Source organism: Anoplolepis gracilipes, chromosome 11, assembly GCF_047496725.1.
Source record: "Anoplolepis gracilipes chromosome 11, ASM4749672v1, whole genome shotgun sequence".
NCBI classification, from domain to species: Eukaryota; Metazoa; Arthropoda; class Insecta; order Hymenoptera; family Formicidae; genus Anoplolepis; species Anoplolepis gracilipes.
In genome coordinates, this window is record NC_132980.1 from 10,499,103 (window position 1) to 10,571,191 (window position 72,089).

The 72,089-nt window shown below is 41.2% G+C and overlaps 1 protein-coding gene and 1 long non-coding RNA gene across 2 annotated transcripts in view; both read left to right on the forward strand.

The window, feature by feature from the left end:
- The first annotated feature begins 7,639 nt into the window (after positions 1 to 7,639).
- On the forward strand, positions 7,640 to 55,104 carry Delta (uncharacterized). Its single transcript, XM_072901497.1, has 6 exons — positions 7,640 to 9,692; positions 14,706 to 15,008; positions 28,495 to 28,555; positions 36,760 to 37,011; positions 43,738 to 43,798; positions 50,236 to 55,104. Exons 1-6 carry the CDS (start codon positions 9,633 to 9,635, stop codon positions 52,271 to 52,273), a joined length of 2,775 nt encoding a protein of 924 aa, XP_072757598.1. The 5' UTR covers positions 7,640 to 9,632; the 3' UTR covers positions 52,274 to 55,104.
- A 13,188-nt stretch (positions 55,105 to 68,292) lies between these two features.
- Positions 68,293 to 72,089, forward strand: part of LOC140670909 (uncharacterized) — an 8,598-nt gene continuing 4,801 nt past the window's right edge. Inside the window, exons 1-3 of the long non-coding RNA XR_012047645.1 lie at positions 68,293 to 69,908; positions 70,661 to 70,933; positions 71,352 to 71,512. This is a non-coding gene — a long non-coding RNA (uncharacterized lncRNA). The remainder of the gene's footprint in view (positions 69,909 to 70,660; positions 70,934 to 71,351; positions 71,513 to 72,089) is intronic.

Sequence of the window (72,089 nt, forward strand, 5' to 3'; positions counted from 1 at the left end):
AGTCGTCGTATCGAACGAACCGAGAACAGAATTGTGAAAGGTGCAACTTTTTATTCCTCTTTACGCCTCGGAAAAGAAACCCCGTGTCCGATAGTTCGAAAGACCAATTAATTTCCAATGAACTTTGAGAAGCGGCAGCTGCGTATGAGGAAAAGCTTTTCATATACCGACGCTTCATCTCCCTTCCTCCCTCCCGCCCGCTATTTCCCTCTTTTTTTCTTCGCCCGAGGACCCGTCTCGTTTTAAGAAGAAGCAGCAGGCTTCTCGATCTGCTTCCCGCAACGTTGTGCTTCCTCTTCTTTTCCCGTTGTACCACTCCCACGGAGCCTTTTAGCCAAAGAAAACCTAAAGAACAGATGCTTCTTTCTCGCCGAATCGCGGTCCTTCTCTCTCTCTCTCTCATTTCTCTCTCCTTTTCCAATCGCAGCAGCAGCAACAGCAGGCAGGTAAACGTGAAGGTTGCAGTCAGATGCAAATCGTAAGCTTTTCCATCCCGTTTCGTTCTGCTCGAGTACCTATCGAGGGCATTCTCATCCCTTCTTTCAGCGGGATTCGCAAGCGACGGGAGCGAAGGGAGCTCGCGTCAACATAGACAATAATGGTGTCCTGGTCTTTGTTGAATCGAGAGCAGGGCCGCTCGACCTTTTATCGCTTATGGTCCGATTCCATCGATCATTCGGAACCAACAAGTTGCATCGAATGCGCGTACATCGTTCCCTTATTATTTATGATACCTCATTTTATTTATTTCTCTTGAGAAAAACGTTTATTTTTCAACGAGTAGGAGTATGTAATCTGAATATTCCTGGAAAATATTTCTCCCATATCTTTCTGATATCATAATTATCGCGATTTTATCGCGCCTCGGACTCCTCGCGGAAGCAATCGAGGAACTTGCGTCGAGAGTGCGCGATTTATATGTTTGGGGAACTCTATCTCGGACGGGGCCCAGGATGAAAAGAAATCGGGCTATATCACGAGCAGGGAAGTGAGCTAAGACAAACGAAGAAAGGGAGAGACCCGGGAGAACGGAAGGAAGAGGGAAGGAAAGAGGGTCCGGCGCGTCCCGGCCTGACGGGAGAAACAGCAGCTGCAACAGCCGATCACATATCGCGCCGGGCCCAGCGGTGGGGCCGTCCGGTAGAGTCACTCCGAAAGAGATTATTATCGTTCGTATCGGGCACCTCGTGCTCATTCGTCGCCCTTCGGCCGAGTTCGGGCGCGTGGCACGCGTGCCGTCTCTCCCTCCATCGTGCTTTCGTGTCCAGACGAAGAGGCCCCGCGTGCGTACCCTCTCGGCGAGAAAATTTCTGCCGCTGGCTATCGAGAAGACCAGGTATTCGAGAAAATAATCTGAAAGAAATTTTTCTATTTTTTTTTTTTTTTTTTTTTTTTTTTACGTCAAGGCAATTCAACTTTGATGCAACAAATCTATCTATCGTTTAATTTTGTGCGATTTCAACCCTTGAAGCTTAGGTTATCCGAAAAGATGAGAAAATGTGTCGAAATTGATTTTTGTTTATATCTTATCTATTATATTGTTATTCATTTATTCAGCTTATTCGCGCAAAATGCATTCCCGACTCGTCGAGATTGGAAGCAAAGGCGAGATACTCCTTGCGAGGCAATCTGGAACGCGCTGTATTGACAGCTGCGACGAAATCGCGATTAAGCAACCGAGCATCTTTGGGTCTTTCCAGGTGGAGTCCGGAATACGTGCGTCCACTTATGCCCCGAGGGACTTATCCGACCGCCTTCTCTCCTCAATCGCGACCCTCGTTGAATCTTTACCAATCGTTTGGAAATTGTACAATAGTATTAAGTGGATCCGACAGAAGATTACGAGTCATTACGTGAATCACGCTGACCCGACGACGCGCCCACATTAAATCGCTATAAATACGTCGACGTATTTTTCGTCACGAACCTTCTTTCGTGGCGATAATTCGTGAAACGGAGGGGGCGGAGACAGATATTATTTCGCTGATTCAGCAAATGGCTCAATAAAATACGATCTCACCGGCGCGCGCGCGCGCGCGCGTTTACATCGAAATATAATCTTGCTCATCTGATGAAATATGATTCTTTTTACACCCATGTAAATATACAGTCGAGTAAAAAAAATATAATTTTATTCTTCTCTTATAATTTATAACTGCAATTTCATGATACGGTTTTTTTTTTTTTTTTTTTTTTTTTTTTTTTACATGAAAAGTAAAGAGTTGAATTGCTAAAAAATTATGTGCGTTCTTGACAACTTTATATTCCAACTATCAAACTTAATCTTCGACTTCGTCGCAATCTTCGAAGCGGTCTTCCGAGAAAAGTTTACGCGACGACAGGTGGATCCGCGCGATTTCATGCCGGTGTAGCAGCAGCGGCCCAGGGTTGTTTTACGACGCTCAGATAGAAACCGGAAGGAAGAAACGAGTGGGAAGGCGAGTCCTCTCTTTATCTCTCTCTTTAAGGTTTTGACGGTCGGATATATTTCGTTTGCACGAGCGGCAGAGTTCTCACAGCCGAAAAAGCAGTCACGGCGCGCCGTTTGTTTGATTCGCAAGCACTCGACTTAATCCTTTTCCGTGTTTACTTTCCCAGCTCTCGGCTTTCCCTCGGCACCCGACGTGTTTTATCACGGGTATCATTCGGCATCCCGCCAGAACGCGAATTACGGTACGCGAGGGATTGTCAATTTTAAATCCGGATATCAAATTTTTTTCTACCAACAATAAAAGAGGAATATGTATCAATAAATAGATGAATGATATTTCAAATTATTAGAGCGCAACGTGTGTATTGATTAACAGAAATAAACGCGTCTCAAACGCAAATAATTTCTCAATTGTTAATTTTTAAATATAATAAACATAATCACGAGTATTTCCGTGATAAAAGAAAGATTTGGGAGGAAAGAAGGGACCGCAATAATTAAAGTTTTTTCTTTTTTTCAAAATCTCTTTCTCAATAATATTATTACAATAAACTACGTCTTTCTCTGTCTTTCAAGTACGGCACGCGGATCGGCAAATCCCTGATTAGCATAATCGTCGCATAAAATTCACGAAGCTTGTATACCGATTAAGATCAAGCGGCTTGATCTTTCGGCGGCTCAGCTGCGGCATATCTCTATGGAGCGAAGCAAACCGTCGCCGTAAGCCCGAGATTAAACTCGATAATATTCGCAAATTAACATACTTTGCTTTCGCGTAACGAATGGCAATAATTAAGCGGTATTACCGTCGACTTCCTCGTCGAACTCCCAAAGCCCAAGTGCCGGCAGGATAAAAAAGCTACGGCAAAATTAAATCGTCGCGGCGAGATTTCTCGCGATTATAAAGAATATACATAATATGTAAAACACGAATCATGTGCAATGTTAACGCATTAAAGTAATAATTTTCAATTATTGTATATATAACAAATTATTTAAAATTTTATATATATACATATATATTTTATATATTTTATGTTATACATTTTATGTTATATGTAGGGTAAACTAGGGTGTGATGGCTGTAATTTTTTCAATAATCGCTATATAGTGCGCTTTTTTAGTCATTGTTAAAGATAATCGATTTTTACAGTAGTTTATGTGCATACATACATTATTCGAAATAACGATATTGTGAATCTTATTTCATATTTTTACTTTTGACTCCTTGCAAAGTTTTTCATTTATCCACTAAAAACTGTTATAACATCGAATAAATGACAGTTGAGCTATCGTAATCGAGTCGTTAGACATATTATAAAGATATGTAAATTGTTACATGACCTATAATTTTTATTTTCGTTTTCACTATTTTTTTCTAAATATTATGGTCATCTTTTCCTTAAAAGTTGAATAAGATGGCCAATGCTTATGTTGTACTATTTTGATAATATAAAATTTCTATGAAATATTATCCTTTTAATTTCGATAATATTACGTAATTTAAGCTTCAGTGAAGATAATATGCCAAACACTATTAAGTATATGTTTTTTGCATTTTAAAAAACTATGGCCATCTTAATCGAGTTTACCCTATATATAGTACTCTGTATTCTACTGTAATGAGGGTACGAGGTACATATCGCTCGAAATGTCAAAAATTATCACAGTTCACGGCTGTGACGTGCGCGTGCATCCCCGTAAATCTTTCGTCCCCGCGAGGTACGATCGGCGGAAACGCAACCCGCAACCCCCAGACGGTAATTCATTGAGTCGTTTTCTGCGTGTGTGTAGTTTCTCGCGCGAGAAAGTGCACGCACACCAGCAAAAAAGAGCGAGCGCATGTGTTGTCCGAGACCGCAACGCGGTCTCGGTCGCACGTAAGCTTTTGCGCGCGTGCTTATGCGTATGTATGAATGAAAGAACGACGGATATGAAGGAACACGAACAGAAGGGAGTCGCGTGATGGATTCACGCTTCGTCTGTATGTTTACTACGAAAAGACATATCCATTCGTGAGTAAGTACACGAATGTGTGAAGTACATGAATGTGCTTGTACTGTGTGACATATGTAGATATCTGCGATTATTTTACCTTTTTGTTTCCATTCGTATCGGCATGGATTAAGACAAATATTGACACAGATAATGTCGCGTAGAGTTTCGAAAAGTTTGCAGGCTACTTCTTACATTGATACTTTACTTTATACACAATATTACAAATATCATTATCGACAGTTTTTTTTTATTCTTTCAATTTTTTATTAAATCAAGTTTTTCTTCTAAAACATTTGACATTGCATTTTACAATAAATAAATCGTTTATTTTTTTTATTTCTTCTCTGAAAAATAATATCGATAGACTATCGATTTGAGCATCTGTGTCGAGAAATAAAAGATGCCTGCAAGAAAGAGAGAGAGAGAGAGAGAAAGAGAGACGGAACCCACGTGGAACGAGATGGGGAAAAAAGACGGGGGTACGAAGGGGACGACGGGGCCGGAAGTGGTTTTATCTGGCTCCCCTGTTGGTCTGACCTGTTGAACCACCTCATGACCGGAAGTACACTGTACAGCTACAGGCATCGTGACGATGCCTCTGCCTTCCCTCTCTTTCCTTATCCTCATCTCCTTTCTTTCCCTTAGATGCGGCGAAGAAAACAACAAAGGCTTCCTGTTCTGCGTAGCAGCACCTTATCATCACGCTGTTTACCTGATTACGCGACCGTGATTTTACCAGTTACACCACTCGACGGCGACTTTGTTCCTATTTCATTTTCCTGTGTGTTCCCTTTATTTTATCTTCAGGCTTATATAATAGTAAATTTCTAATGTAATATATATATACGCATTACTTTTTTTATTATATTTAGGAAAGAAATTTATCCCCTCGGTAAAAAATTTAATAAGAGATAATGATCAATCTTTTAACAAGATTGTGGCCCGCCTGTTCAGGAGGAGCTGCAAATAAATCGAAATGAGTCTGCTTTAATGGCGGAGCGGATTTATTGGCTGCAACACTTGGCCGGGCAGCCCTGCAAAATCCGGACTGAAGGTGAGATAGGGGTGAGCTGGAAAGAGACGATTCCGCGCGCTCTAACTAACAATGAGGGACATGGATGCGTGGCCGAGACAGGTCCGGGGACCATTGTGTGCCCCGACACAATACCCTACAGCCGGGGAGCAGCAGCATGCGCGCCATAATAATCTGTCACCCCGTATAGCACTCCGATGCGTATGCCCCGCATAATACGCTGAGAGAGAGAGAGAGAGAGAGAGAGAGAGAGAGAGAGAGAGAGGAGATGAGGGGTTCGGTCATACCCTATTGAATTGGTTCCGCGACATCAGAGACTTTTGCGTAGCACGAGCTGATGCTGACGAAGGGCATCAGAAAAATTGCAGGGCAAGTGTACGTATGTACGTGCTTATAGGTGCGTAACTCGTCATATGTAACACGGATAAGTATTATAATTATTTATAATATTTATATCTCTTATAGTACTTACAATATTTATTTTTATCATGTATATAAATATTATAAATATTATAATGGATTATATAGTTATATATTTTTTTAGATAGATGTTACTTGTGTCTGTGTGATGTACGTGCGCATTTTATGCAATTGAATTTGGGACAGATTTTTAAGAAGATATATTTATTTACTCTAAAAATATATTTATTTAAAATAATAAACTTCTCGAGTCAATTAACTTTTAAAGATATTGTGAAAGATATTATATTAGATATTATTAACAAGAATGCATTTTCTTTATTTAATCTATTTCGTGTCGGAAGAGTCTGTTATTAAATTTTAATTCTTGAGTCTACGAAATAATAAATGTTGATAAAAACTCGGCTCGGATTTTTTAGACAGGAAAGGTGGTTTTAATCTTTTTTTTTTTTTTTTTTTATACGAATATTGAGAAATCGAAGAATGAAAAGGAAGCGCAGATGACGCGCAATCGCTGCCTCGGCGTGTGCCCGAATGTTATACGGTATTAGGAAGCTGAACCCCTGAATTAGGGCAGTTGGCAAATATCCAGATTAGGGGGCTTCCACGCAAATCTCCTTCGAAACTCGGTTATTTCGTGCAGCACGTACCACAGAGTTATCGAACTTGTCTGTAAAAAAAGATATGGTTTGTGCCCGATTTCCAATCACGATACATCAATCTTACAATCATTCAACTTGAACGAAATTTAATATTAATATATTATATGCTGAATTTTCAAATACTTGCACATCATTGACAGCTACAATCGATAAATCTGTCAGATACATAAATATCGCATCAATAATCGCAATCTCACACGAGACTAGTCAGCTCCGGACAGAATATCCCTTGCGTAACTTCTCCGCGCGTTTCATTAACTGATTTATCGAATTCGATCGTACGGCTACTAGCGGCTGGCAAAATGCCTTCTGACATGTGCGCGGAATTGCAGGCCGACAAATTAAGTTTAAATATTTCTGTGAGACACATATTACGGTGGTTGCAGGTGCATCGGAGTAAAACGCGCGGTTTAATTATATCGGCAACTCGATTCCTCGATTCTTTCGAAGTATCTTCATCTCTCATTGAAATTTCTCAATAATCATTTACATATCTTATTCATTAAATTACTTTTTTATCTCCGTCAGATTCTGGTAGAATTTTATATCTACATATACCCAAACGATCTCCCAGGTACTCTTGAAAAAAATATCACGGTTGAGAAACGCGAGATCTTTTTTTTCTATTTTTTTTTTTTTTTTTTTTCATTTACATTCATCCGTCTGTCAAAAAGCATTATTTTGATATTCAAAGTAATCTTTCGCGCGGTCGCCCCCTCGATATCGCAAACGATCTTCCGCAGATCGGGTACGTCAGCCACACGCTACGCAATACGCCCGTACGACTCGTCGCGAGCGTAAGAAACGTAATACGCTTAAAAAGAAGGGCATGACGTCACACGCGAGGTGGTGGCACATGGCGCGTGCCGTCGGATCCGTAGATGGGGTACGAATTATCGTGACGCTCGCGGCGAAGGGGGGCCAAGAAGGAAGGAAAGAGGGGAAAGGGGAGCGCGGGGGTAGGAGCAGGGGGGGGAGAAAGAATCGTGCGAGCTGTGCCACCGTGGACAACGTTTTCGCGCGGGAAGGGGGGTGCAGGCAGGGGGCAGGCGCCCCGAGGTGTCCGCGAGCGAGCAGGCAAAGCGAGCAGGCAGGCAGGCAAGAAGTCCGCACGAGTGGCTAGGGTGTCGTACGCAGGGACTACGCACGCGGTGGTGGAGGTGGGCGCGTGCAGCCGGCCTGCAGCTGCCTCTTCGCGGCAGCCCCCCTTTTCTTCCCCGCTCCCTTCTCCGGCCCGCTGCCGCGCTCCCTCCTGCCCGTACGGTGCCCCTCGCGTCCCGCAGGCCCACGCGTCGCGCCACCGGCGCAGCCGCCATCCACCACCCCTCTGATTCGGTCGAGCACAACCCCTCTTCCGCTTGCCCGGCCCGGCAAGGGGGGAGCCGGCGGGACCACAATTATAAGTAGGGGTGCTCCCAGTCTCGCTACCTCCAGTCGAGGGTTGCACTTTGTGACGGGCACGCGCGCGCGCGATCACTCGTCGCTCAACCCCACGCACGCACACACGCACAAGGCGCGGAAGTAGGGAGTAGTAGCGGGTATCCGTCGCTCAGAGCGAGGGAGATCATTTTTACGAGTGTAGAGAAGACAGAAATTTCGCGTATATATGTATATACACACACACACACACACACACACACACACATACATATATACATATACATATCGGTTGATCTCGTGTGGAAGCGAAGGGGACTCCGGGGTTCGCCATCTGTCGTTGTTACCTGCGCCGGTATACAGTGTTCGACGGTACCAGTGGTTGTCGCGGATGCCGTGGTGTGGCGCTAGTGCAACCGATTAGTGGCGTGTATGTACACTGGTGATTCTAGAGATAATCAAGAGGAGGAAAACGTGCGATATACTTTATAAGCGATTGACGGAGAAGATAAGAAGCGACTAAAGAGACGAAGGACAGAAGACAGGGAGGACGCGTCTCTTTGGGAAATTTTCAACTACGTCGATCTGTCAAAGAGCCAGTGGACGCGTCTCGTCGACGCGCGGCTGTCAGTCAGTACGAGTCCGGCCGCGAAGCCGGTAACTTCGCTCGCGGTGTTCTCTGTGCGCGCTCTCCCTGCGTCCCAATCCACCCCTGCCGATCCGTTCATCCCCTTCCTCGACGGAGAGGGGCCGCGCGAGACACGGGCGCATTGACTCTCGTTCATCCTCGAGACTCCGTCACGCGATCTGTGTGCGGACATCCTTGGCTCCACCTCCACCGCCGCGTCGAGTGTTCCCCCACCATCGCTTTCCCCTCTCCTCCAACGTTGCCCTTCTCCGAGCGTAGCGCTGCCGATCGCCGAGGGAGTATTCCTCGCGGCGCGACCACGGCCGATTCAGTGTGTGACTCGTCGTTGTTGCGACGGTTGGCGAGGACGGGAGCGTCGTAGTTTGATTTATCCGTTCCGGTGTCCGTTTCGCTCGTCGGCATTTTTTTTCTTTTTTATTTTATTTCGAGAAGTATGACCGCGACGAGTTGGTCGCGTTCGTGACTCGTAAAGGAAAAATAAAAAAAAAAAAAAATTAAAAAAAAAAGAGGAGAAGAGGAATCACACGACACGATCATCGGTGGAACAAAAGAGAAAATAAGAGAAAGAAAGAATCCTTCGCGATACTTTATAACCATCTACGTACGGCGAGTCTAACGTCGTCCCACGGATATACTGGAATAAAGTGTGTCAACGGCAAAGTGTGTAAAAAAAAATAAAAAAAGAAGTGAGATATATCGCGTCCGACGTAAAAAAAAAAAAAAAAAAAAAAAAAAAAATCAGCGGCTCGCGCGCGAGTGCAAAGTGGTGGATATACCCCTCATTCGCGACGCAAGTACGCGCTACCGTACCGCAACGACGGCGACGGCGACGGCCCGCGTACAGGGAAGCGTCGTCGAGGACGATCGTCGAGAGTACCGGGCACGATACCGGCTATGCAGCAGCGGCCCGGCGGCGCCGCGGCGAGCAGGTAACGCCGACGACGACGACGAGCAGCAGCCGCCTGCTGCCGCTCACATCCGCGCGCCTCTCCCCGCCGCCCATCGCCGTGGAAGAAGCGCCGGGCGGTGCGTAAAACACCGAGGGATAAGCGACGCGTCAACATGTGGACCACGATGCTCGTGTGGACGGCCGCCGTCGTTCTCCTGCCGACGCCCCGAGCGGTAAGTCTATCTTGGAAATATTCTCTCTCTCTCTCTCTCTCTTCCCCTCCTGGGAATATTTATTTGTGTCTCTCTTTCAAACGAGGAATTTGATACGTAAACATCAGTCGAGAGCCGTAGTTCGGAAGCTAGGATTTTTATCGAGGATCATTATCCCCCCTTATATTGGGGATTACAATTATTGAAGGTAACGAAAGTCCTAATGTAATCGACCAGATGATATCGAGGGTGTAAAACGCGAGGCGATCATATGATTTCGGATTCGTGGAAATGACAAGCACGCGCGTTCCCTCAAAATATTATAGTATCGACGTATACAATATATATGCGAATGAAGAGTCTATCTTGTAAACTACGCGTAGTACTCGTCGCCTGTTGTCATCGTAATTATTAACGCGAGAGGTTTATCAACTTGTATTCCGGTGTCTTCGACCTTGGACATCGCGATTCGATGAATGAGTGTGACTCGATATAATGTTGGATACTCGGAATAAACGTCCATATATAATATATATATATATCGCATTTAGTTCGTATATATATAGTTCACTATTGTTGTACGTGCGAAAAGGGAAGGAAGGCGCCGCGGATGCGAAAGATTGGAATAACATTGACGTAATTGACTCGCGATTTCATAACTAGTAACACATTCGAGAAACTCGGATCTATCCGTGTTAAAAGCAACCGAGCGTGTTTTACGTTTGCCTCTCTATGCGATTAATAAACTAACCGTCCGCAACTCTAGTATTCGCATCTTTCGTATTTCAACGCTAAAAGTTACAAAGAGAGCAGCTCTCGCGATGAATCTTTTTTCATTCTTTTGATATCTAACTTTGTAGATCGAAATGTTTTGTTATTTTCAACGTTAATTTTCTCTGTATAGATTCTAGATTATTTTATTAGGTTTAGGAATTGAATTTTTTTTCTTAAATAAGCAGTAGTAAACGAACAGTTCAGACAAGCTTAAAAGATGACAAAACTATATTAAAATTATATTTAGTAATTTCAAAGAAATGTGATTTGAGTATTAAAGTAAAGTAGATGTTGGATTGAAAATTTAGATTTTGAAAGTGTGACAGAAAAATTTCGATGTACGTATAAATATATATATATATATATATATATTATCGATCGCTTCATCAATGATGGCGATAACGGTGAATGACAGCTTGTTACTATACGCTGTGAAGAATGTATTCTGCTAGATTCCAAACATTAATCCGACAGATGAATCAGTCATTGAAGTAGGTATCTTGAGAAATACTCTTTGAGTCTCGTGTTATTTTTATATAAAAATGAAATCTTTTTCAACTTTTTGATCCGCGACAATCACAATATCGAGAAGAATCATTCTCTCTCTCTTTTTTTTTTTTTTTTTTTTTTTCTTTTTGTAAACTCTGACAATTCAAGTTTCTTGAAAGCACGTTTCTTACAAACGACTGAATGCGACGAGGAGGTAGTGCATTTTTCGCGTATTATACGGCCCGTTTCTTCTCTCGGTTTCCTCTCCGCACGGATTCCGAGGGAATTCTTCCTGGGAGAGATGTCTCCCCCGATTCTCCCCTCTCGTCTCTCCCCACGTTCGTTCCTCGTCTTTCTCTCCGTCTGCTGCGGATCCTTCCCGCGTTCGTCGTGCACGACTCTGCCTTATCTTTCAGCGATGCCGAGACCGCTATTCGCCGAAGCACGCAAAATCTTGTCTAAATTTAATTTTTTGAATTTAATTAAAATTAAATTATAAAGATTAATATATAGCCTTTAATATATATAGATGATTAATAGTATCCACAGTATTGTGTCTAGCACAATATATATTTTTAATTATTTTTTTATTCCGCAATTTTTTGATACTGTTTTGTTAATTTTATTTAAAACTTTAACGTGTACTGTTCAAGATATTCTCTTCCCTTTGGAGGTTTTTTTTCTCTCTCCGAATGTAAAATTGTTGTTTCTCCTGCCATCCAGGACAGTAGGGCCGTCCCTAACGAATTCGGCGACGTACTCTAAATCTGGAGAAATATTTTTTTTAAAAGTCTGAACCGCTTTTCTCTAGCTCGTTTTTCTCTCCTCTCAATGGTAATAATGATTTCAAACCGCTCTCACCTTTTGCTGCTTATCCTTGATATTCTCAATTCTTCGTCATAGATCAGCAGTAGCTCAACAGTAGCTCAGTTAGTGGTCGGCAAAATCCTTTGTAGAATTTCACTTTGAAGCGATAGGTGTGCCGATAGTCACCGACGATGTAGTTGACGATGCCTTTTTTTCAAAGGCGTTTGAAGGGTGAGCCGAGTGTCGAAAATTTATTTTATGTGTGTTTGTGTGTGTGTGTGTGTGACGAAACGTCTGTCTCGATATACCGCCGCATATAGTGTGTTGTGTCCGTAAATACGCGCGGCGAAATACTCTACGGCCATTCTCATTTCCCAGAATAACCTTCCAGCGCGCCAAAAATGAGACTCCTCATCGTGAGAGGGCAGCCCCGAGGTGTACGTGCGTCGTCGTCGTCGGTGCGTATACGCAACTCTCTGTCGCACGCTCGTTTAATCGTTTACTTTCGCGAGATGCGGACTAACGGGACGGAGATTCGCCGCGACCAAGTGCATCGACTGTAAATCCCGCTTGAAATGCAACGCGCGATATAGTGATTGAGAGAGCCGTTCGAAGAGACCGGTTATTCTTATCAAAGAGTATTCGCGTGTTTAAGTAAATAGAAACCAGACGACCGTATTTAACGTCAAACAAAAAGTATGTACGTATTAATACATCGTATATTAATATTATTATTATAAATGTAGATATAACGAAAAGCAATATGAAAAATAAACGCAGCCCATTATTCGTTCTTTCATTTTAAAAATAGCCGATTGCCACGTCGATTGAGTTGTCCCGCGGTGCAGCCTTTATTCGCAAACGAACATTTATTTATATCATGCAAGGTCGCGTAGAGTATATTTTCCAAATTTACAGCTTGTGTGTGACATGGAAATTTGACTCATTTTTTTTTTTTTTTTTTTACGACTACAATCAAGTATGTAAAAAGATTGTATTCAATTTTTAATGACAATGTAAAAATCGTGCGCTATCTGTGTAGTAGTAATGTCAGCTGATTGAAATATGTGGCTCCATGTACACGAGAATACTCTCGCATTTCCATTGGCAGACCGCGAATTTATCAGTGGCAATTGATGCGCGAGATACATGATCGCGAGACGAGAAGTTGGATAAAAGGAAATAAAGCCAATGCCGAGCTAGTTGGGATCTCGCTTAAAGAACCTCGCCGCGCGTTCGCTCTCGGCTATACAATATCTCGTGGGAAGTTCCGTTTCAGAAGTGCATTAGTGTGCGCGCGCTTTCGTCTCTACTATGTATACACAGGGGGATGATCGTGGTTCACGGTGGTCGAGCACTCTCGGCGTCGCGACGACGAGGAACGACAGGAAAAATGAGAGACACATATTGGACGTCGGCACTGTTTACACTGTATAAAAACGATGTCCGGAGGGCAAATGTATCGATAGTTCGAAGAAATCGTTGAACCTCAACTAACTTGTGTGCTTTCTCTCCTTTTTTTTTTTTTTTTTTTTTTTTTTCTTTTCTTTTCAAATAAGAAAAATGCCTCTTTATTTTACACGATATTTTGTTTAGCAAACTTTTCCTTTTAATCAAATAATATCAACGTTGTAAAATTACTTTCAATACAAACTCGATAATTGCACTAGTTAATCGTCGACCACGATTTTACACCGTCGCGAAAAACGCGTTGATTGACGCGCCCTTTTTTATTTTGCGAGCTGGTTTTTCACTCAGTAATTTCATGAAGTAGCGCTTTCGCGAGCCAACTAGAGCGTTGATGCATTCACATATATTTCAAAAAAGAATATTCCCGTCGTTTTGGTAAAAGCATTTCCACAGTTAATCAAATGACAAGAAGAAAAAAAAAGGTATTGATACGTGAAATTTTACAAGTATATTTTTAGAAGGTATTTGTCGCTATCAACGTTACTCGCTGATTTGATTAACTGTGAATATAATTTTCTTTATTTTTAATATATCGTATAAAGGCACTAAAGAAAAAAATTATTCTACAATTTGTTATCTTGAACGTTTGCTGAGCTACTGACCACTATTTCCGCTTCTAAAGAAAGAGAGAAAAGATCAACTAAACTGAGCGTAACATCAACATCGACGCAGACAAAAACCTAAATCGTCGAATCTGCGGTAAATCGCGGCGTATTTTCGTAATTCGATTATAATGGCGAAGCGCGAGCGGTAACGTCACGGGATGCTGTATGTTCCTTGTGCAAAGAGAAAGGGACGCGCGCGGGCTTTTTGTCGGATCGACTCGCTTCTCTCCTCCTGGGAGACGTGCGTGACACGTCCGCAAAAACACGCGCGCACACGTGCTCCTGCGGCGTTTCACGTCGTGGGGCACGAGACGACGATGACCCCCCTGTCTCGTAGATGGAAAAAAGAGAGATAGAGAGAGAGAGAGAGAGAGAGAGAGAGAGAGAGACTTCGTTTGATAGCGAGAGTCTTGTTCATATGTCTCATGATGATTCGCCGCCAACTGTCGACCAGACCGACATTATTAAGATCGCATTACGATCCCACGCGGAGCTATTAAAGATACTCTCGCGATGCCCTGCAATATATTCGACGCCCCTCGAAAAGGACTTTTTATCATGGTCATAATTAAGAGCCAAAGTTTTTTAAAAGAAAGAGAGAGAAAAAGTTTCTATTATTATTTCGATCGTTATTGTATTTCAGTAATTTGATCAATTTTCAATGCACAATTGTTGCAGATTTTACCGACTGAATGAATTGGAACGCATGTTCTTTAAAGTTGACGATTTCTTTCAATTTTGAGTGCCTCGTGTTTCTAATTTTTTGAATTTGAATATTAATATTTTTAACATTTTAAGCATTTTTTTCATAATTCATACCGCGCACCATTTCTCGGAAAACGATGCGTGCGCTCGCTCGAAGGAATTAAAATGCGCGTGTGTTTCACAGGTGAGCGCCTCGGGGATGTTCGAGTTGAGGCTAAAGTCCTTTGTGAACGAGTACGGCAAGGACAGCCTGGGTAAGTGCTGTTCGGGCAGCGCGTCCAGGACGGGCGAATGCTCGGGGGTATGCAAGACGAGGTTCCGGGTCTGCCTGAAGCAGTACCAGGTGAAGATCGACACGACGTCGCCGTGCACGTACGGTGACGTCGTGACGCCCGTTCTCGGCGAGAACGTGGTTAACCTCAGTTCCAGTGCTGCCCTGCCGAGTTTCACCAACCCCATCAGGTTCCCGTTCGAGTTCACGTGGCCGGTAAGTCGTCCCTCTGTCATATTTTACGTCATCAATATTTTTTTTTTCAATTTCAATTAAGAAATAAGACGCATATTCATCATCGTTGAATTAATTAAGATATTTAAATGAACAAGGCTTCCAATTTGATCCTAATTTTTTTGATACATCCATAAAAATTTAATCAAATATTTTCTAAAATATTTTTAATCTGGAACCACATTCTAACGGGGGTGAGAAAAATATAGAGAGTTTGAAACTGTTATCATTTTTTATATTATAATCTTTTCTTGTTTATTTAAAATTAATTGCATAACTATTTCCAAAAAAATATCTTTGAAAATGAAATGATGAACGAATCTATGTAAGGAGAAAAATAATGTCTTTCGAAACCATACAAGTATTCCAGGATGAAAATTTGGAAAGATAATTTAGTTTCCCAGCAAATTTTTATCAAGAGAAAGTTTGTCAAACTTTCTACAGTTGATTTGTAATAATGGCAAGACACCTTGTATTCTTGAAATAATAACATGATACATCGTGCACTCTTCCGTACACGTAGACTCGAGATATCCTAAGGGATATATCATTGTCGAATTATACACGATGATTTATAAACTTTCACAAGACGCTCGCGAACAACGTCTTGCGATAGGCATACGCGCGTTGGAGATTTTTTACCGGAGTCTCGGATTAGCATAAACGTTTTCAATGTGGGAAGTAAGAAATGTCGACGATCGTGTGGTAATAGATAACACACATGTTCCATATAAATTCGCGTAGTATAAATTATAAGAAGTGAAAGAAACACGCAATCTCTGTCGATATTTTTCTCCATCAACATTTGCGACACGTTATATTAAAGGATGAGCAATAAAAATTGTACGTTTCCTCGAGTCGATTTGGTGACGTGGATTTTTCATTTTAAAAACAATTTAATTAAAAAAAAAAAAAAAAAAAAAAAAAAAAAAAAACATTATTTTAGTCGACGCATAGATGCGCTCGTTTCTAATCCTAATTAACGAAAATAAGACAGAGGTAGAAGAAAAGAGAAAAGAGAAAAAACTCTCGGAAAAGAACAATGCTTTCCGTTTGTTTGACCGCAGCTGGTCACGGATGCTAATCGGGCGAACGTATTTACCCGACTCGGTCTCGTTCCAGCAAACGCCGGAACGGAGATAAGGGACACGCGCGGAATTAGCGTGCGCGCGAGAATCGCGCGAAGAAATTACGTGCGCGAAAACGAAGTCGCACGGACCCTTTATACGTATATATATATATATATATACATATACACACACATACATATACAGCGATATTATCTCGCGCTCGAGAAATAATCTCGCTCTCGGTTCGGCATATAATCGGCCGATTAATTAGCGCGGAAGTGACTGGCAAGGTTTCTCGCGTGTGCAAGATCGAAGGAGAGGATCTGTTCGGTTCATAAAGCTCCTAAGAGTGTTTATCGCGAAAATATCGGGACGATTATCGCGATAATCCCCTGAACTTCTTCCCTGATTAACCACGCCGTACACGTAACTTGTAGGTAAATATCGTAAAAAGCGATAGAAATTTTCATCACCATCACGCGGGACAGTGAATTACCAAGCATCGCGCGGCGGGTTGAAAATATGTTGGCGAGATGTGTATCGGCCGGTCACCCTAGTTTTCGATGCACGTGCGATGCGTGCGGGAAGTGGCGAGGAAGACGTTGCACGCGTCGCCGGTCGCATTTGCAACAGGTCGGCGGCGGCGCAACGCACGCTCGCACGACTTTGATTTCCCGTCTCGCTCGACACGCGCAATTAACGAAAAGGGCAGACCTTAGTTACTTTCTATCGTCTCTACGTGTTCCTTTCTTTTTTTTTTCTTCTCGCGTGCGCGCAACGTGCGCGGGATCGACGCACTCTTCTCGCATCTGCTTTTTCCCTTCCTACTTTCGCGCGCTGCTGGCTGCCAACGCTTACAGACAGGTTGGATTGTGTTAAAGAAACGAAAGAGAGAGAGAGAGAGAGAGAGAGAGAGAGAATGTACAAGGGTTGCATTTGGCATAGCTTGCACGCGCGTGCGTGCACACGCAGCCGCCGGTGCAATGATGAAAAAGAGAGGGCTAGAAAAAAAAAGAACAAGGGAGAGCAACACTTGTCTTTCCCTCCTGCTGTTGCTGATGCTGCTTGCTGTTGCTTGGCGATGCTCTGTGACTCTCACAGGCGTCGAGAAATTCATGCTTCATGTTAAATGCGATGATAAAAGTTGAGTTTAATGATAATAGAAATCGAGAAATTATTCACTTTTCAATATAACGGATAAATATAATTTATTCAAATGATATAAATACATTGACATATTTCTAAGTAAATTTTTTTCTTTCAAAATTATTCCATTTTATATGTTTTATGTATCAAAGTTCTTGGCCGCGATCGACGTATGCTACGTCGATAAGAAAGATGTTCAATCTTGAAACGCGATATAAACATTTTCAAGGCTATAATAAAAACACGCTTTACACTATTCATGAATCTAATTGTACACTTGTTTATCAGTGAGTTATATACGTCTTTGATTGATTTAATGATCACATATGGAGGACGAACGTATAGACTAAATAATACGTGAGAAGGTGCGTAGAAAGTCCGAAAAGGTCAAACAGGCGGAGAAAGGAGATTTTTTTTTTTTTTTTTTTTCCCGGATGACTCAATGAGATCGGGCCATTGTGCTAAAACTAACAAGCGACGCGCCAACGTGCAGCATCCATCCTTGGGCGCACGTCAATCCTCTCGTGTCGGTGCTCGCGCATTTTCTGACTATGAGACCGTTCTTGTAGAGCTGCCGCCGCCGGCAGCAGATGGCCGGGGCCTCTTTTGCGCCTCTACACACTTCCCACGTACTCTCCTTCTGCCTCTCTCTCTCTCTCTCTCTCTCTCTCTCTCTCTCTCTCTCTCTCTTTCTCCCTTTCGTTCTCCTTGCGGCTCTCTCGCTTGCAAAGTTAAATTTACTAACCCATATGGCACCCCTCGCGCCTCTAACGAGCGATCGTCTCTTCTCGTTCTCTATCCTTTTTTCCTCTCTCTTTGCATTTACTCTTTAAATAATATTTTATTCACAAATATTAATTTTTGTAGCATTAATTTTTTTACGCTTACATTTCTTCGATACACTAGATATGACAAGTGTATTTAGCAGACGAGACTTTTGACCTATGTGAAGGCAAAATAAGGTTCTCTCTCTTTCTCGCCTGCGCCCGGATGATATACGGGCACGTGCGTTCTTCGACATTTACCGCTGGTGGTTTGTAAACCCGCAGCTCCGCGGCTGATAGGATTATCGCGCACCAATGTCGAAATTATCCCGAGAGCGGTTGCCGATGGCCCCGGTAGCTTTTGATGTGTAACGGCGTCAAACTCAAGTCGGTAGTCGACGAAATACTCGTCTCGAATTCTCGGAAGACGATCCGACACAGGGTCGTAGTTTCGCGGGAGAGCTTTTTGGATGGTTTCCTGACCGATTTCTGGCGGACAGACTCGTTCCGGAAATCGTCGGCGCGAAATAGTTGGAAAGCGACGTAAGCCCCGCAATCGCTATTTAGAGTACTCGATTTATTTTCGTAGCTTCTAGAGAAAAGCGCGCGAGCGGCTTCGACTACATTTTAAGTCTCGCACAATCGGTTTCGCATTAAAAGGAATGCGTGCGTAAGGGGAGAAGCAGTGATATTATAAAATTTTATTCCCACAGCTGTTAACGTACGATTTAATTACAATACACGCCAACACATACATACGTGTGGATATTTTTTTTGATTACTAATTAACTAGTTTCTCGATGCTTTTTTATCGAAGCATATCGCGATAAATATCGTTGTAAAAACGGCTTGTTACTTATAACGTTCGTTTCTGTGCGATTTTATGACACGATGTGTAACGAGCGACGGCAAAAAAAGTGAATTAACTCGTTGTTACCGCGGCTGATCACGGCCGAGTTCGCAATTAGTAAAATGACTCGCTCATTTGGATCGTGTGTACGCGCGAACATTAGACGAGCAAGAACCGATAAAATACACTATAAATAACAGTTGCGTGCAGCGCACGTAAATCATTTCCTTGTCGTGACAGAGATGCGCGAATTAACAACCTTCTTCGTTCACTATGTCCGGACAGGTTCATTAAATGTCCTTATCTAATTAAGGACTCGACTCGACAAAATCAAGTAATTTATGATGGAATCATTATTTTACATTACATATCGCACATAAAAATTGAAGCGAGATTAGTTAATAGAAAAGAAAAACCTCATTAATCATATACGGTATGTAGATTTTAGAAATCTCTGTATTATATAAATTTTAGAAAAATTACGCGCAAGCGATTGAGAGAAAGGTTCTCTTTTGATTTTTTTTTTAAGAAGCTCTATATAATTCTCGAGAATCTTCTATCGATAAATTATTAAACACGACATTTTTAGACGCAAATTGATATGCAATTTCGGGAAAAATTTCACCCTATATAATATTTTTAAGATTTTTCGCACCTTACAATTAGTAAAATACTTATTGACAGATACTTTATACAGATTCATTAAATGTCCTTACCTAATTAAGGACTCGACGCGACAAAATCGAGAAATTTATGATGGAATCATTATTTTACATTACATATCGCACATAAAAATTGAAGCGAGATTAGTTAATAGAAAAGAAAAACCTCATTAATCATATACGGTATGTAGATTTTAGAAATCTCTGTATTATATAAATTTTAGAAAAATTACGCGCAAGCGATTGAGAGAAAGGTTTTCTTTTGATTTTTTTTTTAAGAAGCTCTATATAATTCTCGAGAATCTTCTATCGATAAATTATTAAACACGACATTTTTAGACGCAAATTGATATGCAATTTCGGGAAAAATTTCACCCTATATAATATTTTTAAGATTTTTCGCACCTTACAATTAGTAAAATACTTATTGACAGATACTTTATACAGATTCATTAAATGTCCTTACCTAATTAAGGACTCGACGCGACAAAATCGAGAAATTTATGATGGAATCATTATTTTACATTACATATCGCACATAAAAATTGAAGCGAGATTAGTTAATAGAAAAGAAAAACCTCATTAATCATATACGGTATGTAGATTTTAGAAATCTCTGTATTATATAAATTTTAGAAAAATTACGCGCAAGCGATTGAGAGAAAGGTTTTCTTTTGATTTTTTTTTTAAGAAGCTCTATATAATTCTCGAGAATCTTCTATCGATAAATTATTAAACACGACATTTTTAGACGCAAATTGATATGCAATTTCGGGAAAAATTTCACCCTATATAATATTTTTAAGATTTTTCGCACCTTACAATTAGTAAAATACTTTTTGACAGATACTTTATACAGATTCATTAAATGTCCTTATCTAATTAAGGACTCGACTCGACAAAATCAAGTAATTTATGATGGAATCATTATTTTACATTACATATCGCACATAAAAATTGAAGCGAGATTAATTAATCAAAAAAAAAACTTCATTAATCATATACGATATGTAGATTTTAGAAATCTCTGTATTATATAAATTTTAGAAAAATTACGCGCAAGCGATTGAGAGAAAGGTTCTCTTTTGATTTTTTTTTTTTTAAGAAGCTCTATATAATTCTCGAGAATCTTCTATCGATAAATTATTAAACACGACATTTTTAGACGCAAATTGATATGCAATTTCGGGAAAAATTTCACCCTATATAATATTTTTAAGATTTTTCGTACCTTACAATTAATAAAATACTTTTTGACAGATACTTTATACAAATACATAATGCGCCGGGTCTCTCGATACATAATCGTAACCTTCGCGGACACAGCAATTTCATATGCGTACGTGCGTGCATGCGTGCCGGTCGGCAACAGTCTCTTATGCGCGCGCCTTAATTGGTTTTACGTTCGTGTACACGGGCCGCCTTATTAAAACAGCACGCGGCGCGATCCGCGACAGTGCGGCCACTGTACTCGCGAGTTGCGCACGCTCTTTTCTCGCGAGTTGCGCGATTTTCCGCGTGCTAATCGCGCACACGCGCGCGTATACGCCTATCTCCATTCTTTCTCATAGCTTTCGTAAAGTCGCCTGGGAATTCGCCATTCTATTTTTAGTTTCGTTCATCGTAACTTCCTTCCGCGATAATCTCACGCGTATTATCGCGAAGGAGACGTTGATGTTAGGGATGATGCCAGAAACGAGGTGATCGCGTTATAATCGGAAAAAAGAAAATCAATAATTCCGTGATCGTACAGATTAATGGAGATAATGATCGGACTAAAATCATTACAAGCGTTGATTTTTATGTCGAAATGAATGTTTGGAGATTAATATACAATATAAAAACGTATAGATCATTTTCTTTCATTGCTTTCTTTCCCTTCTCCCCTCGTAAATAACATGATACTATCGAACATTGTAGAGATAAAAACAGCGTCGCAAGCATTCTTAAATGCATTTTCGCGGAACGTGATTGTGAGGCCGAGACCCAAGAAAGAAAGAAAGAAAGAGAGAGAGAGTGAGAGAGAGAGAGAAGGAGAGGCGGACGAAGGGGACCGCGAAAGTGATGGGAATCGGGGGGGGGCAGCAGGGGAGAAGGGGGAAGAAAGGTGGGGCCCCGAGTCGTGGGTCCCACGGCCGAAAAGGCTGCGTGATTCGCGTCCCAGACGAGAAGCCCGCACGAGCGGCTTCGAAAGGTCGAATGAACGAACTTTGGGTGCATACGCGTCGCGACGCGACGCGGCTTCCCGATGTTTAACATAAATTACGTGCGATATAGAGGAAAGCGGACGGCGACGGCGACGGCGACGGCGACGACGTTCCCGAAACTAAACCGACGTGTATTTTTAGTCTCGTTGCTCGAGAGACTCTCGCACGCGATCGACCTCTTTTTCCCTACCGGCCAATTCTTGCGCGCGCGGCTCCTCTTCCTTTTTCCTTTCTTTTCTCTCCTTTTTTTTTTTTTTTTTTTCTTGTCTCTCCTTCTCTTTTGCATATCGTCGCATAATGCGAGCTATAGAACTTGATCTATCTACACGTGAACCAAGTTTTTGTGTTTTGGATTCGAAACTGCTGTCGGTGTTGTGTGCGAAACGCTTTAATCTTGCCGCGAAGCTGATTCATTATTCATGAGATTAATATGTACATGTTTTTTTTTATATATTCACATTTTTATGTCACGTGTGTGTTAAACGGACAATGAGTTATAAAATGTCTCAAACTATTTTTTTTTAATGATCTTATATTTTTTGTATATCGAATGACCAACAGTATTGATTTACATTAAAAAAAAAAAAAAACAAATCATATAATAATATTTAAAATGAAAAAATTCTTGATATCTATTCTTACAAGTGTTTTTATTTAGAAAAGGTTACTTTGATCAAATCAATTTTTTTTTTTTTTTTTCTCAGAAAGAACAAATTCTTTCAGTCCCTTTACTATCGAAGCAAATAATTCGCTGTTGGTTTGTAACGGTGGTAAAATGCGGAAAGTTCCCTTTCGCCATAGACGTCGATCGAGTTCATGCTCGAATTTATTCCCTCGAGAACGATGAGTTCGGGTAACGACGGTGCGTCATTTCCCCGATGCGCTTCCGGTCTCTCCTTCTCTTTTCGTTTCTCTCTCTTTCTCAGATCGTCATTACAACGTCGCCGAAGGCGCCGTTTAACGCGGAAGAAACGCGCTTCTCAACCCATTTCCTCTCCCATGCTCAGGCTAGTGTTGTTTCCTGCTCTTTTGTCACGCGTCTTCTCGGCTGAAAAAAAAAATAAAGGAGCTTTAAGTAGGAGGATTCTGCGCGATAATGGCGAAAATAAATTTTTGTTCCAAGGCTACTTGTGTTGCCTCCTGCCTCTCTGCTTGAAATACGACACGCAGCGTTTTCTGTAACCTGCGATTTTGTATGCGAAACAAAAATCTATAAAATTCAGCTGTAAAGAAATATATAAGAATATAATTTTTTTTTTTTTTTTTTATCCAAGAGAAATGACTATTCATTTTGTAAAGTTTAATAATTTCAGATTAATAGATTATTTCGCGTGATAAAAATTGGTGGCGTCGTTGACACGACGGAGAGCTCTAGAATTCGATCGTCGGGATCCCGGGCTGCCCAGGACGTCACTATCCGACTGTTTCCAATTCTTCCCAATCCTTCCCTTTTCCGCTAACGCGGTGAAAATGTAACATATGTGAGACCTGCCCCACCCTCTCGCTCGTTCTCTCTTTCTCCGGGTCCCCGTATCACGTGGTCATCGGACAGGTACGCATCAGCTGATGCACGCGCACGCGGATGAACCTTATTGACTGGCTGACTGACTAACTGACTGACTGACTGACTGACTGACTGACTGACTGACTGCCTGCTCGTCTCCCTTGGGCGATATACTGTCGCTCAACACGAACGATAGAGCGGCTATTATTCATCACCTACTTCATCATGCGTTGCAAACCTCGTTTCTTCCCGGTTAATTCATAAATTAAAAGCGTTATTTTTCTTGCGAAATAAAATTGCGTAATAATTTGTGTTTAATGAAAGAAGAATTTTCTTTTTGCCAATTCATACCATAATTACAATAAGAGTCGAAAGTTGAAAATGGTAATCAGCCGGCCTGATCGAAACGTGCATTAATAAAACAGCAGGCCGCATCGTTTCGCATTAAGAATGATCCGTGAAAGCGTGACTTTTGTTCGCATTACGACGAATGAGGAAGGAATGGAACGGCTGCCATTCACAAAGGCTTCGGTTCCACTTTCGAGTGATAATATTATTTTTCAAATGTTATTTCCCCATTTCGGAGAATTTCGACACAACTTGTGAGTAATACCATTGTATCTCGAACAGAGCTCTTTTTCTCTCTTTCTCTCTTTGAGATAATACTCTGTGTACTCGGATTTCAGGTCCACTTGCCGAGTATTATATATATATATATATATATATATATATATATATATATATATATTCCTCATCCTCTCGTTCGACCTTCGGATCGTTTTACAAATCGGCTGCATCGCCACTGTCGCAACCGCGACGGTGGGTATTCGTCCGTGACTAGTCTATTTTTACGCGTCCTCCCATTCCTAGATGTACCGACGTCCCGAAGCGTGTCCCATAGAGTTCTCGAGAGGATGGTGAAATTTTCACGATCCCACCGAGAGAAGAGAAGGAGAAAAGCATGGATAAGGAGCGACGACGACACTCAATCCGCACGCCGTCTTTACATGTTGCTACCCGCTTCCTCCGCGCGATCGTTTTCCACGATGATTAATACGCGCCGTGTATATACACGCGCGCCGAGATTGGTGCTGTACGTCCTGTTGGTACGTGAAGAAACGCGAGTCGACGGAGAAAGAGAGAAAGGAAGCGAAGGAGAAGAGAGGAGCGAGACGACGATGGCAAATACATACATTTGTGTGCGTCTCGCGTATATGTGCGTGCAAGAGAGATAGAGAGACAAGTTGAAAGAGGAGCACACGCGGACCCGAGAAGAGGAACGGGCCAGCCCGAGGAGAAGAAGGGAAAAGAGAGGCCGAGAGAAGGTGGAGGTATGCTGCGCAGCCGTGGGAACCGACTGCCGCGCGAGCGAGTCGCTCTCCTCTCTCTCCTCTCTCCTCCTCTCTCCTCCTCCTCTCGTTCTATCGCGCCAGCCGCGCCTGCCGCCTCTCTCGTTCTATCGCATCGGTGCGGCGGCCGCGGCCGCGCAAACCGCCTTCTCCGGTCGTCGAGAAGGATCTCTCGTCGCGATTGTTCTCCTCGTGTCTACCGCGCGAGGAAGAGGCTCGCCGGAACAAGAGCGGTTTCCCTCCTTCATCTCCTCTGTCTCGATCGTCTCGATCGTCTTTATCGTCCTGCGGATTTCTACCCCTCTCCTTTCAGCGCCGCATACACGCTGATGGTCGGTAATCGCCGCTACCGGTGCCCAAGCACACTAACGCACACGTATAACACGGGCGAAGGCGCATTGTTCCCGCGCGGAGAACCGCGCCTTTTTTCCACCGCGATTCCTCGCCGATTTCATTCCGATCCCCCGTAATAAATTAGCGGACGATCACGGTGGTATTTGTCTTGCCGACCATTTATTCTCTCCCTCTTTTTCTCTCTTTTATTCCTGATTTGTTACTCTACTTTGAAGGAGATTGTCCTTTTCTTCCCTTTTCGGAAGGTACACGCATCCTGCGTGTCTAAGCCTCCGGAAAGAACGCGTCCTTGCCGCGAGAGAAAAAGGCGCTATATAGCTCTCGTCTCGCTTCCGTCTACGCCTACTACGCTATGATCTACCCCTTTTGTTCGTCCTTTTCGCCGTGCACGACGAGGCCCGAGAGAGACCGGTCTCTCGGCCGCATCTCGCACAACACATTCGGTATCTTGGCAAAAGGTGCGCTACGACCTGCGCCCAGAGCCTCGGCTCTTTTCTCCGCTCGCGCTTTTTTTAACAGAGACAAATTACTCCCGCGTCCTTCAACCCTTTTGCCGCAAGGGCATCTGCTTTATCTGTACTCATGTTCACATATACCGTTTTAGCTAGAAGTAGCGTGTTATATACAGGGTGTTCAATAGTGCATTACGTCTCTTCTCGCACAAAGTAATTGCTCGAGTAAATTCAAAGTTTCTTTTTTAATTTGTAAAGTCGGGGAATTTTATTGAAGAAATTTTTTCATTGTATAATTTAATAATCAGATCATTTTTTTCTTGCGTTATAAATGATTAATCGAGTTAGCAATCGGTACAGAGATACAGCGACGTACATACACATCTATCGTGCGTAACTGTTATACTCTTTTGTTCTCTTCGATGTGATATACTCTTATCGTATATTATTTAAATTGACTTTACAATTAATAAATCAATATACAATTAATCATAAGAGTTCTTGTATTCTATATATTTTATTTAATAGATATGAATATTGTATATGCATATAATTTATTCATCAGCAAATAAGCCAAGAAGACACTTGGATTACAAAAAGTCTAAATCACACATTCTTCCATACCTTTCCTCAATCACATCATTACATCATGCCTACTCTATCTTTCACAACAGTAATATCAATAAATATTCACATAAATGCCTTATGTAAATTTTAATTCCTTATTCTTTCTAATTTCTTTTTCCTTCCAAAACCTTTTTAACAATGCACCTTTCTTCACATCTAATTCGTCATTGAAAATTCTTGTTATTCTTTCTTCAGCACATTTTTCACCTATCTTACTAAACCATTCCTTCGTCACCACACATTCCGATACAATCTTCCGTGTTCAATCTTATTCCATTTTCTGTTACAAAATGTATACACTTTACACTCATCACCTAACCAATACTTATTATCTTTTTCTAGAATACCGCATCTTAACTTTACCAAGGCTCTTATCTCATCCTCATACGTATGTCTATCAAGCATTTCCTTCCTTAAAACGTTGAACTTTGTGTTCTCCATGCCTAAATCTTTTATACCTTTTATTGTACTTTGCCTCCCAGAATCTTGCATCTTCCAATTCTTAATAGATATGAATATTTTAATTTAAAATACATTTAAAAGAATTATAATTAAGAAATTTATTCGAAAAACTTGGATTTTAAAAAAATTTTGAATAAAATACTCGTAGAATTTTCGGGATTTTTTTTTACAAGCTGTAATTAGACACCTTGAAATTCTAATGAATGTATTTTGGTTTCACAAATGAATGTATATTTAAATTTTAATTTATGTTTTTCAAAATTTGCATAATTATAACATTTTTTTTTTTTTTTTTTTTTTTTTTTCATTTCTGTTATGCGTCCATTATGTTTTATTATTTTATTTGCGTATTTTTTTTTATCTCTCAATCCTTTATTTCGTACTCGAGAGAAATTGTGCATTACGCAGAATGAAAGCTCGAGGGAGCGTAATGCGGCGTCTGCATAAATTTCCATGTGCGAAATGACATTCGCGCGGGATTACCAGGGACTCGTTTACGGGAACTCGGACAAAACACACACACACACACACACACACACACACACGCACATATATATATATATATGCATAGGAAAATGGCGAGCAAATTCGCCCACCATCGCCGGATATAAACATTTATTATTCTCCGCGCGACGGCGACGACTCTAACGAGGTCGCGTTATGATACAATACGCCCGGGGCCACTCTCTTTCCATGCATGTTTGTTCTGTGACGTTAATAATTAAACGACACATTATCACTACTGTGTATACTGGCGACATACAGCGTATAGGACTCTTCTTCTGTTACACAACAACGCCGCACAATGGACGCGCCGTGGCCAAAGTCACTATGTGCGGTTTGTCGTTACAGGATTTACGAGTTGTCGTTTCGGATATCTTTACCGGGGTAGCCTTCAGTTTGCAGATTACATCGTACGGAAGAGCCATGTGCATACGCAACGGGGGTCCGGCACTTCTTTTCTCGTTTAGGGTTTCTGTACTGAATAGTTTTGGGGAAAGTTTATTTTTTTTTTTTTTTTTTTTTTTTCAAGGGTATTATTTTGTCAATTAGCGGAAAATGTACAAAGTTGAGAGGAGATTTAAAATCCCCGAAACGTGTTTATCATCGGCGATACGATTCGTACCGAAATCGAAAATCACTCAAGTACGTAATTGGTTATCCCTCGATTAATTTCCACGTGCGAATAACGCCTCGCACGCGCGCGCACGTGCGTACCTTAAACGCGACGCGTGATTTACAACAGCGGTATATCACGTGGTTATGGAAGTTAACCCCCATGGGGTATAGAGACTTCCCTCCTGTGCCTGAACGATAACACACGAAAGGAGGGTGATTTTCGCACGTGTCTAGTCCCCTTTCCTGTCCTCTTTTTCACTGGGGTCTTCTCTCCTCTTTCCTTTTTCGCCCCCTTTTACTAGTGACGCGTAACCGTTTTTCCTCGATGTTCGTACTCGACGACGACGACCACGATGATGATGAGGATGACGATGATGATGATGATGATGATGATGATGAAGATGATGATGATGATGATAATGATGATGGTGTTGGTGGTGGTGCACGCTTGTCGTTCTCTGCCGGCGGGCGCACGCGTGGCGGAGGCATGCGTGGCAGGTGCACACGTGACGCAGCACGTCCCGCGTGCGAAACGTTTAATTTATTATTAAACCCTTTCACCGCGGAAATATTCCCTCCAACCGTTACCGTTACCTTTCGAAAGTACGCGCGAGTCACGGTCGAGAAAAATTCGAAAATATCATGACTTTTTAAAAACTATCACGACGTTGTGGAAGCGATTTATAATTTGAGATGAAATTCTACTTGAACGAGAAAAAAAAAAAGTTACAAGTTATAACATCTATGTGTGATGATGATTTTTCTGCATTCTAATTCTTACATGATGCATAAATAAAATTCATGAATTATGGATCATTTAAAACATACAAAATATGACATTGATTGTTCTTTTTGTTTCCAAGTGTCAAAGACTCATGGCAGCTTTCTTTCTCTGTTTGCAGGGTACATTCTCGCTGATAGTGGAGGCTTATCACGACGCGGACAACAGCACGCAGTCGGCCGGTGAGCATGCAATCCTTTTTTCTCTCTACTTTTTTATTTTAGATTGCGTATCATCGGGTTGAGCACGAGTGCGTGCGTGCGTGCGTGCGTGCGCGCACGCGCTCATAAAAAGCCGGGATGACGAAGGATTATCGTAAAATTAGTCGTGGTGGCGTTGTGCGCGTTTTAAAGTCGTGAGAGAAGGCAGAGGAAGGTCGCCGTCGCGTCGGTTGGGCATGTGTGGTCCAGCTGGTTCGCTGAGTGAGCGACACGGTGTCTCGTGGACTAGTCAAGAAGGCGCTTCCGGTCTCCCGAGCATGACACTCACCAGAGACGTTGCATCCTCCGGGCATTCTCTCCTCCTTCTCTTTCTTCTTCGTCAACTACCTCTTGATCTTTATCCCTTTTAAAGTCTCCCCCGAGACAAGAATCAAAAAAGGAGAAGGACAGAGCGGAATAAATTTCTTTTAACGTTTGATGACTTGTCGGTCTCGAAATAATTGTACTTATTTTAAAATATTTTTCTTGGAATGATTGTTTTATAAATAATATTCTCGAAAAATATATACAATGTACGAAAGAGGTATAAAAATAAGAGTGTTTTTAAAGTGAATCTTTTCGTACATTTATCATAGCGATATATCAAAGATTCGTTTCCTCGAGTGCTTGCCAAGTTTACGACCAAGTTACTTCGAATATTTCACATGTCGTAAGTAAAACATGGATCGGGATGTATAAATCTTACGTCGACTGGTCGTTGCTCCGCGAACAATCGTCGCGTTTTCATTGTTCTATTCAGTCTCTATTGCCGTTGGCCGTTCCTCGTTTGTAACCGCGTTATTACGGCAACGCGTCTCCGTTGTGTCATAGCGTTGTGCTGTCGACCAGAAGCGGTTCTAGAACGCGCGTTATAGAGAGAAAGAGAGGAAAGCGAGAGCAACGAGAGAGACGCGGATACCGAGCGGCGGCGGCGGCACACTAGTGTTTTCTTCCTGTGTAACCGTAGTACACCCATCTTCCATCGCACTGTAGTAACTCGACACCAAGTATATACGGGCGCATCCAACGAGGCTAGCTTCACCTACCGTCAATTGTAATCTCAGACTTAATATCCTGCAATATATATATTTTTTTTTTTTTTTTTTTTTTTTTTTTTTTTTCGACGAAAAAAAGAAAATAGCAGATAAGAGTTTGTCACATGTAACATCTCTGTGTCAGCAGAAATGTTTCAAAATTCAATGAGAAGCAGGAAAAATTCCGGAAAACGCGACGATTAGGGTAAACTCGGGTAAGATGGCCATAGTTTTTTAAAACGCAAAAAACATACTTTTATCTCTTTTAACAGTTATTATCTTCACTGAAGCTTAAATTACGTAATATTATCGAAATTAAAAGGAAAATATTTAATAGACATTTTATATTATAGCTTAATTGTAATTTATTCGACGTTGTAACAATTTTTAGTGGACAAATGAAAAACTTTGCAGGTAGAGTCAAAAGTAAAAATATAATATAAAATTCACAATATCGTAATTTCGAATAATGTATGCACGTAACCTACTGTAAATATCGATTATCTTCGATATCTTTTCCGTACGGCCATCATACCCTAGTTTACCCTATAGAGATATCCGATTTACATAATCTTCATCTGTCCCAATCGTCGATAATGTAAGTAACGTCACACGGAGTCCTCGTCGGAGGCGGATACGATATATAATAAATGCGCGTTACGGTTTTCCGTACGCGCGCAGGTAGCACACACATCCGCTTCATGTTGTTCACTCTCGAGACCGGCTTTAAAAACGGGGTAAGAAGAGCGAGACCGTTTAATTCCTTCCTCGAGGAGTCCCGCCGCGGGTACGGCTCGTCGCCTCCCCCTTCCCCTCTTCTTCCTCACTCCCTTCGGATAATTAGAATCGGCCGACGGGAGAGAGCGGAAGCTGCATATACGCGCGCCCTCATGCGTGTCGCGCGTGTATACGCACACACGCTCACGCGTCGCGTCACCTATGCCGCTGCCGCCGCCGTCGTGACTCTTCGCGTTCAATTAACCGAATTTAACTATTTCGGCGCCACGTGGTGTGCACTTTGTCCGCCCCCGTGTCGCGTTATCTGTCCACTCGACGAAGCGATGGATTTTGATAAGCGTACGAAGAGGCGGCTGGATCGGGAAAGCTTGGAATTAGATGGAGAATCTTGTGTTTCGAGAAACATGTGCGTTTATGTCAGAATAAAGTTCTCGTTGACGCGAGGACCAGTAGATTTAAATACGTCAAACGCGCTCTTTTTCTCCGGCGTATGTAATTAATATTCAATTAATCTAATATGTAATCTATCAGTCAAAATACGGAAATGTGCATAGCTTGTTATCAAAAAGTACAAAGCTATCTTTCGCGCATGGTTCTTTGCGTATGCGCTTTTTTTTTCCCCACAGCAGATACATTTTATACTCGCATGGCCACCACCATTGGGGGGATAAGAAAACGATAAGTTTTCGTCTGATGTTTCTCGATGTTAACGCTCTCGTGTTACAACCGGGGCGAGTGTTGTCTTGTGCCTCTGGATTTTATCGTCGACATATTGCTTATACGTTGCAGCTCGCTCTTGGCATCTGCGATTCTTTTCCCAGCGCGAGGATGTTGATACGAAATCACCATTGACGTATTGAAATCTGTCGCCTCCTTAAATCTGTTTCGTTGCATTTGTTCGCTGTTCGCGTTACGAACAGAAAAAAGAATTTATTTACATTATAATTGGCAAAAATTTCGTTTCTTTAAACTTTGTTCATAAAATTAAAAGAGAGATGATTGTAAAAAGGATTTCTGGTCCGATAACCACGAAACACAAAATATAATTTTTTCCTTCAATTTTCTCACGTTTGTAAGATTTTATCGCATTGCTGAAGAATTTCAATTTAATTTATGTAGGAATCGATCTCTCGCTTTGATAGCTCAAATAAAACAGGAAGCAAAGAGTTTCCCACTTAGAGATTTAAAGAAGGAGCTTTTTGATAAAGCTTACAAATTAAATTAGTTGAAAATGGAAAATTAAGTGGCAGAGAAATTTCGACTCGGGGAAGGTCGACGTCGAGGTCGAGATTAATTTGAACCGTGAAACATTAATGCACATCTCACACTAATATCCGTCGTGTCCCGAATACACACCTATCCCCGGGGGCCCTTATCGCGGATACACCACTTACATTGTGCTCCGTCTACCGTGCTGGCTCCGGGCGCGATATAATAATGCCCACACGACGGCGAAACGAGCCCTTTATTGCCGGAGTTGCTCGGATGCTGCTTCCTTTCTCAGGCGAACACCACCACCACCACCACCACCACTACCACCTCCTCCTCTTCTAATCACCGCCCTCGCTCCCGACGTTGTCGCCTCCTTCCCTTTCGGGCGTCCCTCTTCCTCCTGTTAGTCCTCTCCATAAACTGCATCGCGTCGCGTTGCGTTACGTTGCGTATTATGACGTGTCGGTGCACGCGTCGTGTCACTGCACCTGCGCCCGAGGAACGCAGTTCTTGCAGTTGCATACGCTCACCGGGTCGCGTGTCGCGAAATATTTCGTGGGAATCTCTCGTGTCAGCCGACATTCCTCAAGGACGGCGGTTCCAATCGCGAGATGTGTGTTCGCTTTCCGTTAAAGGGATATTTTCCTCGCGATATTTCAGATTTTTTTTTTTTTTTAAATAATCTTGAAACGATCTATTTTTCTTCGCGCGACATGCACGCGCAAAATGTTTCGACTAAAAATAAGGGGGACTTTAAATAAATATCGAACGGTTTTAAAGAATGTTTCCCTCCATCTTTTTTATTCCCCGGTCTAATTTTATTCCCGCACGATGTAACGTTATTTATAAATCACGGCGGAGGAAGATATCGCGCCCCAACGATTACACGTGTCGATAAAGGCGTTCATCGATCGATTCGTCACATGTGTCGTGGTGTTTATTATACGCGAACCAGTTTCCTTTGTCGCTAATGACGACGGCTCTATACTCGATTGTCCGTTTTGGTAAAGGCCGATCGGATTACTACTCTTCCTTTCCTTCATTCATCCGCCATAGCATCAGCGAGAAAGAGGATGAAAGAGGGGAGTCTTTCTTTCTCTCTCTCTCTTTCTCTCTCTCTCTTTCTCGTTTGTACGTTCGTTCATTCGCGATGAATCAACAAGCGTTATTATGTGATGTACACCTTGTAGAGATATAACGCGCGTGGTAAAGTATATTAAATTTGAGATTGCGATATATCCAGCCGAGGTACTGTTAAACGCCTTACTTTAACTTTTAACGCGCGCACATTCGAGGAAACGTCTACGTTCTACAATTCGTACAGTAACAGTAGCTCGTTAACTATAAAGTAGACGTTTTGATGTATATCTTTATAAGAGATCGTGTATTTTGTTTGGAAATACACTTCCCGCGGGAAAAATCTCAATAGACTGCTACCATTTTATTTCAAAACTTTTTCATTTTTTATTCTCGCATAATTCTCTTAGAATTTGCTATTTATTTAAAAACTAGATATATAAGAAACAATGTGTAAAACACGATCGTCAAAATTGTGTGTGAGTGTGTGTGTGTGTGTGCGCGCGCTTCTTAATTAAATAAAAATCATTCAGTTAATTTGATGAATCGATTCTGAATTTGTCGGAGAATATCCATAATTGGTATTTATTTTATTTTCGACTCGGGATGTATCTGGGACTTGTTGAGTGTCTCTTTTATTCATCTTTCCTTCAATTGATACAGCTCCACGATGCGTATACGCAGGTAGGGACATTGCGTATACGCGAGCGAAAGGAACACACTCCAGCGGTCGTGACTCCACACGCGCAGCTTACGTCACCGTCGATTGTCAACCGCTTTTCCCCGGCCGGTCTTTCTCCGTGCTTCTCTCTCCCTCGCAAACGGGACACCGTTGCACGACTCGCTCGCTGCACATCGCCCGATGCACTCGGGAGAGCGCACCTGCCTCCTTTCGCATGATAATAACGGCGGCGATAATTGGCCGCCTTCTCTCTCTACGCGTTCCACGTGTCAATCGGCGGGAGAGAAAAAAAATCGTCGCGTTTTACCTCACGTGATTAAAAAATAAATAAGAAAAACAGTAGTCTATAGATATCTTTCTTTTTTTTTTTTTTTTTTTTTTTCTTGCCAAAAGATCGATGTTAAAACTAGAAAAATTAATTTCGATAATCATTAACCATTAATTTAAAAAAAAAATGAAATGTATTTTGTTGTCTTTTAATTAACTTGGAGGTAGGATCTCTAAATTTCACCAAACACTTTTTAAGTTTTCTGTTTCTGTATTTTTTTTTATATAGTAACAGTTATTTATTTTTTTTTTTTTTTTTATTTAATGCTATATTATTTTGCTTTTATTTTTATAATACATTATCTTGTTTTTATAAAGAAATTTATATTTTTTAAGTACACATAATTAATTACTATTGGTATCATTGTTATTAGCAAATTTAAGAATAATTGCAAACAAGAATTTTATTAAATACTACAATACATTTTATAAGAGAATTAAGATATATGAGTATATAACTTTTTTGGCGGGGGCCTATTTAATGAAGGAAGTTTCGTTGGAAGTTGATCCGTTGTCGAATTTTTCGATCCGTTTCGCTAAATAATCAACACGTCATTTTTTCGCGCAGAAAAGCGGTGGAAGCCGCCGCTGGCTGTATGCCAGTTTTCGCTCTCTTTTTTTTTTTATTTCTTTCTCTTTCTACGGACTATCCTTGTTCGACAGCCGCTCGTTTCTGAATGAACGAACAATAGAAAATGTCTGCTACGCGCCGGCGCTGCTATGCGTCGTTAATGAATACCTTGAATCGGTCTGGCCTCGAGCACGCCGGGTGTTTACCGGGTGTGTATATCGTGGTCAAGTAGAAACAACCGATCTCTCTCGTGCTAGCCAACGGTCCGGTCGCGGGAAACGGCAGCAGGAAGTTGTAACTTTGCCGACACACACACATACACACATACCGGTAATCGCAACCACCTTCCAGACGAATATAAATGCGGATTAATTCTCTTTTTCCGCGTCTCTGCGAATATCATTAGAGAAACGTCACTTTCCATCACGTTCACACGCATCATTTGCATGGCATGTATATCATCTAAATCGAAAGTCTTTGACATTTGTCGGCGAGAAATTGTATAAGAATTATTACGTTGATATACATATACACGTATAGATACTTTTTTTTTTTTTTTTTGTAAAATTAACAGTTTTTTTAAACAGACTGAAAAGGTTTTTTGTAAAAATTAGTTAAATTTATATCAAGAACGATATATTTGTATTTTCATTATTATAATTATTTCGTTTAAAATAGGTACAATAAACAGATTATTAATCCTCTTTAATATATGTAACATATATAAAGTCCGTAATCGCTCTCTCTCTCTTCCTCTTTCGTGATCGAACGGCCTGTTTATTCCGCGCGTAGCGTGCGAAGATCGACGTTTTCGGAACTTGTAACAGCATCACCTGGGAAGATAGCCTGGTAAACTGCCTCATCTCCCTCTATATATACATGCATATGTATTGTGCATCTCGCTCTCCTTCTCTCTCGTTCTCGACTCCCGTTTCGCCGACAGCGAAACGCCACTTCCTTCTGGGAAGAGAGGCTGGTCTGGCTCCCTCCTTAAGTATCCTCGGGCACGCCATCGGCGAAAACTTTCGTCCTTTTGTTCTCCCTGCTCGTTTCTTCGCTCGTTCATTCTTCCTTCTCGACGCGCGAGATACAAAGAGCGAAAGAACGCGCACAGTGACGCGTAATCAAAGGGTTCCTCTCGTCAAGTCGCGTTATCAGGTGACAGCGGTGTCAATGTTGGACATTCTCTTCTCCTCGACTTGTAGAATTTTCTCGATCGTGTCTACAACACGATCGAAAAAAAATTATAGTGATAGGTGACGGTACTTTAATTACTAATTAAGATATTTAAGAATAATTATTAATGTTTTATTAAGCGATGATATAAATTTTCTTTTAGCGATACAAGATATTAAAAATCGTTATACACAAATTTTTCTCATACAAATAGCTTTTTCTTAAAAATCATTTTAACGTTTCAATCGCTGCAGATAATAACCCGAAAAAAATATCGTTTATGATTCTACATCTTATTGATGCCGGGATCATGGAAAATTTACGAGCTGTGTCGTATTAGTTTTAGATTAAAGTTTTATCATCGATCTTCCCTCAGTCTTTATTTGTCGTTGATTTGAAGTTTGGGACATTATTCTCGTCAACACGTGAAGGCCGATCGATGTATCTTTCGTTTAAGCGGCTACGCCACTGACCTTTGCTGCACGCGATAGACCTGGTACGCTACCAGTTCCACCGAGTCCAGTTTGGGACGCGCGTGCACCGAAAACCGGTGCCGTGAGATGCAGGTTTTTCGGTAGGGCACCTGATCGCGTAGTAGCCCAACCAGAGTAGGATCCTAATCTGCCGGAGCTATTACGATAATGCGCCCTTATAAGGAAGGCTTCTCTGTAGCCTCCGCTCGTTCAGTTAACACGAAAGCGAGTAGAAACAACACCGGACGAGAGGACGAGCCGCAGGCGAAGACGAGGACAGAGAGAAAGAGAGAGAGAGAGAGAGAGAGAAAAGAAGGACGCCTCTTTCCCAGAGCCGCAACGTGGTATACGCTTACTCTCTTTGTGCCGGATGTGTGCCGCCGACAGAGTAGCAATAGCGGACGAACGTCCGGTCTGTCCTCTCTCTTTCTCTCTCTCGCTCTCGCTCTCTCGCAGGGCCGATGTACTTCGATCATTGGGTACACCTCGTTGCTCCGCCTGACGTTGAACGTACCGATTAATTATTATCTTATACGTCTCGATTCGGCAATAGCGATATATATATATATATATATATATATACAATTTTTTAAATTAATTTAATATAAATATATTTATATACAGGATGTTTCATATAAACTGTCACATTGTATTTCCTGTCAATAGATGAAGATATTTTTCCCTCAACAAAATTTTCGGAAATGCATCGTTTTCGAGAATTATAATATCAATCTATACTTGCGTGAGACACCCTGTATATTTTTTACATTATTTCCTCATATTTGTAAACGTTTACATGACAGTCTTGGAATATAGTATAAGAACGCTCGTTTCGAAAGCACTTGTTGGACTTGACAAATTGTTCAAACAGTAACGTGTCGTTCCTTTCTTTCCAGAGAAAGTGTTGATCACGCGGCTGACCACCCAGAAATGGCTGGACGTGGGACCGGAATGGACCGTCGACGAGCATAGGAGCGCTCACTCGCAGATGGAGTACGAGTACAGGGTGACGTGCGTGGCGCATTATTACGGCAAGGGATGCGAGAATCTGTGCCGACCTAGAGATGACAACTTTGGTCACTACAGCTGTAGCCCGACCGGCGAACGTGTCTGCCTATCCGGCTGGAAAGGCGACTATTGCAACACCCGTAAGTCACCCCAACTACATATATTACATGTAATATCGCCGCGATTGCAACTCGAGCAGTAGCGCGCGATATTTGTTTTACCATGCGTTTCCCTTCATGATTGCACGCGCGTCCGATCTCGTCTCTTGTAAATTCAAATTTTAATTATACGATAATTAAATATAATTATAATTTAATCCCTTATATTAAAAGATTGATTAACCACCGACGAATGAATTATGATTAATGGTAATTTTCTCGATTAGCGGTCGCGTTCAACAATATATATGCCAGTTCACGCGATTATTTAACAGGCAGCTGATTCCTATCGATTCCTGTCGAGTATGCACCTCGCTACCTCGATGTAATAGGATGATTCTCTCGCGCCAACCTTCTCTACATCCTGATCCTCGCGCTCTGTTTCAAAGCCTGGCCGAAGGAAAGGCCTGATGCGCCGAGACTTCGAAGCGTGCAGCAGCTTCCCACGCTTAAGCTCGCGCGTGTGCGAGTATCTCCTTCTCTCCGTCCGTCTTTCGTCTCTTGAGCTCTCTTGCCCTCCTCTTGTCTGCGACTGCTGCAGCAACGGCAGAATCCCCCCCCCCTCTCTCTCTCTCTCTCTTTCTCGTATACCTGCGTGCCGACCGAGAACTAACTAATCTGTGTGCACGTGTAATGATCCGAGGCTGTGTGTTGAGCGAAGAAGGCGAGAGGAGAGGCGAGAGAAGGCGAAATCTGCCTTCGTGTGTGGCAGTCTTTCTCTCTTTCTCTTCATCTTCTTTCTTTCTCTTTCGTCCTCGCTCACTTCGGAGACTCCACGCGAGTTGAACGAGGATGGCCATGTTGCTAGAGACGGACAGTCGTCGACTCTCGTCGGCTCTCTCTCTCTCTCTCTCTCTCTCTCTCTCTCTCTCTCTCTCTCTCTCTTTCTCTCTCTCTCTCTCTCTCTTTCCTTCTCTTTGATATATACAGGTATACGTATCCGCACCTGGTATTCAACTACAAACCTGTGCACGTACAAAGGTGGTTTTCATTCGCGAAGGAAGCGGCTTCGTCGCGTCCGCCTTTTGATTCAGGGAACTCAAAACCCGGGTCAGATTGTGCCGAATTGTCCTCGCGACAATAGACAAACCACGCCACAAGTGTGTCGTTCGAACATTTTCACGTAGAAGACAGATTCGGCAAAATTTACGCAGTTGCATTCTCTTACAATTCATCGATTTCCGTTTTAGAAGACGTACAAAGAAACACAAAAAAGTGGAATTTATAGCGGGAATTTTACATTTTATTATTGAATATTTTTTAAAATTTATTCTCAAATAGCTATAATTTGTGTATTTAAAATTTAACAGTTTTTATTTAATATGAAATCATATTATTATAGTCTCTTATAACTTTGAAAAGTTCTTCCTACATATTATTAATATCTAACAATACGATACCGCGGATAAATCTCTGTTACATCAATTATTCACGTTTATTTTAATAAAATTTTATTGAATATTTATTGGAATATTCATTATATATATTATATTTAATAACACATGTTAATTAATTAAGAAAATGATACATCATTCAACTGTATATTATAATTTGTAATTTCTTATGAGAAAAATAATAGAAATAATAGAATTATATATTTAATAGAAATAACAATTAAAAATTGTTGTAAAATAATACATGATTTGTATTATCACGCATAAAATACTCTTTATGTGCAGATAGTAAGTCGCGATTTTATGTATACATTATACACATATTTTATGTATACATTATTCTTATATGAAACGATTAATGTCTTCGCTTTCCCACAAGCTTTCCTCGTCAATTCTCGGATCCCGAATTCCAGACTTTCTCGATTCCGATCGATCGTAGGCGAAGTCTCTCCCCGTGTGTGGGGCCCCCGTCGATCCCCGGTCGTTGCACTCTCGACGCCGCTCGGCGCGGTCGTCGCGATCGACAAAGTTCGCGCACCGATTACTAATGAACCGCTTACACTTCATTTCGTGGATATTCCTTGAGGAATCAACATATTGGTCGAGGAATCGATCGTCCGCAAGCGATCTTTTATAATCTTTGTATCTCATTTTCTCAGCTATTTTAAAAGAACAGTTTAACATAAGAATTTTAAGTCGATCTAATCAGTAATTTTTATTACGCTTGTAATTTCAACAATTTTTATCGATGATGAAAAAAAAAAATATTAGAAATATTTGATTTGACAACGCGCGACGAGAAAATCATCGATTATTCGTTATCGTAATAAGATTCCCATACGATTATGTGGCTTACTGAGAGGCTATAATTTGCGAATCATTGTCGGCCGCGAAACGTCGGAAAATACAACGATTTAAATCACGAGTGAGATGCAGATAGAACAGACTCTCCTTCGGAACGAGTCTCGCGAGAACACAAAAGAACTTTCACTTCTTCTTCTTCTTTAAAACAAGAAATATCCGCGTTCGCGGTATCTCGCGTTCAACTTCATTATTTCCGCATCGTATCTTCCCGAATCCTGGAATATTTCTTTTTTTTTTTCTCTTTCCATTTAACGTTGGAAAAAACTTGCAACATTCGCATGTGCAGAGAGCATTCTTTACATACGTATAATAAACTGTAAGCAAATTCCTGAGTGATGTTGCTTTAAAATTTTTTTTATTTCATATATAAGCGAATTTTTAACTTTCGAATATTAATGTGATACTATATTTTTAAACGCATTTAATTTATTTAAATGTTTTCATGCTTCGGCCTTGACTTTTCTCGCCACTTTTTCATCTATCGATGCTTATCTAAAAAGCACTCGTCACCGAATTACCGAATATGGATTTTCGTTCCAATCGTTTCGATGAATTCACACTGCAGAAGCGACGAAGGGGGGTTAACCTTTCATCTCTCGTTAACCCCGCGGTGAAAGGGGTGAGTTAAGAATAGTCTGCCGCAGGCAGTCGGGCTTATTCGGGGGTGCGTTTTATACGGGGGTTGTTGACGAGCGCGCGGAGAAGGAGAAAGAGAAAGACAGAAAAGCAGCTGGCAATGTGCGAAAGAGAGCCAGACCTGAACGAGAGGCCCGAACGGGTCGGGCCCTGACAGCTGCACCGAGGTCGGTGCTTTAACCAACAGCTGCGCCGGACTTCCATTTTGGCTTCTCTATGTTCTCCTTCTTTTCTCTCATCCCCGTAGTTTTTGTCCCTCGACTATGAAATATTTTTCCGAAGGCATCTATTTCTCTTTTTTTTTTTTTCATTTTATTTTTCTACCTGTGGTCGAGTTTTCTACCTACCTACCTACCTACTTATCTATCTATCCTTTTTATCCTTCCTTTTTTACAGCTCGATTATAGCTGTTCAATTCAAAAAATATTGAGATCTGTCAAGCTAACAAAAAAAAACGAAAACGCTAATAATAGAATAACAGCTCCAACATCTAAAGATGCGTTACTTGGTTCGCATTTTCGTTTAACGTTTAACAATACTTATGACTTCCGGTCGTGAAAAGACTAAGTCTAATAATCCTCTTAGAAATGATCTTAGAGTCAAACAATTCCAAGAATTTCTGAATTTTCGCGGGAGATTTTATTTTCTAACTATATTGATTCGCTAGATTTGACTAAATAGCTTATTCAATCTACTCGTTGGATATGAGTAGCAGGTAAGACCGTGTTCAGCGAAAAAAAGAGAAAGAGAGAGACACAGACATATAGTTGGAGGGGAGATGAGTGCCCTGTTTTTTCTTTTTTTTTTTTTTTTTTTTTTTTTATCAATGGGGCCTTGTGACCGTTTCGGCAAAGGGAAATCGGTTGGTCGGGGATAGAAAATCAATAAGTACGTTGCGGAACCGGGGGAATTTTATGGGGTTCAACACCGGCTGTTGCTACATGTGTAGCTTTTCTTTCTCTGTCGCTCTTCTTCTTTTACTTTAGCTGCCCAGGGTCAGGAATTTAAAGGGAACCGATGAGCTTGACAACCTGGTCTGAATATGTACCATTTAATTCTATTCATTTATTAAATTTGTTTTAATTGCTTCTTTAAAGTTCTCATTGTCATTCGTCGGTTAATCATTTGTGAAATAATTGTTTTTTTTATATTTAAATACCTAAATTAAGATACGAGATATTTAATTTTTATTGAGGAGGTATTTAAAAAATTTCCAAAGTTTAAGATAAACGAATCCTTCGATTTTATTACCGATACGTGAATAAATTCTATTGTAGAATATTTGTACGATTTAATCAACAATTGTGATAAAGTAATAATGACTATGCAAGCAGAATATATAATTAGGTCGATTTGATTACACGAAAATGAGAAAACAAGTTAGTTAATACTTCAAACGAGTTAATTAATGCTTTCAATCAGCAGTAAAATTTACATTTAAAATAGAATTGTTATTATATTTTATGTGGCATCTCATTACCAGTCTGACCTAATAACCGGTTTCAATCGTTGGCAGTGTTTCTCAAAATCTGATGCACATCAATTTGTTTAACCGATAATTCGAAAAAAAATGTCCAGAAACTATGTCATGAATGCGTGCAATCGATATCTTGTCGAATTCTTTTTGAATTGATGAACGTTTGGATTTTGCGGAACGCGATCGTTCGAGTATCGCGTCGGATAAAACGCGCGAGAGGAGGCCTCTCGACGTCTTCTTCTCGGCTTATCCTTGGCTTCTCGGAACGACTCCGGCCGACTTCGAAGGTTCCCCCGCGAAGGAGGGGGCGAAACACCCGGGTGAATTTATGGCCCACCTCGCGTGGTTTTATCTCGAAAAATCGCGCGGTCGCGAATCGACCGTAAATAATCCTCGAGGGGCAAGATTTGTCGCGGCTTACGAGATTTGTTTAGTCACTCGTTCCTCCCGCGCTCTGCTCCTCCTTCACCTCGGAAGAAGAAGAAGAAGAAGAAGAAGAAGAAGAAGAAGAAAAAGAAGAAGAAGAGGCCTCTTCTTCCCTTTTCTTCTTCTTCGCCAACGGTACGAAGAAAAGGTGTAGAGGCAGAGAGGAATCTCTCGTTGGTGGAATCTCTGCGATTCAGTCGTTCGTCGTCGGAGGGTCGGAGGGGGAGAGAACGAGAGATCAGGAGAAGAGACCCTGACGGCGGGACCGAGGGGGGCCGCCGTATCTCTTTCTCTCTCTCTCTCTCAATCTCCGCTCTATAAATACCATACTCCTTAGCACGGCGATGCCGCACCGCACCAAAGTCCATCCGTCCGTCCGTCCGGCCGGTCGGCCGGCCGTGGCAAGTCGGGCCGTTGCGCTCGGTGCCAAGGTCACGGGGGCCCTCGTCGTCGCTGTGCCGGCGGGGCCCTGCTCTCGGCCCTGCTCGGAACCGCGTCGGAAACGTAGAACCACCGCCGTCCTCTCAACCCCTTCATTCACCGAGTGCACCGGGATCTTTCCTTTTCGCCGGCGAGTTAGTTTCACTTTTACGAGCCAGCCTGGCAAAATTTAATTGCGCTCTGTAACGAGTGGTAGGGTTACGGTAACACGAACAATAGCGTTCTAATAAGCTTTCCGCGCGACGTAATCATATACATTATAGATTTCGCGAACATAAATTTTACATTTTAGCATTCCTCGATCCGGCGTTCAATTCTCGCTTTAGCATTAAAAGAATCTTGTAAAAATCGTACATTCGATAAAGGAGGCAGGTGACGAGAAAGAAAACCGAACGGCCGATTCTCTTCGCATGCTTGCACGTGTTTCGCCAGATCGATAGATCACGGAGGTAATGAAATTTTGTCACGTGTCTCTTGCCGTTGTCCATTCTCGGTCCGCAAATATATCCACAAGCTCGGCAATTGGCCGATAGCCATCGGCGATTTCCCGTTCGCGTATTATACGGCTGGAAAAACTGTGAACGGCACGGTTTACATCGAGACGAGTGGTAAACGTTTTGCGTCGCACGTGGCATCACTCTCCTCGCGTACTTAAGTGACCCGCATCCGGAGGGAAGTCAGGGGGTAGGGGGGAGGGAAAGGGAAGGTTGTCGTACGCGCCCCTTGAATTCGACCGAGTCGCTCGTTCGCGGTTTACTTGTCCGATAAGGAAATGGAATACGCATCCATTGTTACCAGGGTACCGCCACCTGTGTGTTAATCCCATTTCCTGTATTAGCGTGTTCTCGACATTAATTATTATTATCACTGACACTTGTAGATAAAAAGAAATGAGTAGCCTCAAACTTATTAACTTGAGAAAAGTAAAAGTAAAAACGTAAAAATGGAAAGATATGGAATTTCATAGAAATAGAATAAACAGTGGCTTCTTTTTTAATATTTAAAATATTTCATTTTTAACATTCATTCTACATTTTTTTCTTGACACAATAATTTATACATCAGGGAAATATAATATGGAATATTTTTTATTACAATAACACTTAATAATTTATTATATATTTTATAATATGTAGAAATCTGAAAATACCAAAACACGGAAAAATTTATAATTGTTCCGTAGTGATTCAGTAGTGATCGCTTCAACTATCTACCTTCTGTTTCTGAATATAATTACAGTATAGAGATGTGAAAAGAAAAAAAGAGAAAATTACGGTATTTTATATTCCCAAATATATATATATATATATATATATAAGGGCAGACTACTATCATACGCGTGATATGCATGCATCGGACGTACATACACGTATACCGTATGCACCGCTCGCTCGTGCAGTCGTGAGGGACGCGATCGACCTCTCGCCGAGAGTTGCCTTAACCTCTTGGATTTTTTCTTACTCATTTCAGCCCGCTGCCTGCCCGGATGCGACGAACAGCACGGACACTGCAATCGACCCAACGAATGCATGTGAGTATATATAGATATACATATATATATATATATATATATATATATGTATACTTAATACTTGTGCACGCACGTATGCGTATGTGTGTGTCTGTGTACGTTGCCTCATACAATCGCCGACTAAATTCCTGGGCCCCGACACGGTGCATCCACTCTTCTGTATGCACCGGCGCGGCGTATGCATGTAAGCGCGATAATAATTACGCGCATACCTATCGTAAATTATCGTTCGACGCGGTTCCGAAAAAAGCACACGGGTCGGCTATAGCAGCCACAGTAGATCCACGTCACGTTGCCGGTAACGCATGTTAGTTACGCAGAGAACACATATGTATTCGGAATTATTCTATCCTTCTGCGAAATATATCAGAATTTTGACCGTCAGGAATAACACAATTTCTTACTTCCCTAAACAATCAAGAATTTCAAAACTTTGGAAATATAGAGTATTTGGATAAATTTATTTATTAATTGTATAGATGAAATTTATCATAATAAAATACCAATAGCTAGATTAAAAGCAGGCAAGTCTAAAAAATCATTTTTGTCTGTAAAAAAATATTTTTTTTTTTTTTTTTTTTTTCAATTTCCTTTTCTTAATGAATGAATAATAGTCTAATTTTTAGAGATTGATGTTTATTATTCCCTCACACAGTGAATTCAAACGGCAAGTAAAATTATATCGTATTGTTTATTATAATATTCCTTATGTGTTCTTGAAATTTCATAATTTTATGAGTTGGAGACTCTTTCTTTTTTTTTTTTTTTTTTTTTTTTTGTGGAAACAAGCTGCCGGTAGTTTACCGGTTCAACAAATTTATTTGCTTTTAAAATGCTATAAATCTGTTACACATTTTATGTCGACAAGAAACACGAATAAGTATTAAAATCCTGTTTTGTTAAATAATTTCGAGTCAACAATTTTAATTAATAATTCCACGGCATGCCGGTATAATGTTACTGCTAATTTAAAACCGAAAGATACGCGTCGCGCATCTCCTTAGGGACGTAAGGGTCCTGTTACGACGCCGCGCATTCGCGACGGGGCATTTATAAGTGCGCGTACTTTGTACGTATGTATTGTATATTATCTTACGCACATATTTTCGTAAAGCTTTTACGAGTACGTGCACGGACAGAAAGGAAGAGGACGAAGCGGAATTCGAAGCTTCCCGACTTCTTCCCGTTTTAACGAGGCAGTTTCCGAGGTGCCAATCGTTCCTGCCCCTTCTTCCTCCTCGGGTTAACACTCTCCCCTTTCTCTTTCTTCTCTTTTGCTCTCTCTCTCTCTCTCTCTCTCTCTCTCTCTGTCTTTCCTCTTTCTTTTCTCCATTTTTCCCGTCTTTGTCTCTCGCCGCTCAACGTGCCGTTGAACCTTCCGATTTAATTCGCCATTTGGCAAAATTCCGGGATCCTCTACGTCGACAGTTTCCGCACTTGCGCTGAAAATTGTTCGCATAACTCCGGTCTAATCTTCTCCCCCTTTTTTAGCAGATATTTGTGTGTATATTCCATTTGTATTGTAGTAATGCTTTTAAAAATTTTTAATTTGCATCACAGAGATAGCTCTTTTAATTTGCAAACTTTTTTATCAAAAAGAATATGTAAAAAGGCCCGTGTAATTAATTTTTCGCAAAAAAATGTTTAACGCGTTAACATTTAATATCAAATATATGAAAGCTTATTTCCGCTGCGAAGAATGCGATTGTGTGCAGGATGTAGAAGCGCAGTTAAATAATACGATGATTCGTTTCATTCACGGATGCATCGCGAATGTCACGCATTTCTTCTCTCTCGCCGACGGAATCTCGGTCTGCACAGCGTTAACCCGAGGGTTTGGAGTTAACTCGATCATCTAATTACTCAACGACCGGGGTTAATTGTCCCGTTAGTCGCAGCCACGAGTTCGCCAGTCGTGTTCCATCGGTATCGTTCTTGAGTGATTTTTTTTTTAGTTACTCACCGATCTCCTTTTCGAATTTTTTACGTTTTTTAAAAGAAAAAATATATATTTAGTTCATGAATATAATATTATAATATATATATATATATATATATATATAATTTATTCATCAACAAATAAGCCAAGAAGGGACTTGGATTACAAAAAGTCTAAATCACACATTCTTCCATACCTTTCTTCAATCACATCTTTACATCATGCCTACTCTATCTTTTACAACAGTAACATCAATAAATATTCACATAAATATCTTACCTAAATTTTAATTCCTAAATCTACCCTTGTCCTCTCACATTCTCCATATAAACTCTTATTCTTTCTAATTTCTTTTTCCTTGCAAAACCTTTTTAACAATGCACCTTTCTTCCCATTTAATTCGTCATTGAAAATTCTTGTTATTCTTTCTTCAACGCATTCTTCACCTATCTCACTAAACTATTCTTTCGTCACCACACATTCCGATACAAAGTATTTAATCTTATTCCATTCTTTGTTACAAAATTTATACACTTTACACTCATCACCTAACTAATACTTATTATATTCTTCAATATAATATTATAATAATAAAATTTAAATATATAGTATATGTGCATATAGGGTGTTCTAATTTTATATAAATTCTCTTGCGACTTTTTAATTGTAAACGTTAATTTTTTTTTTTTTTTTTTTTTTTTCTTTTCAAAACGACAATAATTTGATTAATCTTTTTCTTTACGATGTAATATTTAAAAAGCTTAATTTCATTTTTTAATATATTTCTCGTTCTCCGTAATGTTCGCTTCTCGAGCGCCATTCCTTCTATTGAAATCGGTGCCGTCGCGTCATCACAAGGTTCGAAGGTGCACGATTGTGAAAGGAGGAACGACTGTGGATTTTCCCGCACCGCGAAATGTGCTTCGTCGCCGCGAGTTCTCCGGCATGAATATCGAGAGTTTCTCGCGGCGGCGAACGCACTATGCGGACTATGCGTGCTTGCATCCGAGAATGCCGAATGACTCAATCCGAGAATGTAACGAGACTTCGCGGAACCAATTTTAGTTTCCTCGGTACTTTTTGAAAAATCAATTAGTAAATATTTCATTATTATTAATACGTTACGAATATTTTCCCGCATTCTTGCGGAGAAGTAAATGAGTAAACTGCATAAACTACAGCAGCAAAATTCCTCCGCGATGCGTTTCTTATTTTACGTCACAATATGTAAAGATAAAGGAGATACATCCTATATAAATTACTGATGATGGTGATTTTGTCTTAATGCTTTTATAGCAAAATATATTAGAAGAATCATATAATGTATAAAAAAATCATACTATAAAAGCTGATCTTTACATCTTCTGAACATCTCCATTCAGATAAAACTCTTATAGTTTCTTCCTTCATATATAATGACTTTTGTTTAATTAATATTTTCAACTCTGCTCTAGTTTTAAAAAATAATCATAAGTTAGCCATAGTTACTGGGCCATTTTATATATTATCTTTTTGTCAGAAACATGCGTTATTTTCGTTATCGGTTAATTTTTCGTAGCCTCAAAACTCTCTCTCTCTCTCTCTCTCTCTCTCTCTCGATGCTCTCAAAAGCCGATGAATAAAAAATTTCATTACACGGGGTTTAACGGAATTTGATCGACGTGTTAACCTTGATCGCACTCCAACACACGCACGGGACAATAGCTAACGCACGCCACCTCGATCGATAGATAATTACGTAGATTGCGGGAATGGAATTACGATACGCTCGTTTTCAGTCACGCGGCGTATATTCGCGTATATACTTGGAAAGGATGATAACGATCATTTCTCTCTTTTTTTTTTTTTTTTTATTCCACGAGGCGATAGGCCTCGTGGAATATTGTGGGCTCCCGCGCTCGTGAACGAATCGCGGCCATCGTCCCCCCATTGAAATTTCGGAGCCGTGCGTGCGTGTGGTGGCTGCGAATACCGATGACGATGCAACCGATGATGTACGATCTCGCCTTTTGGTATTAGTGCCGAACGATATTATCGTGAGAAGGAAAGAACAAGATAAAACTGTAAAGCACATGACACATTTTTGCAAAATTAATATTAAAGACACGTGTTCTCAATTTTATGAATCTTGACGTTATTTTATGACATTCTTTGTACGTGTAGGTATTTCATCGATACATATAAGAAGAGATATTTTTTCATCCGAGAATTATAATCTCGAATCTTTGTGGATCTGCCGATATATCGTTTCGGCATCCCGTTTAAATCCCGGCCGCGTAATAACACAAAGGTCAAAGAACGCACTCGCGTCTCGAATCATGGCGCGGTATTCTCGCATCGACGGTACTGCAAGGAGAGAGAAGAGGGAGAGGAGAGGCAGAAGACGCGAAAGAGAGAGAGAGGGAGAGAGAGAGATCGTTCTCTCTCGTCTCGTCCAACGAGAGAGACATTTAACCGAGCCCTCGCGCATATCGCGCGCGCGGAATTTCCATAACGGCCGAGAGACGAAGGAGCGAAGCCGGTCCTTCGCTGCATCTTTTCCCTTCCCCCTCGTCCGTCGGTGCATGACCTATCTCCCAGCGGTAATTATGGCATACTCGCGATTTTGTTTCTGTCGGCCTAGCCGCAGAAACAGAAGTAGTAGGTGTACCTCCTTCGTCTTCGTCTCTTTAGAGGAGCGGCACAGTTTGGTCGGCATTCAACCCCCTTCGTCCCGTTTTTCACCGTCTCTTTCTTCACCACCACCTTTCTATCTCCTTGCACCCTTTCTCTCTCTCTCTCTCTCTCTCTTTTTCTTATTCACCTCGAGTCTCGAGGTACTTGTGCTTTCTCCATCTTTCTCCCTCTTATATATATATATAAGGTTTTAATAGTATAGTTATGCGACGACTGCAGTTTCCCCTTCCTTCGCCGTCTTGTCTTCTTAGCTCTCCGTTCATCTTTCTCTACTTGCCTCTCTCTTCTCCATACCTTCATCCTCATACTCTCTCTTTCTCTCCAACTACGATAGAACCTCGGCGAAAGAGAGAGAGAGAGAGAGAGAGAGAGAGAGAGAGAGAGAGAGAGAGAGAGAGAGAGAGAGATCATATAGCGACATGTACGAGTAGTAGAGTGGGCATCGCGAACGCGCGCGCACACACACACACATACATAGAGGAGCGTAACCTTTCCTTGACCCGCATACTGAACGGCTGTGCCGAGGCTCGAACCGTGGGAACACACTACTCGACAACTCATCCCCCACCTCTCCGTCAGAATTCTATCTCCTTCTCCTCTCCTGGTCTTCTCTTCCCCCTATCCGTGCCGTTGGTCCCGCGTCTTTTCCTTTCTCTCTCTCTTTCTCTCTCCCTTTCATAAAGTTGTCCTCCGCGCTATTGCCTCTCTCGCTCTCTCGCATCCCGGGCCCCTTCTCTCATCCTTTGGCGGCTGGTTCTTCCCGCTCACGCCACCTTGGGTCCCCTTGTCCCTACCCCTTCTTCTCATGTGCACCCTGCGCTCATGCGGTGAAGCTGTTTCTCTGTAACTGTAGATGTGTGCTGTATAACTGTGTATGTACGTATGCAGCGCATACGTATAGCATCCTCTTTTCATTCCGTCTCTCGTTTCATCTTCTTTCTCTTTCACTATCTTTGTCTCTTTCTTCTTCTTTCTTTTCTAAAGCATAACCCCCGCGTGTAATGGCCGACCGGCGATATCCTCTTCATCTCCTGGCACGTCACCCTCTTTATTCTTCCTTCTTCATTTCTCTCTCTTTCTCTCTCTTTTTCTTTATTCGCCTTAGATATTTCCTCTGTGACTACATGATACTTTCTTCTTCTTCACATGCGGAGCGCGAATCTTTTCTCTCTTCGGCTCGGTGTCGAGAAGTCTCTCCAGTCGTCCTGTCCCCGCTTGTCTTCTTGTCGTGTGTGCTATATCGTACACGTTCGCGCGCATCTTTCGATGCTCGTCGCCGACCTCTGTCTCCCTCGCTTCGCGCCTCTTTCCCCTCGCGAGAGTCTTCCTCGTGCACCAGAATTTCGTCGACCCTCTTCTTCTTCTGCCCGTTGACTGCTTTCCGTCACTGGTGAAACTCTCCTCGTGACCGACAGGATAGAAGACGTGGGGAGGAGAGTAGGAATTCTAAAGTATTGAAGTACGGAGAGCCAGCTTCACTTCACGGACCTTCATCATAATAACGTGACATGGCTAATAGTCTAACCCAATTCGCTAATATCAACGTCGCGCATGCATCATCCATCCGCGCGACAACTTTACTAATTCTTACAGCTCCCCGGACAGGCTCAATGTTATGTACAGTTAGGAGAGAATGATTTATCTTCGTGAGAGGAGATGATTCAGCTTTTTCGCAGAAACGTGACATTTCCTCCGTCATCCATTTACCCTACTGATTGTAGATAGATATGATACGCGTCAGCTTTTTGATTTATTTCTTATTCCTTCTGTGTAAGCATCCGAGCGTTACTAAGGAACCACGTCCTGTCGTGTTCTGTTGCAGATGTCACAACGGCTGGAAGGGTCCGCAGTGCAATCAGTGCGTCCGATACCCCGGCTGCCTTCACGGTAGCTGCCAAAAGCCCTGGGAGTGCGCGTGCGACGAGGGCTGGGGCGGATTATTCTGCAACCAGGACCTCAACTATTGCACGAATCATAAGCCGTGCATGAACGGCGGCACCTGCTTCAATACCGGTCAGGGCCTGTACACCTGCTCGTGTCCATCAGGTTTCACCGGCAACGAGTGTCAGACGCCGCTCTTTGATTGTCACTCGAAGCCCTGCCTAAACGGCGGAACCTGCTCGATGCTGGAATCATCCGTCGGCAGTGGCTATGTCAACGGTACCGAATTGTCATCCTCCAGGCAGCAGCATCATCGCAACTACCGTTGCACCTGTCCGCCCGGTTGGCGTGGCCGACACTGCGAAACGACGACGAAATCTTGTCGGGACTCACCCTGTCGAAACGGTGCCACCTGCGAAGACGACTCTGGACGCGGCTATGTATGCCGTTGCCCGGCCGGTTACATCGGTACCGACTGCGAGTCGCAGGTCGACGAATGCATGCCGAATCCCTGCGAGAACAACGGCATCTGCACAGATTACATTAATGGTTACCGGTGTACCTGTCCGGCTGGCTTCTCTGGCGAGCGCTGCGAAATCAACGTGGACGACTGTCAGGGTGATCCGTGCCTGAACGGTGGCACCTGCGTGGACCAGGTGAACAGCTTCCGCTGCCAGTGCGTGCCGGGTTACGTCGGACGACTCTGCCAAGATAAAGTGGACTACTGCCTGGCAAAGCCGTGCGCCAACGGTGGTAGATGTATTTCCGGGATCAATGATTATCGTTGCACGTGCAAACCCGGCTTCACCGGCAAAGACTGCAGTGTAGACGTGGACGAATGTCGGAGTACGCCGTGTCAAAACGGCGGCACGTGCCGGAACCGCGTCAATGGTTTTGTATGCGAATGCCCGAACGCCTGGCATGGCGACACCTGCGGCGAGGAAGTGGGCGCCGTAAGATCACCGGCCATTTTACCATCCGCGTCTACGATCGCCGGGTTGGCAAAAGCACCGCCGGCTGAACCATCCTCAGGCCACTGGCCTGGCCATCTATCCAAGCACGTTGCTTCTAGGGACGCCAGCCTAACCACGGAACACGTAGTGATGATTGCGACTCTCTCTACAGCGGTGCCAGCCTTTGCATTGTTCGCCACAGTTGCGGTGATGTGCATGAAGAGACGACAAAAGCGGGAACAGGCCAAGGCCGATGAAGAAGCGAGACTGCAGAATGAGAGAAACGCGGTACATAGTAGTATGAGCAAGCGTAGCGCCAGTACCATCGGCGTCGGTGGCGTTAGTGGTGGAGGTGGTGGAGGCGGCGGCGGTGGTGGCCTCGGTGGCGGTAGCGGCAGCGGTCTCGGCAGCGTTGGCGGTCTCCTCGGTGGCGCCGGTAGCGGTCTGATCGGCACAGGCAGCGCTAGTGTTTGCGCCCTCGGCGCGGGCGACGCGCATATGATCAAGAACACCTGGACAGCGAGCAAGAGCGTGAACAACGTCGCGTCGATGGCACGGCAGGATGACCTGGATTCGTCGTTTCAAACCGACGTGACGCTCGACAGCTCGTGCTCGGGCTACAAGCCGGAGCCGGTGCTGCAAGACGGCAGAACGACGAGGACGATGAAGCAACTGAACACAGAGGCGGCCGCCCATCGGGCGTCTGCCCACCTCTACCAGAAGGAGAAGGACTGTCTCGGCCTGGGCCTCGGTATCGGGGTCCTAGAAAGCGCCAAGAGGTCATCCGTGTTTGCTGGCAACGCAACGGACAGTTGTTGCAGCGCTGCGGAGGCCGCGCTTATGAAGAGGCCGACGACGATATCGGAAGCCATCGTCGCTGGTGGTAGTAGTGGTCCACCGGGAAGCGGTGGCGGTGGCGGTGGTAGTAGTGGTGCCACGGACAATAGTAGTTGCGGTGTGTATGTGATAGACGATCATTACAGGCACGACGCCACGTTGGCGGCGACGCTCGCGACAGAGGTGTAGTAGTGTCCTCCGGACGCCAAACATATATAGTAGACTCCATTTAGAGTGATAGAGAGCAAGAGGGTGAAAGAATGTGAAAGATTTAGAGCCAGTGCGTGTGCGTGAATTGACAGACCACTCTGTTCGATTTACCGTTCGATTTTCTCGGGCGACGCCGCCGCCGCCGCCGCCGCCGCCGCCGCGACGCCTTCGTCTCGCGGATGTCTGTGAACATTTGTTTCTTTCTTTTTCTAGCTTTTTTTTTTTTTTGAATTTTTTAAATTTTTGATTACAACTTTTCTTTGCGAACCACAAGTACATCGCACATCCGTAATCGGCGCCGCCGGCGACGAACGAGTGTTTCGTTCCGTTGTTGCGCCGGAACAAAAAGAACAACAGACTGGCGACAAAGACATTCGAAGACAAGAAGAATTAACGCGATGCTGTGGGGGTCGGTCGGTTTCCTCGACGGCCGCCGACCCGATTTCTTAGGTATAATATTATATCGTGCTCGAACGCGAAACTCTGTACAGAACTAATTTATTATTATTGTTATTTACTTATGTTGTATTATCGCGATTGCTATTAATTATTATTATTATTATTATTATTATTATTATTATTAATATTATTACAACTCGTATCGCATTATCATTGTTCCCGGTATTAGTTTTTTCTTTTCTTTTTTTTTTTTTCAAATTTGCGTGACCGAGCTGCCGATCAGAACGAGAGTGCGACAGCGAGCGATCTTATGTGTGCGTGCGAGAGAGTGAGTGAAGTGAAGAAGTGAGAGAGAGTGTGTGTGTGTGCATTGTGTTCGTGTGTATACGTAGTCGCGAGAGAATTCATTCGAATTAGCATCTTCGAACACCGTTGTCTTTTTGAGAATGTCTGGCATTAATATTGCTTTTATTTTCTTTTTTTTTTTTTTTTTTTTTTTTTTGTTACAAAACGTGCAAAGTAAATTTTTGGAGTTTAAGACAGCGACGATGAGTTCGATTTCGACAAAAAAATAAAAACAAGCTGCTCGACTTTTTGGGTTTTTCTGCTTCAGCGACAACCCCAATCAGTCGAGTTATGCAAATATAGAATTCTTTAAACATCTGTTTTTCAGTTTTCTTCAACTTGAATGAAAAAAAAAGAATGAAAAATAATCCTTTAATCCGAAAATGTCATCTAAATCGAGCTTATCGATGAATAATTTCTTAACTTTCAATGATTTCGAGGAATTTTATACACAAAGAATAAAACACAAACTATTATCAGAAACTTTACAAAAGGAAAATGCATGTTCTTTGGATATTTTCATTGAACTACATAAAACACTTGTTACGCATGAGGATGAAGAAGAGACTGGTAGTTCGTTCGCTGGTCCGGAAAAATCTGAAAAAAAAAAAATTGCGCGTGGTTTTCCCTCGTATCGCGAAACATAATCTATTTCTTACAAAATATCTTCCGACCATTCTCCATACAGACACGATATTTAATGAAACATCCGCGCTACGTATAGCTGAACAGACAAACGAATAGACGTGTGTATAAATTATGCAAATATATATATATATATATATAAATATATATATATATATATATATATATATATATACATATATATATTTATATATATATAAATAAAAAATAAATATATATACGTAAAAAATGAACAGTGAGAAATAAAGACCCGACGTCGTCGACAACGGCGTTTCGACGACGATGCGATTCGTTTCGCAGCGGTTTGGCGCCGAAATCAGCGAGAGGTAATTCAAAGAGAAAACCGAAAAAGGGCGGTGGGATTGATCATCGTCACGCGAAGAAACATCGGATCGACGGATCTTTTTCCACTCACATCTGATCATAGTGAGACCTATTATTTCCTCGAACGCAAACACTTTACAAAGACTCGAGAGCTGGGGGGCATCTGAAAAAATTAAGATTTCTTTAGAAAGAAGACGTTCTAATTTTACAGATGTCTTTCTCAGATTTCATCTCAGACTCCACCGGTTGTCCCTCCGGCTGTTACTTCTGCGAAAGAATCGGTCGAACTAAGATCAAAGTTAAGATTTCGCGAATTCGCTCGTCTTTATAGTCGCGATTATTCGCGCCGGACGAACGAATCCGCGAGCAATCAACCTGTACATCGATCCGCGTTCGTTCGCGCGAGGGGAAGGAAGAAAGAAAAAAAAAGAAAAACTTGGATTTCCCCCTCTCCGAATATGCACAATTCCGGCTTTTGTGAAAATTCCCTGTCATTTTCACGCCTTCCGCGCTTATTTCGGCGGCGCGCTCGCTGACTTCGCGCGCGAACGTGCGATAGATTAGTGACGATTGTATTGCGTGTTAGTCGCACGGTTGATGATGAATTAATTATTTATTTATGACTGCTGATTGCGATTGCGACGATTTTACACGGCGTAAAAAAATAAATAAACGGCGATTAGCGCGCCGACGATAACAGTGATGACGATATTAACGCGTTAGAAACGCGTGTGCGCGATGTACGATAAGAGAAAGAGAGAGAGAGAGAGAGAGAGAGTGTGTGAGTTGTAGCGAACAAAGATTCGATGATGTTCCTGTTACGAGATAATGATAATTAAATAAACGAAACGCAAGTATCGACTAAGTCAGGCTTATTTTCGGGTCTTGTTCGCGCGCGGAGGCAAAAAAAAAAAAAAAAAAAAAAAGGACGTCTTCCGTCTGACTTTCACCTCTCAACATTTCCCTCCTTCTGTCAAATCCTAAACAATCGCCCTCGCGCGCGTACAGACTCCGGATTAATGAGAAGCGCATGCGTATAAATGCGAGATTATGTTGTACGAATTACGATTTATGTAATAAAAAGAGAGCTGTTGTCATTTTTTTTGTACTTACACTTCTTCGGACGATTCGATACGTCTCGCTCTATCGTTGAACGGTCTCCATTATTCCCCTTCGTGATATTCCTGTTTATTCCTTCCTTGATCTTTTCTTCCATCTTCCCTTCTGACCTTGTTGTCAGCATTAAACGCGTTTCCTTAGTTTCTCGAATTCAAACTACTTTTTATTTGTACGGACGATATATACGTATCTCTGCGGGAAAATATTCCCGTCTTTTTCTTCTCTCTTCTTTTCCCTTCTCGTATCCCTTTGAATAGTGGCCTTTCGTTCGCGACGAGACATATCGACGAAGATTGCGAAGACTTTCCCCAGGCGCGTACTTCTACCCCTCCGTTTTTGTATAAAACAAGAAGATAACACAGCGTATACATACACAACACACACGCAGCACATCTGTATATTTGTAGTAGAAGTATACAATTGCGATTATTATTAATATTATTAATATTATTATTATGTGAAACGTGTAAATATAGATGAATTGTCAATATAACGATGTCACGCAAACGACAGTGGACGATTAATAATGATACATTAAAAATGAATCTCTGTGTCGTCTTCTCTCCCGCTTTTCCTTTAATCATCCAAGAAAAATTTCATCGGATACAAAAAGTATATATTTGCGATTAATAATATAAAAATAACATCTTGAAAGAGGTTCATTCTTCAATGTGACAAATTTCTCGTGCGATAAAATTAAAATGAATTTTCTTTGACGTTAGCATTTTTCCGATCTAAACTATAAATTTTTGTTATTTAAGATAACGTGTTCACGAAAAAGAAAACTAAATTGTCCGAGACACCTGAGAATATCACTTGTCAAACGCGCTTTTATCATTTCCGTGTTTTTTATCATCGTATTCAAGAGGTAGGATAAGACAAAGATCGCGCCAGTGTGATACAGCCGTGGAACGTTTGTATTCGCGAGAACTTGTAAGAAACTCGACGAGAGAAAGGGTCCGGTTGACGAGTCCAAGTCGCGAGGAGGAAGTCGCATCGTCGCGGAACAGCGCGAGATAGCGCAACCGGTAAGCCGGTTACGACTTTATGTAACTACGCGAGAACCGTTCACACATACCGGATTCGAGAAGGCGCGTCATCTCTTCGAGGTTGATGAAGCAGAACTCGATGACACTATTCGCACAGAATCTTTCGAAAAACGACAGATTAGGAAAATATTATTTATTGATTTGTGACAATCACAATTAAAAAATTTCTGTCTTAAATTCGATATTAATCGATAAAATTTTACCGTCACTCATCAAGGATTGCATATTTTATGTTTAATCGTCGGAAATTTTTTTGGAAAAAAAAGACAAGATTTTCAACATTAATTTTATCGAAATTCCTAAAAAAAAAAAAAAAAAAAAAAAAAAAATGCTTCAGAAAAATAATGTCCATTCTTGGAAAGCGTGCGAAACGCGATGGTATATATACACGTTATGAGGGAAAGAGAAACTCGATGCGGTAAAGCTGGTTGTCACGCCCGTGTAATCTTAACAGCGAGCTGTTGATTTTCTTCCCGTGGTCTCCTCTTTCTTATGTAAAAACACGCCGCGTGTTTGTTATATACCGCTGATCGCGATCGTCGCCTCGTCTGCTAATTGCGAATGTCAAAGCGCGTGCGAGAGTCTAAGTGCGCGAGCGGGTATACCTGACTAACCCATTTGCAAGAATTTGCTCAGTTATTACCTCGTGCAATTATCTCTTTTGCGGTAACAGAAGAGCTGTCAGTGTTTCCCACAGTCAGTCCCGGTGAATAGTAGACAATTTCAGAGTCGTATAATTCAATTCGAAATAAACGATTATTAATGATATAAAAGAGGAATTATATTCGTTAGAGGAAAGGAGGATGAGATGGCGACTTGATTTTTCCTGATTTCTATAAATGCGAAAATAATAATCTATTTTTTTTCTGATATCAATTAAAGCTTCGACTATCACCTTCAGATATCGAGAAAATTGACAAATAAATTAAATTTTTTCTAATTTTTTCAACATCTGTCAATTTTGTCATCTTATCGATTATATGTGTATAAGATGACTTGTAATAGTGTATAAAATGACAAAAATGAATTTTTTATAAATAAAAAATATTACTTTTAGTGAACCTTTTATACCAGTTTGCTATATAATGTGTAAACAACGCAATAAAATTAAATATAATTTTAAAATATCAAATCAGAGATAAAAAATAATTATTTATAATCAAAAATAAAATTAAAAAGTTAGAGACAGAATGAAAATAATTCATCTATGTGCTATTTGTCCTTTGAATAAAATGCAAAAAATGGAAAATATTAATACATTATTATATACGTTTCTTGCTATACTATATAACAGTTTTAGAGAGAAAGTGAAAGTATTTATTGTAATTATATAATTTCTTATGAAGAAATATCACAAAATTATATACGCGCTCATGCTTTCAAAATACATCTTTTATTAATTATATCATCCACTGTCGTTGATTGAAGTCATTCTACAATAGACGTTATTTATTGTTATTAAGAGCTAATGAATTGGACATTAATTTGTCATCTATTTTATTAGTTTAAAGAAATTAGCAGTTTGTCATATTTTCTCTACGATATCATTATGAGAGCCTTATTAAAGCGACGACTCGGAGAGGTATCGTGTGTGTTCGGCACACCGCGTATATCGGCGCGAACAGAAACCGGGGAACCTCGTGAAAGCCGTCGAGGGGGACCCCCCGGGTCCCCATGAGGGCCGAGAGCTACCCACGACTCATCGTGTCGTTATATACGCGATGGTTATTACCTGCAGCATATTACCGCTGCTGCTGTTGCCGCTGCTGCAAACCCATTACGATTGCCATGGAATTCTTCGTTTGCCTCTCCCCTCTCTCTCTCACTCTTTTATACACACTTTGTCATCTCTTCTCCTTCCTACACTCTCTTATACGCCTTCGTCCTGTCCCTCGATGACGACGACGTCCAATTCCCGCGACTTTGTATCTCGTCCTCACTAGTTCCCCTTCTCCTCCCCCTCGCTGGCAGGAGAGGTGACTGGTACTTGGCCGCGATTTAATCGCGATTTACCTCGCGAAATTCGCATAATTTATAGCGAGCGCGATTTCTTCACGCGGGAACTCTCGAGTTGAAACCTGTGCGAGGAGAGTGTCTCCTTTTTTTTTTTTTCATACAATGTTATTAGCGTCAATATACATTATATATAGCGGGATCACTATTTATTTTATTCGACTTGTTGCTCCAAATGCATACTGTTAAATGGATGTTTCGCTTGATATCAGTCGAAACCCCGTAATTTCCCGAAGAGAGCAGGTCTCGCTTCGGAAAATATTGATAACGAAAATGAGTCCTCGAAAAAAAAATATCGTCCTAAGAATCGCGACTAGAAGATGTGCGCGATAAAATATAAGAAGCATCGAGGCTGGCGTATATTTATTTTATGATGGACTTTGTCACGCGGAGACGTGTAATATTTTTCCAATTTAGAAAAGCGACAGGGCGAGGACGCCGAATTACGGTAGGAGGAGACAGCTGATGAACCGTCGCAAATGCTGTCGCCATCGATCGGGGATAGGGTTACGCGACCGGGCCCTTCGCGATCCCGTCGCGCTCCAACGACCACGAGACCATCGGCCATCGACCAACGCCAATGTCAACCGCACCGTCGACATTATCCGTACCGTATAGTTACAAAATTCGGCGCCGATCGGAGGCAGCGGTCTGAAAAATTGCTTCGTGTCGTACACGGTCGAAGCTGTCATCGCCGAACGTTACTCGTTCTTGTCAATGAAATAATCGCGTTTTTTTCTTTTTTTTTTTCGAAACATTCTCCGCGAATCGATACCTAATTTATCTTGTGTCAGTACTTATTTGAAAATTTTTCCAATTATATCGCAGAAAAGTAATACCAAATTATTATTACTGTCATTTGCATATGTATAATACACATATATAAATAAAATTAATAATAATATTCACATTATGTATGTACGTGTATATATAATTTACGAGAATAAAAATTATATTTATATTTATTAAATTTATTATATTTAAATTTGAAGATTAGATTAGAGAGCCCTTCGAGACTCTTTATAAAATATTAATTTAAAGATCAATTTACAATAAACTCTTGCAACATGTGTGTATCTCGTTAGATTAATTAATAAAGTAAAGATTTTAATTATAAATAATTTTACGGTGTCTCAAGAGATTTTGTTTTACAAAACTACTTTTTTAATATATTTTTATTAATTATATTTGTTTTAGATGGTCTATTTCCTTTCTAATTTAAGTTTGATATCTTAGGTTTGAATTCGTCGCTACATCGATGCATTCATCTAGGTGAAGAAGCGGAGGCGGAGAGAAGAGGAGGATGCTCGGATGCCGCTTCACGTGCTCGTAAACTCAGCGCTCGGCGATGTGCGCCAAAGCGGAGGGCAAGTGAAAGTCTTCCGAAAGATATATAGAGAGTATCGAAGGAGAGCAAGAGAGAGAGAGAGAGAGAGAGAGAAAGAGAGAAACGAGTGTGTATGTACGTACACGCGTGTGCGCGAGCGCGTGGCCTCTTACTTTTTCGCACTTGTTCACTACGCGCGCAACGTGCACGCGTTGGATTCTCTGCAGCTTGCAGGAGAAGCAACATCAATCTTTTTTTCCCGAGAGAATATAACCCTATCTCTTCTATAAAAAAAAAAAAAAAAAAAGATAGAAAAATGTGTGAAATAAATAAAGAAAGTATCTATATAACTTTGCGTGCGACACACAAATACAAAATTTACAAAATTTCCTTTTCTAGACAGAAAAAACACAACACTCTAATTCACTTTATAATATATTATATATGTATGTATAATATAATCTTTATACGATTTTGCAATATATACATATATATTGCATAATGTATAAAGCGTAAAATAAATTATTTAAAAAATTATCAACATGATTAAAAAAAATATAATAATATAAATATTTTCAGCATGTCGGTATTTTTCTATTCACATTTTTTTCTCTTTCTAAAGAAACTTACAGAGATTTCACGCTCAATAAGAGATGCAAAATGGACAGATGAAATTTTTTTTTAACAGAAAATATAAATTTTTGTGAAAATTTCGTACGTGACATAATAGCAGACAATATCCACTCAGTTACCGCCAATTTAACTTTCGCTTTTTCGGGGCCGCGTCTGTAGCCGCGAATAGTCTTATTAGTCGTGCAACGGCGATTTCCTCCGCCTAATCGTTGGCAAGCACATACGTAAGACTCACACACGGATGCACGCGCTCTGTGGAAGAAATTGCATCGCGTTACGAGATGCAGCCCGGTATTATCTGCCGCTTGTAGCTTGCTAAACGAGCACGCGTAAAAAAAAAACGGGAGCAGCAGCAGCAGCCACCTCTTTCTCTCTCCTCTCCACCCCCCCGGTTCGGAAACGCCATGCGAAACCGTAGGGTCGGTACCGGCGAAAAAATTAATTGGGCGGATGTAATCCGACGATTCCCACGATTCGACTATAGTACCGGGCAATCTCTCTCCCTCTCTTTCTCTTTATGTATGTGTGTGTGTATGTGTGTGTGTGTGTGGTGTACGCAGGTGGCAGACGATGTAACGTACGAATCAACGATCCGGTCCATTATCGTCGACGGTCGCTCGCGCAAATCGCCTCTCATGTACCTCATGGGCCTTTTTAAGGCCGATCGCGCTGATTGTCCGCGTGTCGTTTTTGATCGACAAACGGAAATCCGCGCTCGACCGTGCGACACTCGATCTGTCCCACGATACCATGATCGATGTCAAATCACGGACGAGTCATCGATGTTTGGTCGGATATTCGCGAATGGGCGCTTTTCGATATCCAAATCTTCCGAAATCTGCATTCCGCGATGTCTCGGACGCGAAGCGTGATTTTTCGATTAATTTACGTGTCATTCGTTTGTTGACATACAATTACGCTCTAGTCAAGACAAACTGAGTTATCGCAATCAACTGCAACTGCTAATAAACTGTTATAGAGTAAACTAGGATATGATGGCCATAGGCTGTAATTTTTTCAATAATCGCTACATAGTGCGCTTTTTTATCATTATCAAAGATAATTGATATTTACAATAGTTTATGTGCACACATACATTATTCGAAATAACGATAGTGTGAATGAAAGCAAAGTTTTTCATTGGTCTACTAAAAACTGTTATAACATCGAATAAATGACAGTTGAACTATTATAATCGACGTTAGACATATTATAAAGATATGTAAATTGTTACATAATCTATAATTTTTATTTTCGTTTTCATTATTTTTTTATCAATATTATGGTCATCTTTTCCTTAAAAGTTGGGTAAGATATTTTGATAATATAAAATTTCTATGAAATATATATTTTCCTTTTAATTTCGATAATATAATATTACGTAATTTAAGCTTCAGGGAAGATAATATGTCAAACACTATTAAAGAATAACAAAAATAAAAGTATATTTTTTGCATTTTAAAAAACTATGGCCACCTTACTCGAGTTTACCCTAAAATAAAAATATTTGCATACGAGATTACGTTTAAACATATCTCGGAGCACCGTCAAATTAAACGAAAGAAAAAAAAGATGGAACGTTAAGGTACGAATTAAAAATGCGATTCGCCGGAGGTATTGTGTGTATACGGCTTCTAATCATGCTTCTCTCGCAGCCTATCGTCCGTTACGGCGAGAGGGATCTCTGTAACAGTAATTCCTAGAAAATGATTATAGGCGAGCGGCGCGCGTAGGTGGTCGCGGAGGATTTTCCGAGAGAGGGTGAAGGAGAGACCCATCTCTCTCTCTCTCTCTCTCTCTCTCTCTCTCTCTCTCTCCCAATCATATGCAGCGGCCGTAACGTTCACTCGCACACGAGAATACGTTCGTTCCGTGCGAGTCGATCCTCCGCTGACATTTGGAACTCCTCGCGCACCTTCTCGCAGAAGTATGCACACACAGCTCGGATCACCACCTCCTCCTCCTACCCTTCCGTCACCTCCGCCCCCGCTTCGCACACCTTCTATCCCCCTTTCTTGTCGTACGTTTATAAACGATCGGGTCTTAACGGTCTACCATCGCCGCGCTGCCGGCTTTACCTACATTCTGCGAGAGCTGAATGTATATGTACGCTGTAACGCGTTAATAGTGCCTCTGCGAACACGTCCTTTTCTGAGAATCTGCAACGAGAATTTATCGAAATTGCCATTTCTCTGTCGTAAATATGACGAATAAAAGGATGGTAGACCTTTTTGTTTTCAATTTTCAATTTTATATATTTTGATTAATTATGGAATATTATTAAATCTACATGTAATGTAATACATATATATATTTCATGCAATTTAATAGATGCATTATGTATATTAAAAATATTATAAATATAATAATACTATATTACACACATCCAGAGAGAATTATAATTCAGTATTTAACAATCAAGATGTATAAAGGTGAAAATTGAAAACCATAAAGAACCGTTCGTTTTGAAATTAAATTTCTAGATTTTGCGCGATACTCAACTCTCGCGCGAGTTTTTCTCGTGTAAATGTACTCGGTAGCCTGGTCGCGCTTCGCTGGCCTCGAACGTTATGGAAAATCATAGTTCACTCCACTTGTCGACAAGAAACAAACACGGTAATCGATTATCGTTACGCGGAGGGGAGATTGCGCAGAGTCATTAACGACTCGCGTTGTACCCCAACGGTGGAAAAGAAGGGGAAAATGGGGAGTTGTAACGCGTCGGAAAGCACCGCGAGGTCAGCTCTCGAGGCCTCCGCGCGCCTTTTTACGACCGCGGTTAAGAACCGGGCACCGGGCACCAGGCCCGCCGGCGCTTCGCTACCTTTTGACCTCGGTTCGAGGTTCGAGGTTCGAGGTTCGAGGTTCGAGGTGCCAGATGCGAGAAAATGGTGTACTCGCACACATATGTAGGTAAAACGTCAATTTTACCTGCTTATCTTTATTCCATGTCTTTTTAATCTACAACAAATTCAATTATCGAAAGGCTGTAGAGAGCAAGGAAGTAAATCAAAACAGAGAACAGAACATAATCAAGTGATATAAAAATATGTAATTCGACAAACCAAGATATAAAAAATGACAAAAAACAGTTAAAAGGTGTTAGATACGGCAAATGAGGCAAAGCTAAAATCGAATGAGCGAACGTTTCGGGCTCTTGTTTTGAGCCTTCTTCAGCGCAATGTATAAAACGTGTTGAATTAAATACAAAGATGAAGAAATAAAAAGACGCGAATAAAAAATTACAAAATTTTTAAAAAATAATCATAAGCAGACCTCGACGGAACGCAATTTCAAACTTTGCATAGAACAATAATTCACGATTGTTAATCATATAAAACTTCACGGTTGGTAAGCCAAGAAGAATTATTTCGTGTAATTAAAAAGCTTAGTAACTTGATTACAGTACCAGTTGCGTCCTGGAAGAATGGTGTGGACGATTTTTTATATACATATGTAATTTTATTTTAACACGATCTATTAAACTGTACAGTTGATTAGTAATGTACTTACAAAGTCAAATTGCTTCGTAAAAATTGTTTCTCTATGAACAACAGAGTAGTTCTTGTGTCGATCGGTTGCTGCCAAATAAATAATGAGGTAGTCAGTTTATATACAGATTCATGATTTTGAAATTTTCGGAAGTTTATTTATTACGTCATGATATGATAATGCCGGTAAATTTTCTGTGTCTGTCTGTAAATTCAAGCCATTCTTTTGTCTTTTAATAAATAACATTTCGGAGATCAATCTTTTATTGTAGAAGGGAGAACTTGATCTAATATCTCGACATTATTCCAACAGAAATCATGATCATATAAAAGCCTATGATTAGTAATAACAGAACAGTTATTAATATTTCTATTGATTTGTCTTTTATGTTCTGAAATTCTCGTCTTTAGCATTCTCGAATTCAGATCTTTTTAATCTGTAAAAAACTAACTTTTTATTATTGGTTCGGAAAAAAATTAAGAAAAAGGGAACAAGATGAAAAATCTTTGTTCTATTTATCGAAAATTGAACTCCCTACTTAGCGTTTTCTTAAAACATAGTGATTGAAACCTTACGCCAATCTCCAACAGAATGTCGAATGTATCACGTAACGGTGACAGAGAGATACGCTGCTTGTTATTGCGAGTTAGTGCCTAGGTCCTCGTCTCAATCGGCGCGTGCATAATACGCATCTGACGACTTCCTCGTGTCTTTTTCCTTTGCGATATCATCTCTCCCGCGGTGCCCTGTCTCATCTGTTTTTACAGTTACTCGCATTATCAATCTCGCATGTACAATAAAACGTAATCGCGCGCGCGAGCGCACATACGCGGATTAACGTAGCGCGCGGAATCCGCAATTTCTCTCTTTCTACGTGCGTTGAATATTGATCTGCGGCTCTTATTCGCGTCATCCGCTAATCCCGCCGTTATCGGAATTACTTCTATAAATTAGCGTGAGTTCTCTCTCTCTCTCTCTCTCTCTCTCTCTCTCTCTGACCGCCCGCGCGTTGGGAATCGCTGAGGTCGCGGCTCCCGGGACCTCTCGTCGCTTTTTCCGAAGCGAGAAACCAGCCCCGAGACGAGATGTGGTACTTGGCTACCTTCTGACCTCTCTCGTGCCCCATCCGCCGAGAACGCGAAGAGAGATAGAGAGAGAGAGAGAGAGAGAGAGAGAGAGAGAGAGAGAGAGAGAGAGAGAGAGAGAGAGAGAGAGAATGAGAGAAGGGGGACAAAGAGGAGAAGGAGGAGGAAAGTGGATTTTTCTCTTACTTCTCTCCCGCACGTCGTTTTGTAGAGTTTTGCGGGTAGAGGCCGGTTATTAAGTTTTAGATTCCCGTACGTGCTCGACTTTGTAAAGAAAATTCGCGTTCTCTGACGTTTTTCTTCTTTATCAATATCCGTATATCTTGTTCCACGTTATACTCTATCGTTGCACAAACGTTGCATCTCGAGATTTATATGTCACATTTTTTATTTTAATTTTGAAATAAAACACAAGATTAAACTTCTTTATTGGGATTTATTTCTTTGAGATTTATTCACAATTCTCTCTCTCTCTCTTCAAAATTGAAGAGTGCAAATTTTCGAAATTACGCTCATATACTTGAGCATAGATGCGTTGGTTAAGACAAATTATACGTATACGTTTATCTGTTTCTTGTATGTCAATCTGAAAGACGAATTGAAAAGGGGGGATGAATTCTCGTGATCCTTCATGATATAACGGAGAGGCAAAATAATCTGTTTATACGCTTACAAAGAATATCGTATACGAGAACAAGTGGCTGAAGAGGCAGTATATATTACGCTCATAATTTTGTCATTATTTGCATCTACAACAATCCATAAAAATAGTAGTGGGAATGAAAATTAGAACGCTACGTCTGTGCACGTGGAGTATAATATTTACGCGGTGCCATTTCAACTCGCGGAGAAATACACACGACCGAGAATATATCCCCGCGCTCTTTCTCGCGAGATTCCCCCCTCCCCCCTTTAATTAATCGACGACACGCGCGAAGGTTTCTCTCGCGCGATGCATCTCGAATCAGGAAGGTACCGCAGCATCTTCTCCGTCGACAGGGGATATATATACGGTACGAAACGGTACGGCACGGTACGTTCACCAATGACCGAGTGGCACGGATCCTCTCTCGCATCCTTTCCTCTCTTCCCTCATCTCCGTACACGAGATGTGCGCGCGCGCGCGCGCGCGCGTACGTGTGTGTAGGTATGCGTGCACTTGTGTATGAATGCACGCTGCAAGAGAGCAGTCTGCAGGTTCCGTGTACGTCAACGGGAGCTTATCTTAGCGTTCGAAGTCGTCGTCGGACGGTATATTTATTAATAGTCGTCGCTTTGACGATGACGTTCTCTCTCCCTCCGTTTCCTCTCTCTCTCTCTATCGGACGACGATGGACCATGCTTGCCTCTCAGCGATAGATCAAGCGGTTATTCAGTGACATAAAGTACCTTGATAAGGCGTACAGCTTTTCTTCGCGAGGAACCTTTCACGCAGACCGGGTCCAATATTATTTCGCCGGAATATACGTACTTCCGGTTTGTTTATCTCTCAAGGGCGGACTCTTTTCTTTCCCGCGATATATAAATTTAGCTCCATCCCGTCTTTATCGAGCCGCTGTGAAGAACGTTGCCTGGCGCCACGTACGAGCAACTATGATTCCTCGCAAGTCGCGGAAATCGAAGGGAATTCCACTCGCATTGCGTTACGCCTGCATTCTCTTTGATCGGAGCCTCCTTGTACTTTCTAATTGTGCACTCGCTTCTTGCGCGTCTCGCGCCCCGGTAACGAACCCGGCCGACGATAACACGGTCCGGTGATTTTTTCGTAACGACCGGCCATTTTCTCTCTCCAAAGTCCTCTTTCTTTTTCCAAAGACCACTTTTACCGCTCGGTGAACCTTCATTCACGGATCCTGGATTACTGCCTACTGGATTATACTGGATATAAAAATATACTCTATCTAGTAATTCTCTATCACGATTCATTAATCCCGCGATTCGTCAAAATCTCTGCGAGCATATCATCGACGAGGGACGTTATATTAAGTACATTACGTCACTGAAAGTATATATACAGTCTGTTGCGCAAAATATTCCAGGATGCAATGTAAAAATTACACCTCCGCGAAATCATTATCCAACTGTTGGAGACTGGATTAAAAACAATTTTATCATGGAAATCTTTGTGCCGAACGATACTACAATTGAAGATTGAAATTATTGAAGTTGTCTCTGGCTCATTGTTATACAGGAGTGGCCATCGTGCACCGGAACTGGTTGCGGAATCGGCCATGCTTGTTACATGAATAAACTATCGTCGCGTTGCCGGGTTACGTAAGGATTCGCGTATGCATAGAACATATCGGCGAGATCGCCAGGGCGCAATGATTACCTCGAAGAAGACGATGACGGTGCGACGATTGAAGGTGACGCGAAATTACTGTTACCTTAACAGGATCCGTTAAATAACTTAACAATCAGGCATTACGTTACCTTGGCTTTTAATTAACCGCAATCAAATTATTCTGCGATTTCTCTTAATCATTATACGTTATAAAAAATGCTTTATGTATAATTACTGTCATATGTACTTACTGTTATAAATAACGTGACTATTATAGGTTACAAACATATGCAGTTTATAGCAGCTTATTATTATTAATTATTATATATATTTTAAAAATAATTTAGTGACATCTTGACATGTTAAAGTCATAATTCTAAATTAACTAGTTGGTATTTGAAAATTGGTTGGTTTTGCAAATAGATATTTTAATTTTTATTTTATATATACGAAGGAGAATATTACATAATATATAAAAATAAATTTATCTAATCAAACTAACTCTTTTTCTTTAAATACTTGTCTGAAGGAAAATTTAGATATCTTATGTAATAACAAAGAAATATTTGTTTAAAATATAATTCTTGACATTAAATAAGAAAACCCTGTTATGAATAAATAATTCAAACATAATTTCGATGAATTATCAATTATTAACGTTTTTTGATATTTTAACCAAATTAGTTTACTCATTTCGACAATTTGTCGTGTCATTTAATCTGCACAGATGTGAGACGCTGTATTATTTTTATCGATATTAATTTCGTTCGATCATACAAACGGTGACTGATCAGACACCGAGACTTGTGGAGTACTTGCAGCGAGTCCGGACGCCGACGCGTTCGCGAGGAACTCACTGCCATGTCGTAACTCTTTACCTTCGACAGCGCCGTTATTGTCCGCGACTTTGCCTCTCGATACCCGATCGATTCGTGCAGCAGAATCGTCCGATTGTGACGGCGACGATTTGCGCTTGATCCTCCTTACGATTTCACCCCGTGTGTGATATTAAAATGTCTCGGCGTTATTCCAAGCAGTACATTCAGTTTTACAGTTTGAAAATTTCATATAGTGAAACTTGTTATATAATCGATATAAAAATAGGACTTATATATATATATTCTTATAATTAATTTCGAATGAATTTTTATACGGGAATTGTTATCACGGAGAGAGAGAGAGAGAGAGAGAGAGAGAGAGAGAGAGAGAGAGAGAGAGAGAGAGAGAGAGAGAGACATTTGATTTCAAGGGGATATATTATATAATAGATATAAAAATAGGACTTATATATATATTTTATAATTAATTTCGAATGAATTTTTATACGGGAATTGTTATCACGGAGAGAGAGAGAGAGAGAGAGAGACATTTGATTTCAAGGGGATATATATATTTAGGAGAAAAAAAATTGCATTTCCGAAAACGGGCTTATTTCAAAAAAGAATCTCATGAATATACAATATATATATATATATATATGTATGTAAATTTCCAATCGCGCGAGGAATACATATTCCTCTTGTATCCCCGTAGATTTTATCATGAGATTAGTCATAGCGTTGTATAAATCCTGCTTGCAAAATCACACACACGCGTCTGTGAGATTCGAGATCGCTCAGGGACAATCGATTTTTATCCTCCGATCTCCGCTGAACCGCGCGGACACGGTTTTTCCTCTCACGGTGGAAATCGATGATACGTAAAGGCGCGTCCTTCGCCGCTTAAAACGCGCAGCAGAGGTAACGATTATTACGGGTGACGTCGTCGCGTCGCCTCTCTCTTTCTCTTTCTTGCCTGGTACATTAAAGACGCTCGTATTTATCCTTCTCTGCCATTGTGTTCGCTGCAATTTTCTTTTCTTTCCCCGGCGCGGTTTCCCTTTTTGCGCTATTGTCACGCTAGCGAGACGAGTTTTATCTATTTTCTCTGGAAAATGTCGGGAACGCGAATTTCCTCGCCCCATCTATATACTTTGATCTTCTTTGCCGCAGAGTTTTCTTCCTATGCCTTCATTTCTCATATATTTTTTGATATACCTATATATATGCCGGAAATGATAATACGAGGAAACGTGAATATACAATTATTCATTCTGTCATTTTCGTTGAAATATTAGAAAGCTGAATTAGCCACGGATTCACACGCGACCGGGGGGAAAAATAATAACAATAATAACAATAATAATAATGATGATCAGCATAAAGAGACGCACGATCCTACTTGAGATTGAATCAATAGTGGTCGAGTGGGCAGTGGGAAAACGCGAGTGCTTTATGTAACTCTTCATTAAGCAAGATACAAACCGTATAAGAATTTCCATTAACCAATCTCTATTAATAGATAAGCGTTTGATAAGTAATAATCTGTCGCGAGTAATAAAAATTCCAGTATTAAATTTCGTCGGGCAACAACGAGAGGCAGACCTCTCTCTATCGCTCTTTTTCTCATGTGTCTTTGACCTGGTGAAATCTCGGCTCTGGTAGCGAAGCTGCCGTCTTATACAAAGTAATCCGGGGAGGTTGTCTACTTGAAACACAGAAGAATTCACCTGACTGACTCCGTGACCCCGCGCACCGTAGGGAGAGAGAGAGCGGACCCGGATTTCCCATTAGGCTAATCATTAGGCTCCACGGGCGCACGATCCTAGAACATACACCTAATCTTCGTGAATGCGCCGATTAAGGCGAAATTGCCCGTTCGCGGGACAGTCGGTCTTGGCTTTTATTCTAACGAAAATCTGCATTCCAGAAAGGAGAGCGCGATCCTAACGGATAATGTAACACGGTGAGATACAATTCGATCTGTTTGCATCTTGGCCGCGTGTCTACGCATTTTGCGTTTCAATTCAAATATATTTGGATTCTGAAGGAAGCGAGAGAATAGAAAGAAAGCCATAAAAGTATGTCTATTACTAACAATTATTCTCTCAATTTTCTAAATTAAGCATTCAAAAAAATATTTTGCTAATGTGGATGGATTTTTAGATGTGTCAATTAAAATTTATCGCTACTTTTTTGTATCTGTTAGAATATTGTTTGTTCACGTATAGAATTTATGGTAGCAATATTCTAGCAATACTTCTAGAAAATTTAGATCCCATTGGCAAATATAATTGTCCTTGACAATAAGCCTTAAAGATAGGCATCAGAGAAAAATTTTCCGTCTAAATTACACTAATAGTACGGATATAAATTCTATCTCCGTTATTTAAATCGATTAAGTGCAAAATATATGCAGTAGCACAGTATTTGCTAATAATTTATCTGTTTCAGTTAATTTTTTTACACTTAGAAAATTTTTGTTCAAGTTGCAACATCATTTTTTCAAGTAAAAAGAAACTCGCGTACTTTTTTTTAAAGTCGCAAATTTTTACAATATGTTTGTATAAAAAAATTTATTCCATTATTTATAAAAATGTAGAAAGAAAATATTTCCGTATCTAAAAAGATATTATAATTTTTATTTCAATATTTTTACAATATAAACAATTTTTATAACGATTAGCAAGAAGCGGAAAATTGTTCTTGCTAGAATAACTTTATTCCACAGAGTTTTTTATTCTTGTTATCTCAATGAAATCCCGCACGTTTTGAAAAAGATTAATCTATTTTTATAATTTTATATATTTGCGAGAACATCTGTTTCTTTCAGGAGTGCGAGAAGAGATCCTAATCCATCCGTTCGGCTACACATGCGAGATGTAAAGAAGCCCAGTTTTATGTAAAAAGAAAAATGAAGAATGCAGACCCTAAAAGCTACGCAGGATCCTTAATTTAATAATTGTCGATGCGTGTATAAGCTTCATCTCTCTCGCTTCGTCCGTCTCTCTCGTATGACGACGGATCAGATGTCGAGAATTTAAACGCCGGAAGAAGAAGGAGGAGGAGAAGCATCCTGGCTGGATTTAATCACTTCGATTGAAGGGTGAGGGAAAACACGAAGCCTTGATTCCACGCGATATCACATCTACATCTACCGTTTCGAACGAATTTGAAAATCCGTTAAGAGAGAAAGATATTTGTTTCGTTGTACAGTTATCTTTGTTCGACATAAATTATTCGTGAAAATACATAAAATAGAATATTGAAATTATTAAATTGAAATTACAGCAATTAAAGCTTGATGGTAAATTGTAATCCACAATATCCGCGTTCAAAAATGTCAATATTTAATTCGTGACAAAATTGATAATTTCATGGAAAATGATAGTTAAATTTTCCTCTTGAATTTCGTCGCGAATTATGGATCATTTAAAACAAGCTTAAGAGATTTTAAAGACAAGACAAATGTACAATTTATTTTGCAATTAATATCTTCATACTCCATTTATTTCTATTTTTAGAAAGGATCTTTATCGAATGGAAAAATTCATTATTCAACAATATTTCCCAAGCGGTCGTTCGCCTCACATTAAGCTGCATCTACCCTATATCCAGGAAATCTCTGCGACGATCGAGCGCAGGAAACGCAGAGGTCCGAAGGGGTTAAGGGGGCACATCGGCCGTAAGTTTCTGCCACCTCTCTCCCTCCCTCGTCGACCCCGACATCGGCGCAGTAGCATTCCGATACGAAGAAGCTCGTCCTCGTCGTCGGCGGCGTCGCGTGAAAGTTGTTCACCTCTTCCACCTCTTTCTCCACTTCCACCGAGACACTACCATCGTTACACAATATATGTATATATATATATATATATATATATATATATATATATATATATATATTATATATATGTGTATATACGCGCGACGAGACCACGTTATCCGCACGTCGGACTTGTTCGATTTGCCAATAGCCCCGATGGAACCATCACCAACACGCGGAGCCGGAGCGGAGCGCACGATCGTGCTAGAAAGCCCCGGCTGCAAATTCAAGCGTAACCCTAGGGCCTAGGCCAATCCGTGACCACGTCACCTTCGTCTCGCGCCGATCGTGTTAACCTTCCCGTCTCGATTTTCGCAAAAGATTCCACCTTGATTTGTTCCTCTTAAGCCGTTTTAACGAGGACAGGAATTTACTGCAGGTATATATTCCTCCCCTCTATCCTTATAACGATATTAATATTAGTTCAATAAAAAGTAAT

What these genes read in the sequence shown, in the direction of transcription:
- Delta (XM_072901497.1), top strand. Translation starts at nt 9,633, where the DNA reads ATGTGGACCACGATGCTCGTGTGGACGGCCGCCGTCGTTCTCCTGCCG. An exon ending in CGTTCGAGTTCACGTGGCCG is followed by an intron (nt 15,009 to 28,494) that starts GTAAGTCGTCCC and finishes CTCTGTTTGCAG; the next exon opens with GGTACATTCTCGCTGATAGT. An exon ending in AGGCGACTATTGCAACACCC is followed by an intron (nt 37,012 to 43,737) that starts GTAAGTCACCCC and finishes TACTCATTTCAG; the next exon opens with CCCGCTGCCTGCCCGGATGC.